The sequence below is a fragment of the Setaria italica genome, chromosome II (assembly GCF_000263155.2).
Source record: "Setaria italica strain Yugu1 chromosome II, Setaria_italica_v2.0, whole genome shotgun sequence".
NCBI classification, from domain to species: Eukaryota; Viridiplantae; Streptophyta; class Magnoliopsida; order Poales; family Poaceae; genus Setaria; species Setaria italica.
In genome coordinates this window covers 1,054,839-1,125,545 of record NC_028451.1, presented here as the reverse complement: position 1 = coordinate 1,125,545, position 70,707 = coordinate 1,054,839, and the positions used below count along the sequence as shown (strand labels likewise).

The 70,707-nt window shown below is 45.6% G+C and overlaps 7 protein-coding genes, 1 non-coding gene and 3 pseudogenes across 8 annotated transcripts; 6 read left to right on the top strand and 5 right to left on the bottom strand.

Moving 5' to 3' along the window:
• Positions 1-6,841: 6,841 nt before the first annotated feature.
• Positions 6,842-8,579, top strand: LOC101759011 (annotated as a pseudogene).
• A 4,845-nt stretch (positions 8,580-13,424) lies between these two features.
• LOC101758602 lies at positions 13,425-16,203 on the top strand. Its single transcript, XM_004958828.3, has one exon. The coding sequence runs from the start codon at positions 14,369-14,371 to the stop codon at positions 15,866-15,868; it is 1,500 nt and encodes a 499-aa protein (XP_004958885.3). The 5' UTR covers positions 13,425-14,368; the 3' UTR covers positions 15,869-16,203.
• Positions 16,204-19,721: 3,518 nt separating this feature from the next.
• On the top strand, positions 19,722-21,329 carry LOC105913875. The gene is given in 3 exon segments (XM_012843947.2): positions 19,722-19,958; positions 19,960-20,842; positions 20,845-21,329. Coding segments are annotated over 3 exon segments (1,479 nt in total). The 5' UTR covers positions 19,722-19,727; the 3' UTR covers positions 21,210-21,329.
• Positions 21,330-27,670: 6,341 nt separating this feature from the next.
• Positions 27,671-30,865, top strand: LOC101758197 (wall-associated receptor kinase 5). Its single transcript, XM_022824641.1, has 4 exons — positions 27,671-28,153; positions 28,282-28,785; positions 28,882-29,040; positions 29,127-30,865. Exons 1-4 carry the CDS (start codon positions 27,874-27,876, stop codon positions 30,341-30,343), a joined length of 2,160 nt encoding a protein of 719 aa, XP_022680376.1. The 5' UTR covers positions 27,671-27,873; the 3' UTR covers positions 30,344-30,865.
• Positions 30,866-33,065: 2,200 nt separating this feature from the next.
• On the bottom strand, positions 33,066-39,692 carry LOC101757784 (putative F-box/FBD/LRR-repeat protein At4g00315). The gene is made up of 3 exons (XM_012843517.1): positions 39,162-39,692; positions 38,556-38,690; positions 33,066-33,368 (listed from the first exon to the last, which is right to left on the bottom strand). The coding sequence occupies exons 1-3, from the start codon at positions 39,690-39,692 to the stop codon at positions 33,066-33,068; spliced, it is 969 nt and encodes a 322-aa protein (XP_012698971.1).
• A 4,896-nt stretch (positions 39,693-44,588) lies between these two features.
• On the bottom strand, positions 44,589-46,074 carry LOC101757383 (annotated as a pseudogene).
• LOC101756982 lies at positions 46,073-47,270 on the top strand. The gene is made up of 2 exons (XM_004958825.1): positions 46,073-47,159; positions 47,251-47,270. The coding sequence occupies exons 1-2, from the start codon at positions 46,073-46,075 to the stop codon at positions 47,268-47,270; spliced, it is 1,107 nt and encodes a 368-aa protein (XP_004958882.1).
• A 2,595-nt stretch (positions 47,271-49,865) lies between these two features.
• TRNAD-GUC lies at positions 49,866-49,937 on the top strand. The gene has a single exon. It is a non-coding gene; the product is annotated as a tRNA-Asp (tRNA).
• Positions 49,938-56,904: 6,967 nt separating this feature from the next.
• LOC101756566 lies at positions 56,905-58,194 on the bottom strand. The gene has a single exon (XM_004958824.1). It carries the CDS (start codon positions 58,192-58,194, stop codon positions 56,905-56,907), a length of 1,290 nt encoding a protein of 429 aa, XP_004958881.1.
• A 4,064-nt stretch (positions 58,195-62,258) lies between these two features.
• Positions 62,259-63,392, bottom strand: LOC101756160. Its single transcript, XM_004958823.1, has one exon. It carries the CDS (start codon positions 63,390-63,392, stop codon positions 62,259-62,261), a length of 1,134 nt encoding a protein of 377 aa, XP_004958880.1.
• A 1,436-nt stretch (positions 63,393-64,828) lies between these two features.
• On the bottom strand, positions 64,829-65,267 carry LOC101758434 (annotated as a pseudogene).
• Positions 65,268-70,707: the final 5,440 nt, after the last annotated feature.

Below are 70,707 nucleotides of genomic sequence, written 5' to 3'. Positions count from 1 at the left end.
ATTTTGAAGAAAAAAGGGACGGATAAGATAGCTTAAATCTGCCTTCAACAGTAAATCGTTGCTCTGCCAAGCTCAACCTAACAAGGATTAATACCTTTCCTACATATATGCATACTCCCTCTACTTTTTGGCTAGACGTTTTATGTTTATTATCACAAGTAAAGCTTCTTTAATTTTGATAAATTTATAGAAAAATATACTAAAAATTCTAAAATATATAACATCAAATTAGTTTAATTTAAATCCATCATAGATATATATTGATGGTATATTTATTTCTTATTATGGATGTTAATACATTTTTCTATAAGCTATATCAAAGATTAAGCGATTTCACTTATGACAAACTAAAATGCCTTAAATTTTAGAATGGATATACGCATATGTATTATTTAGCCACCTTAAGAAGGTTTTGGAAGTCCAATGTTTTTTAGGGCAGGTGAATAGCAACTCTAGAATTAATTACCATAACATTTTTTTGCGAGAAAAATTACCGTAGCATCTATAAGGACGTAGCTGTTGTAAAAATGATGCGAACACAGGTAGGTATATAAAGTGGAGGTGTGCAGACAATTGAAAGATGCAGTGCAGTCGCTAGCTACTTGCGTCAATTCTCTCGCAAGCTGATGCTCACTGTCACTGGATAACCTTTCTTGTTTTTTTATAAGACACTGGATAACTTTTGTATATCACAAAAAAAGGGTCAAATGATGGTTCGACGATTGGGTAAGCAGGTTGAAAAGTCTCGGTTCAAGCTAGCGAAATAGACTTTGTGGTCCCTGAAGTTTAATTCGATTTGGTTCTCATAAAGTTAGATTTTTCCACCTAGTCCTTGAAAATTCTCTTGCAAGGTTTGAATCTCTCCAATATAGTCCATCCATGACATAGAGGCCCACATGTACAGGACATCTCAGCACCCAGCTGTCACAGTAATAACAATATGAAATATCCTTCTTGCCCCATGTGAAACCTAAAGGCAAAAATGCCCTACGCACCTTCTTACTCCTTATTCCTCTAGAACAAAAGGAAAACAATATTTGATGGATTCCAATCGTATAAGAAAATTTAGTATTTGATGGATTCTAATTCTATAAGAAAATTTCCTGTTTTTCTTTGGAACAAAGGATTGCACCCTATGAAGGAGTCTTATGGGATGCATGGATCTATAGGAATTTTGGAGGAAAACTAATGTGAGGTTGTTTTCCAATTTGTTAGCCCATTAACACAATTTGTTGATCCTTTTGGATAGCTAGAAACAAATGTTTAGTGATGGAAAATTGAGTAGCCAATTAATTTTATTTCCCAAAATTTTGTATTATCCTACAACTTTGGGGAAAGTCTTTTTTCTTTTTTACGTGAGGATTTTCTTCACCATTTCTGTGTGCGAAGAGGAGTTCGAGACATGCATGCAAGAGAAGACAAAGTTGATGACATCACTCATACAAGTCATAGCTCATAAACTAAGCATCCAAATTGGATTTCGATTACACCACTATATTTCTTATAACAAGATCTTCAAAACAAGACCCCACTTAATATTTTGATAATATTTTTTTAAAATATTTTTAAATATGAATTATTTACTTGTGAGCACTGCGCACAAATTCTTGAATATCACGAACAAATGAATATTTTCTGAGAATAAAATATTAAACCTGACGAACAAAAAATAGCATAATACGAAAAAAAGACTCAGCATCACAAAAATTTGATTGTGTAGGAAAAAATAAAAACTGAACATCGCAACCAAATAAATCAAATAAACCTACAACGTCAAACAACTTAGTCTACATGATCCAACAAATAATTTAGCATCACAATCAAATCGATCCGAAAAAGCAGGAACCACATGTAAACTAGTTGTTATTACAAACTAATAATTTATTTTATATAAAAGAATAAATAATTAACATCTCAAACAAATATTATAACATTATTTTTACTGTCGAATAATTTATTTTATAAAGAAAACAAAATATTCTAACTGTCGAACAATTTAGTATATAAATTGAACAAATGTTATAACATTACGAACAAATAAATCTATAAATGTGAAAAAAATATATACACATGTGAATAGATAATTTTATATAGAGAACCAATATGTACATTATAAATAAATTTTATGGGACAGAGGGAATATATCTAACATAACTTGTATGAGAACTCATAGAACTAATTTGATACAAAATAACTACCTAAACACAAGTAAGAAAAACAAAATGGAAAGGAAAAAATCACATTGACATGAGATGCGAGAAAGTATAGACAAAAGAAGAAAAACTAGGAAGGAAATGAATAGGAGTTATGTGCTTCTTATGGGAAAAGAATAAAAGGAACTTCCTATTTTTCTTTGGAACAAAGGATTGCACCCTATGAAGGAGTCTTATGGGATGCATGCATCTATAGGAATTTTGGAGGAAAACTAATGTGAGGTTGTTTTCCTTTCTGGTTAGCTATTAACAGATTTTTTTGATCCCTTTTTGATGGCTAGAAACAAATATTTATTGATGGAAAATTGAATAGCCAATTAATTTTATTTCCCAAAATTTTGTATTATCCTGCAACTTTGGGAAAAGCCTTTTTCCTTTTTTATGTGAGGACTTTCTTTGCCGTCTTTCTCACCCTCTCGATAAAAAAGGATAAGTGCCACAGGGTGTGTCTATGTGTCACAAGAGGCGACAAAATCCTCCAATGTCACCTTCTATATTTATCACCGAATATCATAAGGAACAATAAGGTCCAGCTTTATCATGAAAATCGTGTGTGCGAAGAGGAATAAAGAAACAACTGTTCCATACATGCATGCAAGAGAAGACAAAGTTGATGACAAAAAAGTCATAGCTCATAAACCGAGCATCCAAATTGGATTTCGATGGCACCACTGTATTTCTTATGACAAAATCTTAAAAACAAGACCCCACTTGACTATGTTTTGATAATATTTTTTTTGAAAATATTTTTTAAATAAGAATTATTTAGTTGTGAGTAATGCAAACAAATTCTTGAATACCACGAACAAATCAACCTTTTTGAGAACAAAATATTAAACATGATGAGCAAAAAATAGCATAATGTGAACAAAAAGACGCAGCATCACAAACATTTGATTGTACAAGAAAAAACATAAAAACTGAACATCATGAACAAATAAATCGAATAAATCCACAACGTCGAACAACTTAGTCTAAATGATCCAACAAATAATTTAGCATCACAATCAAATCAATCTAAAAAAGCAGGAACCACATGTAAACTAGTTATTATTACAAACTAATAATTTATTTTATATAAAATAATAAATAATTAACATCCCAAAAAAATATTATAACATCATTTTTACTGTCAAATAATTTATTTTATAAAGTGAACAAAATATCATGACTGTTGAACAATTTAGTATATAAATCAAAGAAATATAATAACATCATGAACAAATAAATCTGTAAATGTGAACAAAATATATACACACACGTGAATAGATAATTTTATATAGAGAATAAATATCTAAAACAATTTGTATGAGAACTCACAAAACTAATTTGATACAAAATAACTACCTAAACACAAGGAAACAGAAAGCGCAAAATCACATTGACATAAGAAGGGAAAAGGTAAACATGAAAGAAGAAAAAACATGGAAGGAAATGAATAGAATGAAAAAAGAAGAAGAAAAAAGAAACGGAACACGATAAGGCAAAGTGTTGGAATTAAATAAAGGAACAAATGGAAAGAAAAAATAAATGGATAAACACAAGGAAGAAAGAAAATAATAGAAAAAACAGCCTTCAATAAAAAGGAAAGAAATAAGAGAAGGAGAAAATAGAGAGGGACGCGTTGGGCTTTGACATGCTTGCATGCACAACCACACAACAAAATCAGTAGCAATCGTATGCATCAAAAGAAGAGGAAGAAGAGATAAAAAAGTCCATGCAACAACCACTCTGACATCGAATGATTCACTTCTGTCTAGATGCGTGCATGGTCGTAGGCTCCTGCTGCACTGAAAAGATTATTGGGCTACGTAGTTTACCCAACAGCCCACGTACACGTTCTTTCATGCGATAGATGAAGAAATCATCGCATACGCGATGTATACTAGTACCGCACGCTAGCAAAGAGAAAATAAAACGCCTGTCGGAGAGGGAAGGCCCAAAGAAAAGGCTAGGTCTAACATTGAACGTGTATAGGCCCAAGGCCCATTTCACGTGTTGCAGGTTAGCAGCCGGTCATGTTCTTCTGCCTCAGCTCACTTGCCTACCTGGTGCCCACTGCTCAGGATTGGCAGCCATTGGAGGCGGTGAGTTGTAGAGGAGTAGAGCCTGAGCGGAGAAATTGGTGAGGTGGGGCTTTGCTCTTACCGCCCGAAGGGAAGAACGCGGCGGCGGTGGTGGGAGCAAAAGCTGGGACTGAGCTGGGGCGTACGGTGCAAAATTTGCATAGGAAACTCCACTACGCGCGCCTTCCAGATTTCCACCTCAAGGTATTTATTCATAGACTAAATCCCTAGACTCCACTACGCGCGCAATCATCTCTGATAATCTCGTATTTGGTTTGGCCCTTGTCCATAATGAAAATGTGCAATCAAATCCCCATCAACAAATGCACCTAATGACGTAACAAATTGATGATGATGGAATTCATGTATGCCGTATTCCTGTGGGGCATCTGAGGCAGCAATGGAGAAAAGCCGGTGATACCACTGACTTTAGATGTTGCTAGGTTTATCACGTGCGAACAACTTGCCTTGTGTATGAGTTCTGAATTATGAGGAAGAAAAGACTGTTGAGTTGCCATGTCTTGGTTCAACATCATGTGGGCTATGGCTTCATGGCTTGAGCACAATACTGAAGAAGTAATCCCTGACATTGTTACTTGTGCCTGAATGCTATATTATCAAAAGAAAATTATTTTATCAAAAATTATCATAAGAAGTAAGAGTACAAATTTCTCTCCAGGCTCACTTTGTTGGCGCATTGCAGTTGTTATGTTTGGTTCTTCTCCACCTGAAAGCTTTACTTTCTTTTTCCTGGGTAGTTGGATGGATAGGTCAGGGAAACCATGGAAACAACTTTTATCTGCAACTAGTTGCTGGTTGCTAAGGAAGGCACGCAAGTCAGGTTGTTATTATAACTAGGATCATGCCCGTGCATTGCTACGGGCAATAAAATATTTATATTGCAATATACGAAGCATTCAACAAGATGATAATAATAATATGAAAATAAGCCCAAATAATTCTGTTATTCCTCTCGCTACTAAATCTGGACAACATCATTCATGTGAAATCAAAAGTATTCAATTGATTAACGGGAAGCAAAGCTACAAGCATTCCTTACCTACAAGAACAATTTGCCCCATGTCAAGAAAGATTAGATGAAGAGGTCTGGTTATAACAGAATATATCAGTCTATTGACAAATTACAATATTCTAGGAATAGAGACACCAAATATTAAAATACTGCAGACAAGTGACTAATCAAGTTCCATCAAAACGGTGCACCCCTAGAAGCCCTACAAAGGGGTCGGCTGTTGACAAATCATGTGCTTGTGCTTCATCCACACGGGCAATCAGCCCAGATCGTGCCCGTGTGTTGCAACGGGCAAAAGAAAAATCCACCTAATTCAAATAGGTCGATATACTAATTAAGTATTTGTTTCAAAGCTTTTACCTGAATTACTAAAGGATCTTATTATTGGTTCCACACACAATTCAAATATAACGATGCACTTATTTTTGATTTTCGATATATAGATAGCATAGCATAAGACGCTACTGTCCTACGCATTAGGTTCGTCTTCATGGTTATTGTATATATGTGCTACGAGAGATGATTTTTTTACAGCAATAACATGAGCATGAAAACAACTTTCACAGTGAATTTTTAATATACGCTCTCTTTGATTGCCCATTCCAAGCATCCTCATACGAAAGTTTAGACTCCATGATCTGAAAAACTAATCGTTACACTAATCCTTCTCTATATAGAAATGAAGGGTATCTGCAATGAACTATGATGTAGAAAGTGGACTTATCGAGAGCAGAGAGTTAAACTATGATGCCAAAGAAGGACCAGTGCTTTTTGAAATAACCACACCGACGCGGAGGGTTGCACTCAACGCAAACATATATCCTTGAATTGTTAGCACTGAATTCACATAAAAAGACATCGTAAGCTTAAGATATCTTGACATAAAATTAGCACCGAATCTCTATTAAGCATTTCAGCATTTCAGCTTAATAGAGCAGTACTATGGTTGGTTTTACATGCATCAGATAATTTGGCACAATATAGAGATTAGCACTGAATCTCTATTAACCAGTTCAGTTTAACAAAGCAGTATGGTTGGCTTTACATCCCTGTGCCGTGGCCTTGAAACTGACCACCATTTTTTTCTTTGACCATGCTTCACTCACATATAGTCGTATTAGAAGACTAAAAGAAACATTGGCTTATATGGTCTGCTTCTAACCTGAAATTCATGGTGTACATGATTGTTATCTGGTAAAATGGCAAAACCAATGCTTCAGTCAACACAATTTTTCTAATGCTTTACTAGTCTTCTTTGTGCATCATCGACTTTGTACCACTTTAACTGGTACGAGACTTGACACTTGTTTCTATCTCAGTGCCCCTTAGGAAAGCTGGAAGAAAAAATGGAGCTGGGAAAAAACGCATTCAGTGCTTGTCAATCAGGAAGAATACAGTCAACACATGTGCATGGACTATTGAACTGGACTGACCTGCATGACTTGAACTAGTAACCACTCTGACCTATAATATATACATAACCAGTAGGGGGTAACACCTCCTGTTCCATAAAAAAGAAACCACTCTAGAGTTTTTCTTGATACATCTCTACCATTTCATCCCACTCGAGAGAGAGAATGGAGAGTTTTATTTCTGCAATCCTTGGTGAGCTGACCACTAGATCCATAAATTTCTTCATTAGCAAACTCTCCAAGCCGACAACACTTGACGTGGAGGATCGCCTCCGCAGGGTCCTGCTTCGGGCACAAGTCATCATCGACGAGGCAAAGGGGCGGCACATCACAAACCAAGCTATGCTCCTCCAGCTGGTCATGCTGAGAGACGCCGTGCACTGGAGCCATTATGTGCTCGACACCTTCAGATGCCAACTTCACCAAGACGAGGAGGGCGCCAATAATCAGGGTGTGAGTCGCTCTTCATCTTTGTCCAAAGTAAATTCTGCAATGCGTCTCTACAGTAGAGGTGCTAAGACTTTGAAAGATCTGCAAGGGGCACTTGACAATTTGAGCTCCATGATCCTTGATGTAAATGAGCTCGTACTGTTCTTGACGAACTACCCTTGCCTGTACCGCCAGCCTTACAGCATGCATCTCCAGCTGGCCAACTGTATGTTTGGCCGCCAGTTGGAAGCACAGCTAGCTAGTCATCAACTTCCTGTTGCACGTACAGCCTCATGGCGCTGATGAAGAATTGGAGGTTCTGCCAATTGTTGGACCAAGCTATGTTGGGAAGAGCACCCTTGTCGCTCATGTTTGCAAGGATGAAAGAGTACGTGCACGTTTCTCAGAAATCTTGTTCTTCCACATCCAGACTTTCACAGATGATGAGCTAGCTACTTTTAGATATGAATGTGAACTAAAACATCAAAATCGTGTGTCTGAATCGAACTTGGAGGCAAGATTGCTTGTTGTTATTGAGCTAATTGGGGATCTTATTAATGAAGAGGCATGGGGTAGGTTGTATTCTGCCTCTAAAAGGTATGCGCCAAGAGGTAGTAAAATCATAGTTACAAGCCGGTTTGACAGTATTGTAAAGTTTGGAACAACACGAGCTTTGACTCTAAAGTTTCTCCCCCATGAGGCATACTGGTATTTCTTCAAGACGCTTACATTCGGAAGTATGGATCCTGAGATGCACCCAAGGCTCACGCACCTGGCCATGGAGATAGCCAAGATGCTGTACTGCTACTTCATAGGCGCAAACATAATGGCTAGTTTGCTGAGGGACAACTTTGACGTACAATTTTGGTGCAAGATTGTGGCCTTCTTGAGAGGCTTTTTCCATAAGCATGTCTCTAGATTTGGTGAGCATCCATTCGATCTTCTGAACCAAAACAGACCTGCGCATCTCAGAAGACTGGCTACGCCTTCTCAAGTTTTCGTTATTTATCATCAATATCAATGCTCTAGACAGGACAAGGTTCCAAAGATAAGATTCCAAGATGTGATGTATGGAACTTTTAAGACTAGTGGGAAATTTGAGTTCCTATCATGGAGGTCTTCGATACCGCCCTACCATAGCTTTGCTGGTACTTGTGAAATTCTGGAGCTAAAAGCTGGAGGAGCCAAGAGGAAGCGTTCTATGAAAGATGGAGACACACTTCGTTAATATTTCACTATCAAGCTTATGTATATGTTTGTTAGGGTATCACAGGTCACAACTTACAGCATAAAGTCATGATATGATGTGTTTAGTATAATAAACAGAATAATGTGCGACTTTGACTTGTATGACAGATAATGAATTCATTCTTATCAGTTTCACTCTAGATACTATGAATTTGTTGACTTTGGTAGCGTCCTTATGGGCAAAATTGAGATCATGAGAAGTTTTAGAATGAGTCTTGGATATACTGGTGAGCTCCAAGAGCTAAAAACTATAGCCGTCAATTCCAGAGAAAATGGAGTGACACTGTCAATTTTATCATAATCAGGGTTATGTTGGAGGGCATGCAATATTTTATAGGATGCCACAAGTTACAACAGAGTCAATGGTTGTGAGGCATGTATTTTCATGAGATTAACGAATTGCAGGATCAATTGCCTCTACTCCATGTAGCAGCCCCAGAATGTTTGTTGAGTTGAAGCTTGCATTTTTTTCGTTATGTTTTCAGTTTAACCATGCATATAATTTTGTCACCTGAACCTCATGTACGTTTGGTGTCTTCCACATCAGCTCCTCCCCACTAGCCTAGGGGTTTGGTTCTTTAGTCCAAACTAAAGTTCTACTAATTAGGAGTATTAAACATATATTAACCAATTGCACAGATGGAGGCTAATTCGCGAGACAAATCTATTAAACCTAATTAGTTCATGATTTGATAATGTGATGCTATAGTAAACATGTGTTAATTATGAATTAATTAGGTTTAATAGATTCGTCTTGCGAATTAGCCTCCATATATGTAATTAGTTTTATAATTAAATCATGTTTAGTCCTCCTAATTAGCTTCCGAAGATTTGATGTGATATGGATTAGACTTTAGCTCAACGATCCAAATGCAACAGTTTGATTCATCAAGTTTCTTTTTCTAGCTAGTTTCGTCTTCAGATTTCCGTGAAAAGCATATTGGAACCATACGGGCTTCCATTATCTGAAAGTGTAACAATTTTCTAGCTAGTTTTTGTCTTCCTCAGCGTACTCGGGTACCCGCTGCTCTGGATTGGAGGCAAGCATCCCGAGCTAACCTCCGACACCCTGCTCCGCCGCCGATCTCTCGCGCCGGGTCCGTAGGCTGCCGCGGCCCGGGAGGAGATGAAGACGAGCTCGACCAAGCGCGCGCGGCCAGCTCCGCTCGTGATCGCCCCGGAAGCACCGGCCGCGCCTTCCAGATTTCCACCTCGAGGTCCCTGGACTCCACTACGCACGCAATCATCTCTGATCATCTGGTATCTGGTTTCGCCCTTGGTCCGAGCTCCAATCCTTAGTTCTTTTTAGAGATAATAATAACGAATGCACTTCTGAAGCATAACTCTGTGCATTTGTTCAAATTTGCTCCATCCTTAGTTCTTTTTAGAGAGAGAAAGAATCTGTTGATGAGGCCATATAGGGAGGCACATCGCAAACCAAGCTATGCTCCTCCAGTTGGACATGGTGAGAGACGCCATGTACCGAGGAGGATATTACACACTCGACACCTTCACCTGCCAATCTCACAATGAGGAAAGGAAAGATAAGGTCCTGATGTTAAATTCTCTGAGATTTCTGTCTTTCTCCAGTAGAAACACACAGGTGCAGGCCACCACCCACCACCAGCGGCAGCGCCGAGTTTCTGGCGGACCGCGCGTGTTTCTGGGCGTCCAGCGCCAACCTCGCTGCACTTCGAGCGCTTGGGGGGCAGCAGAGGAGTGAAGAGATGGAGCGGATCGTGGGGTATGGATCTGCGCTTCCGGCGGGGACGGAAGGCGGCGGCCGGCGGCGTAAGCGCCGGAGGATGAGCCGACGAGGGGGAGAACAGGAGCCAGACAAGGGGCACTTCGCAAAATACCTATCCAAAACAGGGGGTTATTTGCATATATTCGGATCGCGGTTATTAATCGCGATCCAATCTATGGGGGCCTTGTGCAAATGTTACGGGCCGGCGACCCCTCTCCCGGCGAGGCCGCGCCGCCGCCGGCGAACCCTGTTGGCCCCGGTGCTAAGGATCCCGCTCCCGCCTCCGCCGAATTCACACGCCGCGCCTCTGCCTCACATGGGCCGCAGCGACCTCCGCCGTAGGATGCCGCTGTCCGGGAGGGAGCGGAAGACGAGCTCGCCCAAGTGCTCGCCGCCGGCTCCGGTGGCCGTCGCCCCGCAGGAACCAGCCGCGCAGTCCGCCTCCTAGGTATTCATCCATCCATAATCCGAAATCTAGTATTGACGCAACCATCTCTCATCTTCTCCTATCTGGTTTGCCCGTTGGTGTGAACGCCAGTCGCGTCTGAAGCGTGAGCTACTGAACTCTGCTTGTTGCAACTCATTCCATCTTCAGTTCAGTTCTTTTCATCCAATCTGATTTCGCCGTATGGTGCTTTGCTCTGATTTCAAGCAACTACATACTGCGCTATGCAGTGGTTTTCGTTGACAGCACCAGGATTCAGCACCTGCTGATTTTCCAAGTGTTCAATGCGCAACTTTATAGAAGTGACATGTGTTCAATCAATCATCAAAGGAGAATTCCGACAGAAAATTACTGGGAAACTTAAATCGAGAACTACGCGAGACACTCTGCTGACTGCTTGGGTTTGATGAGTGTCGGTGTTGCCTTTATTTTACTAGTGCTAGTGCAGGGAAGATCGAAGATGGTCGAGGTCATCTCTTGGAGGTACCCCGCCACCAGCATCTTCCCCGCGCGCGCCCGGAGCTGAGTGTTATATTCCAAAAAATTGTAATATGTGAATGTTTGAAAAATTCGAAAAATTTAAAATATTTTTGGTTGAATGTTGTGATAGTTTGAAGAGCTATAAATTTAAAATTTCGTTGATGGAGCCTTATGATCAATGTGTTGATCATACGAGGTACCGCTAGCCTCTGGGGGAGGTGGAGATGGCGACAAAGACGATGTTGGATCAATAACTGGTACATCATCTACCCGTTCATCGCCTTGAGTAGTGATGTCCATTCCTCCTCAGTGAGACCTTCTAGAACAAGTGATAGCATTGGCTGCTCGCCCTCATTGGTAGTTCCCTGCACATGTGACTGCGTTGGCTGCTCGTCCTCATTGATAGCTACCTGCACATGTGACTGCATCGGCTGCTCCGTGTCAAATTTTGACTATAGCATGGGTACATCTTGGCTTGACCGTGAGTTTTCTGGCGATGCATTATTCAGAACAATATCTCGACGATGCCACAGTATGTACTGGTTCATTGCATCACCGAGAATCTCAATCCCCTCATCAGTAGGGATGTCAAGCTCGCACGACTCATCCAACACAGTAACAACTTGCACCCAGGAGTATTCGGCAGGGGTTCCTTTGGGAACACATGAGCCGTTACTGCCATACCGGTTGCAACCTCTCGGAACTTATTTTGTTTCCTTCCATAAAGCATCACCAACTTGCATGGTGTATCCACTTGTATGTCGTTTATGGGATACCCCACATTTGCAATGGAGCCAACACTACTTGGAGCAATGTCGTTTACGGGATACCCCACATTTGCAATGGAGCCAGCACTACTTGGAGCAACGTATCCTGTGTTCGCAAGCTGCAGGATTGGTTTTGCCTGCCTGTCGTTGAGCATCGGATGATGTCGGGTTGGTTATCCCCTTGTACTTGCTAGCTGGCGAAGAATTCATTCAACTCCTGCTTGGCGATTTCTCTCATCTTCTTCTCAAGATCTTTCTTACAACGGTCCCGCTTCCTGTAGCTTACTTGGTCGTTCTAGAATGCTTTACCCTAGGGCAATGTTGATGACATCCCTCAAACACGCCCATACTGCTCCGCGGTTCCGATTGCGGCGGTTAGCTGATCTCTCTCCCTGTTCGACTTTAAAAGACTCTTCTTTTGCATCTCGGCAAGCTATTCCAACCTCTCGTCAAACTCAATTCTATATTACATTAAAATGACAAACATAGCATTTTAATGGTTATAATATGATCATAGGATTTTATTCACAAAAATAATTCATTTCTAGTTTTTTTTCTCTCTCTTCCCTCTCTCTCTTAGTTCTAGATCTAGATCTAGAGGACAAGCTAATGAAGCTAGAAATGATGGATCGAAGTTGAAAAAGAAGGTTGGAATAGCACAAACTTACCTTATATAGCCACCTCCTCTAAAGAAATCAAGATCAAAACCTTCCCCCTTAGATTTGGTGTTTTTGGAGCTTTTCCCGAGCTCCTCTCGGGCAAGCTCCAAATGGAAAGTTGCCTGGGAAAGAAGATGAACATGAGTATTTATGGCGAGATCTGTGCTAGCGGGCGACATAAGCTAACCGCCAGCACAGATCACCCTATTTGTGCTGGTGGTGGGCTTAGGTCAACCGTCAGCACAGTGGCCTCTGTGCTGGCAGGCGACGTAAGGGGCTTATGTTGCCTGACAGCATAGAGGTCACTGTGCTCCCCCGTTGGGTCAAGGAAGCTTTGTGCTGGCGGGTGCCAATCACGCCCGCCAGCACGTTAATTTGTCTGTGCCAGCATAAATCGTTTCTGGCGTAGTGGTACTACTTTCATGTCAAAATACTTGTCGCTCATTAGTTCATTTTTGAACGTCAAACATTTTGATAGGAAGGTAGTATTAGCAGAATAATGCATGACGCCAAGGCATAGAATTTTCATGAGACATAGTAAATTGCTTGCCATTGGTTTAATCTTACACCATTTAGCAGCCCTGAAATTGTGGACGTTGAGACTTGCATTTTTCCTTTATGTTTGCAATTAAGTAACTGCATATTTTTGTGGATGTAATTTCATTGATTTAGTCTATAGTCAGCAAGTCAGCAGGCCGGACTGCTGACTCACCGTGTCATGGCCGGCGTTAACTTTGACTCTTCTCTCGCGCCTCTCCTATCCTCTCGGAGTCTCGGCCAATGAAGTCGCCAACCGCCACGACAGACAGCACGAGAAAGCAAAAGGCATTTCTGGATCGAGGGCCCAAAGGAATTGCCGCGCCCAAAATTACACGCCCAAGGGCCCACAAGGCCCATTCCACTCGTTCCTCTCCCTCGCCTTCTCACTCACCTGCTCTGCATCGCTCGGGAGTCGCCGAGAGCTGAAGAGGAGATGGGATCACGAGAGCCTGAGCGACTGCCGCGGCCAAGCATGCCAGCGTTCGTCTCCACCAACTTCACTGGCCAAGCCGCTGCCTCCGGTCTCTTGCGCGGGCCACAGGCCACCTCGGCCGTAGCCTGCCGCGGTCCTGGCGGAGATAGAAGAGGACAGTAGAGGGCGAGCTCGGCCAAGCACGGAGGTATCTGCCTGTATCATTAACTTTAGTGCGCACGCAATCATCGCTGGTTATCCGGTACCTGCTTTGGCCCTTGGTCCTCACCTCCCATCTGATGATCTAAAGTTCTGAAGCACAACTCATTCAGCTTTTGTTGGAATTTACTCCATCTTCAGTTCTTTCCAGCCCATCTAATGTCACCGACTTGACATGTGGCAATTGGAAAGAATTCGGTAGTGGATTCCAGATGCTCTAAGTGTGCTGGGGACTGCCTGAAATTTGGTTCTGAATATGTATACTTCTGTTTCTTTGTTTTTCACGAAAATGGATATATAGTGTACTCCCACAAAGAATTCGGTAGTGCAAAGCCTTCATCTTTCTTTCTGATGGTGCTCGGTCTTCATTTTTTTCTTTGACTAAGCTTCACAGTTCATGCACATAGACATAGTTCAGCATTAGAAGGCCACAAAGACTTTTCTGATGATATGGTCCAACCTCTCACAGTCTACACGGCTGTTGCCTGGTAAAAGCCACTACAGTTTCAAATGCTGTATGTATCACAAGCTTTCAGATTTGCATGGACTATTGACCTGCATGACTTGAACTAGTAACCACTCTACCTGTAATATATATATAAGCAGTAGGGGGTAACACCTCCTGTTCCATAAAAAAGAAACCACTCTAGAGTTTTTCTTGATACATCTCAACCATTTCATCCCACTCTAGAGAGAGAATGGAGAGCTTAATTTCTGCAATCTTTGGTGAGCTGACCACTAGATCCATAAATTTCTTCATTAGCAAACTCTCCAAGCCGACAACACTAGACGTGGAGGATCGCCTCCGCAGGGTCCTGCTTCGGGCACAAGTCATCATTGACGAGGCAAAGGGGCGGCACATCACAAACCAAGCTATGCTCCTCCAGCTGGTCATGCTGGGAGACGCCGTGCACTGGAGCCATTATGTGCTCGACACCTTCAGATGCCAACTTCACCAAGAGGAGGACGCCAATAATCAGGGTGTGAGTCGCTCTTCATCTTTGTCCAAAGTAAATTCTGCAATGCGCATGCGTCTCTACAGTAGAGGTGCTAAGACTTTCAAAGATCTGCAAGGGGCACTTGACAATTTGAGCTCCATGATCCTTGAAGTAAATGAGCTCGTACTGTTCTTGTCAAGCTATCCTCGCATGTACCGCCCACCTTACAGCATGCATCTCCAGCTGGCCAACTGTATGTTTGGCCTCCAGTTGGAAGCACAGCTAGTCATCAACTTCCTGTTGCACGTACAGCCTCATGGCTCTGATGAAGAATTGGAGGTTCTGCCAATTGTTGGACCAGGCTATGTTGGGAAGAGCACCCTTGTCGCTCATGTTTGCAAGGATGAAAGAGTACGTGCACGTTTCTCAGAAATCTTGTTCTTCCACATCCAGACTTTCACAGATGATGAGCTAGCTACTTTTAGAGATGAATGTGAACTAAAACATCAAAATCGTGTGTCTGAATCGAACTTGGAGGCAAGATTGCTTGTTGTTATTGAGCTAATTGGGGATCTTATTAATGAAGAGGCATGGGGTAGGTTGTATTCTGCCTCTAAAAGGTATGCGCCAAGAGGTAGTAAAATCATAGTTACAAGCCGGTTTGACAGTATTGTAAAGTTTGGAACAACACGAGCTTTGACTCTAAAGTTTCTCCCCCATGAGGCATACTGGTATTTCTTCAAGACGCTTACATTCGGAAGCATGGATCCTGAGATGCACCCAAGGCTCACGCACCTGGCCATGGAGATAGCTAAGACGACACTGGGACGACTGGCCCACCTTCTTAGCGCAAACATTATTGCTCATTTGCTAAAGGATAACTTTGACGTCAAATTTTGGTCTGAGTTGCTTGCCTTCTTGAGACGGTATTCTCAGAAGCTTGTCTCCCAATTTGGTGGGCATCCATTTGCTAGTTCAAACCAAAACAGACCTGTACCATTTGGGAGAATGTCTACGCCATCTGAAGATATTGTGCTTTATCATCGGTGTCAACACCCTTCAGAAGAGGAGATTCCAAAGATAAAATTCCAAGATGTACTATGTGGGAGCGTGATGCCTCGTGGGAAATTTGATGTCCTAGCATGGAGGTCTAGGATACCTCCTTACTATAGCTATGTCCATACTTGTGAGATTGAAGGGCAAAAAACTAGAGCTGTGAAGAGGAAGCGTTCTATGAAAAATGGAGTAACGAATTGTTAGTTTCTTGACTGTTAGTCTCATGCAGAAAAGATACCTGAATGTGTTTCTTAGGGTGTCACAAATCCTGGGAGATTGGCTACGCCTTCTGAAGATTCCGTGCTTTATCATCAGGGTCAAACGCTTTTCAGATGAGGAGGTTCATATTTCAGAATATAAGATTCAAAGATGTAATAACTATAGTACTACCTAGCCATCAAAGTGCTTTAGTATTATATTTTTACGAGATCTAATGAATCTCTTGTCGTTACCTTTCCTCCATTTTGCAGCCCCAGAATGTGGGTGTTGAGGCTGGCATTTTTTCTTTATGTTATCGATTCAGTATGGTGCTTTGCTCTGATTTCAAGCATCTACATACTGTACCTATGCAGTGGTTTTCGTTGACAGCACCAGGATTCAGCACCTGCTGATTTTCCAAGTGTTCAATGCGCAACTTTATAGAAGTGACATGTGTTCATTCAATCATAAACGGAGAATTCCGACAGAAAATTACTGGGAAACTTAAATCAACAACTACACGAGACACTCTGCTGACTGCTTGGGTTTGATGAGTGTCGGTGTTGCCTTTGTTTTAGTAGTGCTAGTGCAGGGAAGATCCAAGACGGTCGAGAGGTCATCTCTTGGAGGTACTCTGCCACCAGCATCTTCCCCGCGTGCGCCCGGAGGCTGAGTGTAATATTCCCAAAAATTGTAATCTGTGAATGTTTGAAAAATTCGAAAAATTTAAAATCTTTTTGGTTGAATGTTGTGATAGTTTGAAGAGCTATAAATTTAAAATTCTATTGATGGAGCCTTATGATCATATGTGCTGACCATACGAGGTACCGCTAGCCTCTAGAGAGGTGGAGATGGTGGCGAAGGCGATGTTGGATTAATAATTGGTACATCATCTACCCATTCATCGCCTTGGAGTAGTGATGTCCTTTCCTCCTTAGTAAGACCTTCTAGAACAGGTGATAGGATTGGTTGCTCGCTCTTATTGGTAGCTCCCTGCACATGTGACTGTGTCAGCTGCTTGCCCTCATTAGTAGCTACCTGCACATGTAACTGTGTCGGCTGCTCCATGTCAACATTTGACTGTAGCATGGGTACATCTTGGCTCGGCCATGAGGTTTTTGGCGATGCATTATTCAGAATGATATCTTGGCGATGCCACAATATGTACTGGTTCATTACATCACCGAGAATCTCAATCTCCTCATCAGTACGGATGTCAAGCTCAGACGACTCATCCAACATAGTAACAACTTGCACCCAGGAGTATTCTGGTAGGGGTTCTTTTAGGAACACATGAGCTGTTACTGCCATGCTGGTTGCGACCTCTCGAAACTTATTTTGTTTCCTTCCATAAGGTATCACCAACCTGCATGGTGTATCCACTTGTATGTCGTCTACGGGATACCTCACGTTTGCAATGGAGCCAGCACTACTCGAAGCAACGTATCTTGTGTTGGCAAGCTGCAGGGTTGGTTTTGCCTATCGTTGAGCATCGGATGCTATCGGGTTGGTTATCCCTTGTACTTGCCGGCTGGCGAAGAACTCAATCAGTTCCTGCTTGGCGATTTCTCTCATCTTCTCCTCAAGATCTTTCTTATAACGGTCCCACTTCCTGTAGCTTGCTTGATCATTTTGGAATGCTATACCTCAGGGCAATGTTGATGACATCCCTCGAACACGCCTAGAGTGTTCCGCGGTTCCAATTGCGGCGGTTAGCTGATCTATCTCCCTGTTCGACTTGAAAAGATCCTTCTTTTGCATCTCGGCGAGCTGTTCCAACCTCTCGTCAAACTCAATTCTATATTACACTAAAATAACAAACATAGCATTGTAATGGTTATAATATGACCATACAATTTTATTCACAAAAATAATCCATTTCTAGTTTATTTTCTCTCTTCCCTTCTCTCTCTCCTAGTTCTAGATCTAGATCAAGATGACAAGCTAATGAAGCTAGAAATGATGGATAGAAGTTGAAAAAGAAGGTTGGAATGGCACAAACTCACCTTATATAGCCACCTCCTCCAAAGAAATCAAGAGCAGAACCTTCCCCCTTAGATTTGGTGTTTTTGGAGCTTTTCCCGAGCTCCTCTCGAGCAAACTCCAAATGGAAGGTTGCCTGGGGAAGAAGATGAACATGAGTATTTATGGCAAGCTCTGTGCTAGCGGGCGATATAAGCAAACCGCAGCATAGATCACCCCATCTGTGCTAGCGGGTGCTCCCCCACCGGGCTAAGGAAGTTTTGTGCTGGTGGGTGCCAATCACGTCCGCCAGCACATAGCCCTCGTTTGGTTCTTTAGGAGCTCCTAAAATTCCTATCGCATCGAATGTTTATATACTAATTAGGAGTATTAAACATAGATTAATTACAAAATCAATTGCACATATGGAGGCTAATTTGCGAGACGAATCTATTAAGCTTAATTAGTCCATGATTTGACAATGTGGTGTTACAGTAAACATGTGCTAATGATGGAATAATTAGACTTAATAGATTCGTCTCGGGAATTAGCCTCCATCTGTTTAATTAGTTTTAATTAGTCCTCCTAATTAGCCTTCGAATATTCGATGTGACATGAATTTTAGTCCGGATTAAAGATCCAAACACCTCCCCAGTATAAATTGCTTGCCATTGGTTTAATCTAACACCATTTAGCACCCTTGGAATTGTGGACGTTGAGACTTGCATTTTTCCTTTATGTTTGCAAGTAACTGCATATTTTTGTGGATGTAATTTCATTGATTTAGTCTATAGTCAGCAGGTCAGCAGGCCGGACTGCTGGCTCACCGTGTCATGTCCGGCGTTGACTTTGACTTTATCTCGGCCAATGAAGTCGCCAACCGCCACGACAGACAGCACTGAGAAAGCAAAAGGCATTTCTGGATCGAGGGCCCAAAGGAATTTCCGGCCCAAAATTACACGTCCAAGGGCCCACAAGGCCCATTCCACTCGTTCCTCTCCCTCGCCTCCTCACCCACCTGCTCTGCTTCGCTCGGGAGTCGGGACTGCGCAGCGGCGCGATTGGAGGCGGAGTCGCCGAGAGCTGCAGAGGAGATAGGATCACGAGAGCCTGAGCGACCGCCGCGGCCAAGCATGCCAGCGTTCTTCTCCACCAACTTCACTGGCCAAGCCGCTGCCTCCGGTCTCTTGCGCGGGCCACAGGCCACCTCGGCCGTATAGCCTGCCGCGGTCCTGGCGGAGATAGAAGAGGACAGTGGAGGGCGAGCTCGGCCAAGCACGGAGGTATCTGCCTGTATCATTAACTTTAGTGCGCACGCAATCATCGCTGGTTATCCGGTACCTGCTTTGGCCCTTGGTCCTCACCTCCCATCTGATGATCTAAAGTTCTGAAGCACAACTCATTCAGCTTTTGTTGGAATTTACTCCATCTTCAGTTCTTTCCAGCCCATCTAATGCCACCGACTTGACATGTGGCAATTGGAAAGAATTCGGCAGTGGATTCCAGATGCTGTAAGTGTGCTGGGGACTGCCTGAAATTTGGTTCTGAAAAAATGGATATATATTGTGCTTCCACAAAGAATTCGGTACTGCAAAGCCTTCATCTTTCTTTCTGATAGTGCTCGGTCTTCATTTTTTCTTTGACTAAGATTCACACAGTTCATGCACATAGACATAGTTCAGCATTAGAAGGCTACAAAGACTTTTCTGATGATCTGGTCCAACCTCTCACAGTCTACACGGCTGTGGCCTGGTAAAAGCCACCACAGTTTCAAATGCTATATTTATCACAAGCTTTCAGATTTGCATCGTGGACTAGCATATCATGCATAGCTTCTGTTCATCAGTTCATGGCCTCCACCTGCTGGCTGCTGCGTTATCTTCCTGACGGAGAGAATCCCTAAATGGAGATGTTCCTTTCTGCAGTCCTGGGTGAACTGTCCACTAGATCCATAAATTTCTTCATCAGCAAAATCTCCAAGACGACACCACTTGACATGGAGGATCACCTCAGCAGGGTCCTTGTCAGGGCACAGATCATCATCGACGAGGCCATGGGGGGGCACATCTCCAACCAAGCTATGGTCCAGCATCTGCACATGATGAGAGATGCCATGCATCGAGGCTATTATATGCATGCTCGACACCTTTAGGTGCCAATATCACGAGGAGGACACCAAAGGTCATGTCATTATTAACTCTTCAGCTCTGTCTAGACTAAGTTCTCTGAAAAGCTTATGTTTCTACAACAGAGACACACCTATTTCGAAACAACTGCAAGAGGGGATTGACGAATTGACCTCCATGATCCTTGATGCGAAAGAGTTGGTTGTGTTCTTGACGAGCTACCCTCACCTGTACCGCCAGCCTTACTGCATGCATCTCGTCCTAGGCAACTGCCTGTTTGGCCGCCAGATGGAATCTGAAATTGTCATCAACTTCCTGTTGCAAACACAACCTTATGGTGCTGAAGAACTGGAGGTCCTACCAATTTTCGGGCCAATCTTTGTCGGCAAGAGCACCCTTGTTGCTCATGCTTGCAAGGATGAAAGAGTCCGTGATCATTTCTCAGAAATCTTGTTCTTTCAAAACTACGGTTTTACAGATGATGAGCTAGCTACTCTCAGAGACGGATGTGCAAGAATACATCTAAATCATGTGTCGATTTCGAACAAAGATAGGAGATTGCTGGTTGTTATCGAGTTAGTTGGGGATCTCAATGAAGATGAATGGAACAGGTTGTATTTTGCTTCTAAAAGGTTTGTCCCATGCGGTGGTAAAATCATAGTTACAAGCCGCTCTGAGAAGATTAAAAAGTTTGGAACAACACGGGCTGTAACTTTGAAGTATCTGCCCCGTGAGGCGTACTGGTATTTCTTCAAGACACTTGCGTTTGGAAGCATGGATCCCAAGGTACAACCAAGGCTCACACACCTGACCATGGAGATAGCCAGTACATTGGACGGTTCCTTCATTGCCAGGAATTTCACTGCCCGTTTGTTGAGGGACAACTTTGACATCCTATTTGGTCCAAGGTTTTGACCTTCTTGAGAGGGTCTTTGCAGAAGCCTATCTCTAGATTTGGTGAGCGTCCAATTGATCTTCTGAAGCAAAACAGACCTGCGAATCTTGGAAGAATGGCTACACCATCTGAAGTTTTTGTTCTTTCTAATCAATATGGCTCTGCACAAGACAAGGTTCCAAAGGTAAGACTCCAAGATGTGATGTATGGAACTTTTAAGACCAGTGGGAAATTTGAGCTCCTATCATGGAGGTCTTCGATACCTCCCTACTTTAGCTATGTTGGTACTTGTGAGATTCTAGAGCTAAAAGCTGCAGGAGTCAAGAGGAAGCGTTCTATGAAAGATGGGGGCAAGCTTATGTAGCAGGATAGCTGAATATGTTTGTTAGGGTATTCCAAGTCACAACTTATAGCTAGCGTAGAGTCATGATATGTTGTGTTCAGTATAAACAGAATAATGTGTGACTTTGAGGCTAGACTTATATGGCAGGTAATGAAGTGTTTCTTATTGGTTTCACTCCAGATACTATGAATTCGTTGACTTTGATTTGCAGACTTGCCTTTTCTTTTAGTTTTAATTCAGCCCTACAAAATTCTGAACCAAAAGAGATCTGCATGTCTGCACATCTTGGGAGAGTAGCTACACCTTCTGAAGATTTGGTTAGCATCCTTTCGATCTTTTGAACCAAACAAGATATGCACATCTTGGGAGAGTGGCTGGCTACACCTTCTGAAGTTTTGATGGTTTATCGCCGGTATCAGCTTTCTTTAGAAGAGAAGGTTGCAGATCTTGGTGGAGCAGTCACGGAGAGGCGAGGCAGGGCGGGGTCGCGCCCAGTGCGGTAGGCGCCCCAGCGAGCGCGAACCACGGTTCCGGAAACAACCACTAAAAAAAGAATAGCCAAGCGCGGTGGCTTGCGTCCCATTTCCTGACAGGGCGGCCGCTCTCTCGTCTTCCTCCTCGCTCGTCGGCCACAGCTCGCACTCCGAACTCCGGCGACCGGCTCGGCTCCGCTGCCTCACCCGTGGGCCATGGCTTATTCGCTGCTCCGGAGGAGATTCGATCGTGCGCCCCCGCCCCCGGTCCTTCTTCTTTGGCTCAGCGAAGAGGAGGGGAAAGCTGGATGCTGGGGGTTCCGTGCTTCCCGGACGGGATGACCGTCCGCAGCGGTGGCGGCGGCGGCTAGCGGCGACAGGGTCAGAGGATTACTCGCCGGTTGTGGGCGAGCGAGAGGGAAAGGCAGTCAGGGTGCAGTTTGCTCCACCTCTAATTTCTTTTATCCCATTTGATCTCGTCGAATACACTGATGATTGCTTGAATTTTTCTTTTCAATTTACTGAAGGAGCATCTGTTGCTCCGGATGGAACATCCGCTGCAAACTGAGAATAGACATATCTGCGCTAGGGTACATGGGAATTTAGGGACATTAGATTGGAGGCCAAAGATTGGGAATATCTGAATTGCAGGAGTAGCAGTTAGCTTACTTGTTTGCTGTCAGGTACGGAGCCCTGAACAAATGGCATCTGCTTGACTTCAGTTGCCCTCTGCTTTGCCAGGGGATGTGGAACCTCAAACACATTCAGAGATTCAAACAGGTAACACAACCTCCTATTTTTCCCATACTTAGAGATGTCTCCTTCGTCAGGCAGAGATATCAGTTACCCTGTTCTTGTGCTGTGTTTAGGAGGTCCTGTGCTTCTTCCACTAGAGAAGTGAGAGACCTTGCTGGCTTGATCACCTCACGATCATTCCCAGCAAAGAGCATGCTTTCATCTACCTCTGACATGGATTTCAATGTGTCGGACACTGCTTCCTTCAAATTACGTTCCTTGAAATGTTGGATGCATCTGGGTTTGACTTGAATCATAGATTCATAGCTATAACCATCTGGCAGGGTAAGCTTCACTATTTTCAAAGGAAGATGCCTTTTGTTCTGTACATAAATTATTGAAAGGAGTTAATGAATTACTTGAACAAATTACAGTGGCCCCTTATAATTATGTATGTATATCTAATATTGGATGCAAATTTCATTTAGTAGCTACGATGGATATTGCTGACAACATTGCCTAGAAAAAAATGGCATCACAGTTACAAATTATCTTTCTCGAACAAACAGTTACAAATTATCTTGCTAGAATGATATATAATTTGGATCATAAATAATGCTGATGTTGAACTGGATCCACTGTATGTGTGTGAACTGCCGAGCACGGAGAAAATATTTCTACACTACATTAGTAAGAGAACTTAACTGACATCTTAGAAACTGGAAATAAGACCAAATAAAAAAAACAATGCAGCTTCCTCTGCTTTTCCCCTCAGTCTGGTCTCTGGTGGCGTTTTCCCTGTCTGCTTGTTCAACTTGAACTAAAGTATTGTTGCCTTTTCCACTGTATTATTGGTGGCATGTGTAGCAGTCCTTGAAAATAAGCTTGAAAGAATCATTAAAGGCTAACTACATCAGTCTCCAGGGCTTGTTGATGCAATTGTTGGGCACCTTCGCTGTCATTCTCCAAAATACTTATCAGATTGCTGACAGCTTCCGTGTTACTTGCAAGCTCCAGGCACAGCCTTGTGTCCCCATCTCCAGGATTGGTAAGTAGCCTGCTCACCACTGTGAGTGACTTGCTTAGCATTTCAACAACCATTGTGTCCTCCGGCACATTGCTGAGGAAGTCAGGGCTGCTCAGTGGTGATGTGATCTTAGAGAGCATTTCAACCTTTGATTAAACTGTATTTGGAATGGAAATCGATATGTTCATCACTTCTGCATTGGTATACACAGTCTTACATGGTGATACATATCATGCATGCATGTCATGAGTTAGTTTTTTGGTATATTAGAAAAAAGGTAAAATGGATAATTAGATGTGCATCCCACTAACATCTTAGCTAGACAAGTGATGGTATTTCCCAGTTCCCACCATACTTCAGATCCGATCTAAGTGTTGGTCATGCACAAACATACCCATCCTACTGACCAGGTTATTACAGTAGTAGCTACAGGATCCATGCTGCTTTGCTCTTTGGCGATCCCAGGTGAGAGAGATGAGGAATTTAGAATGATGGATAGATATTGTTCCGAAAGCAGTGTGTACTTGTGTATATAATGTTACTTTATTTAGGTTAATTTAACAATCACTAGTAGACTTTCCATCCAGCTTTTTTAGTCCCGGTCGTTTTTGGGCCCAGGACTAATGGAGCTTTAGTCCCGGATCTAAATTTTGTTTTGTGTCGGAGCCCTTTTAATCCTGGTTGGTGGTTCCAACCGGGACAAAAGTGGAGCTTTTAATCCTGGTTGGAGCCACCAGCCGGGATAAAATGAATTAATCCTGGTTGGTGGCTCCAATCGGGGCTAAAAGGACCCTTTTTAGTCACGATACGAGCCACCAGCCGGGACTAATTCATGACCCTAGCTTTATCTCTCCGACTCCTCTCGCTCTCCCTTATCTGCTCCCTCTCCCTCAACTCGCTCCACCCTTTGCTCCCTCTCCCTTCCCGTCCTCCTAGCGCTCCTCCTTCTCTGCTCTATCCCTTCCTCCCTGCCTCCTCCTCTCCCTCGGCTCCCTCCCTCCCTCCCCGCCTCCCTAGCCTCCTCCTCCTAGCTCCCTCCCTGCGAGATGGCCCGACGCGCGCGGAGCTGCCCGATGCGGCGCTGGCGGGCGACGACCCAGTGCGGGCGGATCTGCGCTGCCACGGCGCCGGTAGGTGAGGGCCCGGCACGGCGCAGACGGGCCTGGTGCAGGCGCAGGCAGGAGCAGGCATGATGGTGGGTGTGGCCCATTTTTTTTATTTTTTGAACCTTTTTGTTCCGGTTGGTCTACCAGGTGAAATACCCGGGATTAAAGAGGAAGGCCTTTACTCTCGAAAAATTAGTCCTGGTTGGATTTTCGAGACCTATGCGTCTCTCCAACCAGGATTAATGCTCACTTTTCCACCAACAAATGACAGAGACTGAAATGGTCAATTGGATGCGCATATTATTTGATTTCCTGAGAGAAAGTTGTAGTGGTGGTTGTTGGATCCCATGCTTGACCACTTTACTCCTAGCTAGTAGAACTTGCCTTGTGAGAGAGATGCTCAACCTTTATTAAGGGGTGTTTGATAGCAGGTGCTAAACTTTAGCACGTGTCACATTGGATGTTCGGATACTAATTAGGAGGACTAAACATGAGCTAAATATAAAACTAATTGCAGAACCTCTAGGCTAATTCGCGAATCTATTAAGGCTAATTAATCCATCAGTAACAAATGGTTACTGTAGCACCACATTGTCAAATCATGGACTAATTAGGCTTAATAGATTCGTCTCGCGAATTAGACTCCACCTGTGCAATTAGTTTTGTAATTAGCATATGTTTAATACTCCTAATTAATATCCAAACATTCGATGTGATAGGTGCTAAACTTTAGCATGTGGGAGCCAACCACCCCCTAAATGTGCAACAATATGACGGAGTAGATCGTGCAATCTGCCTGATTGGATTCCTAAAAGTTGAAGTGTGCAATATATATGGGAGGGACACAGGGATCCAATCGGGCCTTATAACAAGCCCCGAATTAAACTAGATCGACAAAGTATAATTAGATCAAAAGCATGCGCCGAAAGCGAGGCGCAAACCTTTGAACTTTTTTACAAAAATATAAAAAAGCATGTGCACCTTTGCTCCTCCATCGCATGATAGTGAACTGTGGATGTGCTTTTAATTACTTTCCCATAATTTAACGTACATGCCCAGCTAGCCAAATCAAAGTGTCATATTGTTGAATGTCTTAAATTCGTGTGTAAAACAGCCATCTCCAGTAGGCAGTATAGCGCATATATTGGTGTGTGCTCTCTGCTTCTGCAGGACGGAGCTTAAGTGCCGCTGAGCTCAAGCTGCCCCTAGGATTACTTTGCGATGGTTAGTTTACCTCCTCAATTCCCTTGCTACTTTGCTGATGCTCTACTCTCTGTATATCAGTGCACTTCTGCTTAATTAGACCACTATACCCTAGTTTATTTTTGAAACAGTAGTAATCTAAGTACCTGAATACCAATCTCACTTGTATTTTAATTATCAGGCTAAAACCTGTGTAAGTCTGTTAGGGTTCTATATACATCCTTTCTTCTTCTTAATATATTATACCCAATTCTCCTGCATGTTCTTTTTATTTTTAATTGTATTTTAATTAGGATTAGTACTTAGCACAAATACGATTTCACTTGTCCATGTGTATAGCCATGATCCCTCTTATATTTCAGATCCCACACACTAGAACAACCCACCTTCCTTTCACCCTAATCCTAATTATGCCCGTACCCATCCCCAACACCACGATGCAAGCCATAGCGGTCCGGAGGCGACTTCCATGACCACACACCTATGCTGAGGGAGCATGAGGTTGGGCAATGTTGCATGCACTATTGCAGGAATCCTTGTCGGTGCCGGTGCTTAACCCTCATATCTCATTACCAGTCTTGAACATATTACGAATTCTTAAATTATAATCGCAAAATCTAAAAACTAGAACATGAGAGCTACACATAGTAATCTGAGGTTCTTGTCCAACTTAGATGTAGCATTGATCAAATGATATACATGCATGATTAAAGGAATGCAATTCTATATTTTGTCTTATAAGTCAGACAATTTTAGGTTTGACCAAGTTTATAGAGAAGAGTATGAACATTTGTGATACCAAATAAGTAGCATTAGATTCATATATTCTCATATTATGCATATTGTGTTTATAAATTTAGTCAAGTCTAAGATAGTTTGACTTAAGATAAAACTAGAATTCTATTTTTCTTGGGTTGGATGGAGTGAGTAAGATTTGGATACAATGGGTGTTGTGCTTGGCCTGGGGAGACCCTCTCGTGTAAATAGGGGGAAAATGAATAAGTGGCAGAAAGACACCCGCCAATGAGTCTAAAGCTTTTTACAAATTTAAAAGGCAGATTTATAGTTTGACTTAAGACACGTCCTTTTATATCCTAGCTGCACTACCTTCAAATATATAAACCTCCCCGACTGGTTACAAGTTCCTCCTGCAGGTTAGAGGTAGCAACAAGTGCTTCACTTTGGCGAGGATGGGTGTCCTTGACGCGCTGCTGGCTGGTCTATTATTTCATGCTGCCTGCGTCGGAGCTCCGACAGTCAATGGCACCGTCCTTGCCAACCACGATAACAGCAATAGCAGCACTACTATTGTGCCCTCTGCTGCCTCTATGGCTAGCTGTCCGAAGAGCTGTGGCGGAAAAACCTTTGACTACCCATTCGGCATTGGTGTTGGCTGCTTCAGGAGCCCTGAGTTCGAGCTCATCTGCAACACAGGAGGACTCTACCTCAGCGACAATGACACGGAAGTTCTCTTAGACATCAATGTCTCTCCTCAACAAGGTAACTGTACATCAGATATTTCTTCGAGGTACTCAAAGAATTTATCACATAAATAGTCAATTCGTTCGAACTTGCTTGGTAGTGAATTGGAAACCAAAAGAAAAGGGTGCTTGTGTTTCTCTTGTTGAGGTCTAATTCACGATTTCCTAAGAATTGAGTTAGTCAAGTCTACTACTTCGTATACATGAAGAAGGGTATATGATAGGACAAGTACTGATTTCTTTTACTCCAAGGTGAAGATTCAATCACTTAGCCAACACCAAAAGCTATCGGCACCTTGTTGGATCAAAGTATAGAATATCCATCTTTGATGATATCTTCTGAACAAGTCGATCCAATTTATTACTTCTGTAATAACTTTGTTAATTTTGCCAGCAGATATCTCTACTTTCTTCAGGCGTTATTTCCATGTTATATCTGGTGTGGATGTGTATAACGTGTCATGGAAAGCACCAAGCATAATTAGATCATTCAGCTTAGAAGTAGTAATCCAGGGCTGCGGCTTTGATGTATACCTCGGCGATGATTCAGCGTATTCATGTACACTTACATGCCCTGGCGAAACGTTCCCCGACGTTACCTCGGTGGTATGTAATGGTATCAGAGGATGCTGCGTTAAACATCTTTACGGCACTAACACCATGCAGCTTCAGTTTGTCCGGCATACTAACGGAAGCTTCCCCAAGTACAGAGAAATCAGCGTAATTTCTAGATCCATGTTCCTTGGCTGGTCTGTTCATGCTGACCATCCACCGTGCAGCGATGAATTGCGTAACGATAACAATTATGCATGTGTTAGTAACAATAGCAGCTGCGACGCCGAACCAATTGATGAGAACATTTACTGGTACAGGTGCCGGTGTGAGTCAGAATATGCTGGCAACCCATACATACTGGATGGCTGCTCCCATGTCGATTCAGGTAATTTCACATGTCTTCCTCCGGTATCTATCTATCTATCTATATAAATAATGATTGGTGCAGTAAAATTTGACGCCATATTTCTTTGTTTGTTGACGATGATTCTGTTAATTTGGGACTAACAACAGCGTACTACTACAATCCTGTTCCACGGAAGGTGAATTGTAGTCGATCATGTGGAGACATCAACGTCCCCTTTCCATTCGGCCTAGAAGAAAGTTGTTCAGCAAGGACCCAGTTTCGTCTCAACTGCACAGACATAGCAACCTCTACACTTCAGCTTGATAGGAATTATCAAGTGTCACACATCGATATTGAAAGAGGGATCATTGACATTAAATTGCTAGTTTTTTATGACATCCCAATCTTTGAACTGGACCATCGTGTCTACAGTAGCTTTATGACTTCCGAATCTATGCACTGGACCATCGACAATCTTAGCTGCCTGCAGGCGCAGAAGAATGTGTCTGCATATGGATGTGTTAGCGTCAACAGTATGTGCTTGGATTTCAACGACTCAACCTATAAGGTATATGATGTACAAGAACAATGGAAATACAAGAACAATGGTTATCGGTGCCAGTGCATGCATGGCTTTCATGGAAATCCCTATGTCCCAAACGGTTGCCAAGGTTCTCTTAAGCCACATTAAGATACATACGTATACATAGCACAACATTATGTTTTTGTGTGTAATTCTCATCACGCTCTATATAATGTTGTTGCAGATATTGACGAGTGCAAAACTACACCTGGAATCTGCAAAGAGCTATTATGCAATAACACTGTGGGAAGCTACCATTGCACCGAGTGCCCCGACAAAACAAAGTATGATACCGCAACAATGCAGTGCATTAAGGTCAAAAGACAGAGAGGTCTCCTGCTCGGTACGTGAGTTTCTAACCCTGTTAAATGTTGCAATGAATATGGCAAAAAGAAGAAAAATGCTGAGGAGAATAATTGTCTGCTACAGGCATTGTCATGGGCCTTAGTGCTGGCATAGCAATTCTACTACTTACCTTGAGTGCAATATTTCTTGTCCGTAAATGGAGAAGAGACGTCCAAAAGCGACTGCGCAAGAAGCATTTCCAAGACAACCAAGGCCTTCTACTAGAACAATTGATATCATCGGAGGAAAATGCTAAGGACATGACAAAGATCTTCTCATTGGAAGAGCTAGAGAAAAGCACAAACAATTTTGACCACACACGTATCCTGGGTCGTGGTGGCCACGGTATGGTGTACAAAGGAATCTTATCTGATCAACGTGTGGTGGCCATAAAAAAATCAGTAATCATCCAACAAAGTGAGATCAAGCAATTCATCAATGAGGTTGCCATTCTTTCACAGATAAACCATCGAAATATCGTAAAACTTTTTGGATGCTGCCTTGAAACAGAGGTACCTTTACTGGTATATGACTTTATTCCAAATGGTTCATTATTTCAAGCTCTTCATTCTGCTTCAGACAGCAATTTCACATTGTCTTGGGATGACTGCATGAGAATTGCATGCGAAGCTGCAGGTGCACTTTGCTATCTTCACTCTGCGGCTGCAGTATCAGTCTTTCATCGTGATGTCAAGTCATCTAATATACTACTTGATGCAAATTACACTGCAAAAGTTTCAGACTTTGGAGCTTCAAGGTTGGTTCCTATTGATCAAACTCACATTGATACAAAGGTACAAGGTACATTTGGTTATATAGATCCTGAATACTACCAAACTACACAGCTAAATGAAAAGAGTGACGTGTATAGCTTTGGTATGGTGCTTCTTGAACTGCTCCTAAGAAAGGAGCCCATTTTTACGGATGAGTTTGGGTCAAAGCAGAACTTGTTCAATTACTTTCTGTCAGAATTGAAGTCAAGGCCAATCACAGAAATAGTAGATGCTCATATCCGCGAAGAAGCAACTGAACAAGAGATTAAAAGTGTTGCATCCCTCGCTGAGATGTGCTTGAAACTTCGAGGGGAAGAGAGACCGACCATGAAGCAAGTGGAGATAACATTGCACAACTTGCGAATGGAAAGGTTGAATTCATTATGCCAAGTTGCTCGAGGAAACAATCAAGAGATACAGCCGTTCATATATTCAAGAGCTAATGGTGGTGGTACTCCTTCGGTCCATAGCCGAACATGCTACAGTTTGGAGCAAGAGTTCATAGCATCTGCTGAGATTCCCAGATAAATTTGCCTTTTGATCCATCTACTTGCAGATTATTGTTGTTATCCATGTACTCATGTACACGTCTAGAGCTGTGAAGAGGAAGTGTTCTATGAAACATATATAAAGTCGGTTTCTTCAGGATCACGCTTATGCAGAACCAGAAGGATATCTGAACGTTTATTCTTGATAGGGTGTCACGATCACAAGATAAACCTGGTGTAACTATAGTCGTGCACTACTACCTAGTCAGTCATGTGCAAAGTGTTTTAGTATTAACAGATCGAATAATGCACGCTGCTGAGGCATTGATTTTCATGAGATCTAATGAATTGTGTGGCATTGCCTTTCCTCCATCCTGCAGCCCCAGAATGTGGGTGTTGAAGCTGGCATTTTTCCTTTATGATGTCGATTCAATATGATGCTTTGCTCTGATTTCAAGCATCTACATAATACTGTACTGTGCAGTGCAATTGGTTGACAGCACTAGGATTCAGCACCTGCTGACTTTCCAAGTGTTCGTTGCCCAACATTGTAGAATCTGAAATGTGTTCAATCAATCATAAAAGGAGAATGCTGACAGAAAGTAATTGGGAAACTTAACAACTACGCACGACTCCTGACGGCTCCATGGTTTGCCTCACTCTGATTGGGTTTGATGAGTGTAGGTGTTGTATTTGTTTGACTAGTGCTAGTGCAGGTAATAAAGAATTGAAGATGGTCGAGGTCACCTCTTGGATCGATACTCTCTTCGTTCCAAATTGTAGGTTATTTTGACTTTTCTAGGTTTATAGATATTATTTTGCATCTAGACATATACTCTATCCAGATGCATAATAATATCTATGCGCGTGCTGCCGCGGCGTTGCCGGTGTGCCGCGAATGTGGCCGCGGCCAGCTGAGATGGCGACTGCTGCTGCAGGCTGCTGCGCTCAGGAAGGAGACGGATACGCACGGTCCAGCCACCATGGCCATCTTGTCGATTCCTCCCTGCTGGCTGCCAGGATACATGGGAAATTGGAGACTGTAGATTGGAAATATCTGTATGCTACTTGTTTGCTGTAAGCTGAACAAATGGCTCTGCTTGACTTCAGTCAGTCCTGGTTCAGAGGTCCCATATTCCCATGCTAAAAAACCTTTTAAAACGATTCTCTTCAGTCTTCATACAAGCACAGCAAAACTGATTATGATATATTAAAGCAAGCTATTTCATTATCTGAGCAAAGAGCACAGTAAATAAAGTAGAAATAAAATGCAGATACAATGTATATTCAGTAGTCTGTACAATAACAAACTGAAGCAGTACCTTCCTTTTAGAGAGGTGTCATAAATCACAACATGGTTGACTCACTTGTACACAGCAGTTTAGATGTAGCTAAAGTAACTTAAAGTTCTGACCCTGCTTATTCCTGTCAACCTTGCACTCAATCTCAAGAACCTGTCAGGTCTCGCCTATATAATATGTAATTGTGCCAAACACTTGGCATCTTAAATTATGACCATTATGACTGGTACAGCTTAAATTAGTGACTCAGGGCCTGTTTGGAATGCTGGATAGACACACAAGTAGGAGGAACAAACAAGTTACGAGTACATATGTTGATCATAAAAGGGTATATGTTCATAGTGGTTATTTCTTCTGAAGCTGGTGAGTGATGACAGTGGCAACACTAACATTTGCAAGAAGGTACTGCCGTGGGGGAGGGAGGTGCAGAGTGTGCTTTTTGTTATGTTGAAAACTGAACTAGTGCTCTATCAGGTCCCTACTTAATTTGATCAATTGCCAGCTGGTACTTCCATTTATCGATCACGAGGGAGAACAATGAGGCAGAGGTGAAATGAATCCCAAATGCCAAACATCGCGGGAGTTGGACTGACCTTTCACATGACTTGAACAAGTCATATGTACAGTTGTTAACATACATATATTCTTGAATCTTGCAGCTCTTCCTTGAGTCTTCACTTAGAGACATATAATGCCATAACACAGACCACTGTTCATTCTTTCCAGTATCTTCTTGAGGAGACTGTCTCCATATGGATATTCTTCTTTGTGCAGTCCTTGGTGAGCTAACCTCAAGAAGTTAATAACCACATCCAAACAAGGTTCCATATGAGATAAAGCTAGAACCCTCACGCTTGGGACCACCGTCATCAAGCTAGCTAGCAACAGTCGATCCCTGAGTGAAATTAAGCATATAGAATTTACACACATCTTGATCAGGCGAGTTATAGGACATGAATCCATCACGAATGAAGGTGAGAATAATGATGCCCCAATACCTGAAGAGCCCTGGCGCCAAATTGAAGCATTTGGCCTTTGCCCTGCAGTTCCCCCAGAATATGCAACCTCGGCGCAGATATTACCGAGATGTCCATCTCCCTGCATTTGAAAATTAATAATCTTTCCAGAGATGGAGCATCCTCGATGATGAGCTGCCTCAACCTGTCGTCACCCCAACGAGACCACACACCGATGCTTCTGAGGCTAGTGGACATGATCTGGACTCGAGGGAAGCCATTGGTGTCTTGTAGCAGCAAGCTATCAAGGACAGAGCAGCCCGCGAGCAAGGCATGAAGAGAGGTCTCTGAGATTCTGACATCCACAAGGCTCAGCTGGTTGAGAAGTGGCAAGTGAAGCGGCCTGGCGCCGTTTCCTTCCGGGAAAGCGCAGCCGCCGAAGCTGGCGGCCCGAAGGGTGGACGAGAAGCGGTGTGCTGATGCCGGCAGCAGCGGCGGACTCTCCTTATGCAAAGCCAATGCAAAGCCGAGGTGGAACTTGAGCTCCTGGAGGTTGCTGAGGGCGGGGGTCCAGGGTCGCGGAGTGGTCGTCGACGTCGAGGTAGAGGAAATCAAGGTGGAGGCAGAAGCGGCGGCCGGGGCCCTGATGCGCGGAGAGGATGCGCGAGACGTAGGCGGTGCTGATGTCGAGGTTGAGGGGAGCGAAGCGCCAGATGGGGCGCCAGCGGGAGGAGAGTACCTGCGTGCGGGCGCCGTCCTTGGTGGGGAGGAAGGAGACACTACGGGAGACAGAACTTTTGCCGAGTGCCTGGGGCACTCGGCAAAGGCTTTGCCGAGTGTAACACTCGGCAAAGGGCACACGGCAAATATTGTGTCGGCAAAGCCTAGTTTGCCGAGTGTCAAAACTCGGACACTCGGCAAACATGTTGCCGACGGCCGAAAAACACTCGGCGAACAGATGGACTCGGCGAACCGCGGACTGACGGCGTCGGGTAACGGCGAGTTTGCCGAGTGCCACGCGCCTGGCACTCAGCAAACACGGTCCCTTTGCCGAGTGCCGGCTCCCGGACACTCGGCAAAGCCGGCTATGTTTGCCGAGTGCCGGCTCCCGGGCACTCGGCAAAGCCGCCCCCTTTGCCGAGTGCCTTGACCATAGCACTCGGCAAAGGACCTTTCCTACACCTGGGAAATCCGAGTGCCTTGACCATAGCACTCGGCAAAGGACCTTTCCTACACCTGGGAAATGCCCCTTTGCCGAGTGCTATGGTCACGACACTCGGCAAAGGCCCCTCTTTGCCGAGTGTAACACTCGGCAAAGTGACCAGAACCACCCCATTTTCGATATTTTGCCACGTATAACGGACCCCTCTCAATTCACAATACACATATCACAGGCATTTGTAATAAACAACCACATGAATAATTCACAACCACAGGCATAATTCATAAACACCACAGGCATAGTTCAACATAAGCACGAAATAATCCATAAATCCAAGTTCTTCTCACAATTTAGTTTCCACATTGTTCACAATCAAGTCTACTTCCGTGGAGGCCAAGGAGACCACTGCGACAAATCTTGATCTTCATTATTCGAAGCCTTTCTTCGCTTGTGGCTTCTGTACGAGTCGCTGTCGTCTTTGAAATCGTACTTCCACAGAATGATCCTGAACCCTCGAACACGTCTTGGGTGCTCAGGATTCCCGAGGGCCAATGTAAGCTCATCAATTTCTCGGTCCACCTTCAACCTCCCAGCCTTAGCATCTTCAATGTTCTTGACGAGCTGTTCGCCGTCCAGACGTATTTCCTCAGTCAAGATCAACGTCCCATCCTCTTGGCTCAGTTTGCCTCCATGAGCGAAAAACCAATTTTTAGCTCGTTGGCTCCACTCATGAGTTGCTGGTACGATACCCCGATCGATCAGGTCTTGTTCCATCTTGCGAAATTTGGACACTGCTATTTTGTAACCACCTTGCCCTAGATGATGGTGCTCCTTCTTCTGACTAGCATTTGTAATGTTGGTGTCAACTTTTTGCATATCGAAGTTGCTCCTCTTGTAGTCGATAAATGCATCCCAGTGGCCCCTCAACTTTGGATATTTGTTGAAATCCAGAGTTTTGTCCTCCTTAATGTACATGGCAACTAGCATCTTCTTGAAAGTTTGAAATTGTGTGGCCATCTTCTTCAGCGTCCACGCTTTCACATCCTTTTCAATATATCCATCGGGAAATATGAAATGTTGCTTGACCTGTTCCCACAACATATCCTTTTCTATTTGCAGGAGCACGTCCGGATCATTTCTTTTGCCTCTCCAATTTTTGAAGTTGATGGGCATGTTGTCCCTTACAATTGCCCCAATCTAAGGCACGTACTTGTTTGCCACATCGTCAGGAGCAACCAGCCTGCCGTCTTTTGACACTTCTGTGATCTGTAGCTTCCGCATTCCATCCATCACCATGGTTCGACCTCGAGTCTTCTTAGGGTTCATCGATCCAGAAGGCTAACAGTTCAAGATTTGTTAATTAGTACATAGTAATAATGAAGAAGACCTTGTGGATGGGAAAACGTTATAAATGATATATACCTTTATAACATATACCTCGACGGTATCTTCCACCGCGGCAAGGTTTTGCTCGGGCTCTTCATCACCATCGGTGGACATGTTGAGGTACGTGTCCGCCTGGTTACCCTCTTCTTCGGTGTACGTTATGTTATCTCAACCAGCAATAATGTCCTCCAGCATAAACCTTGCATTCTCGTCGTCTGCCATCTCAAGTTCTCAACTACTCCAAAAACACATGATATCATAATTACATGTACGTTAAGGTATATAAATGAAATCATAGAAATCATAATTAAGTGTTTATTAATTTCTATGAATTTGTACCAAATTTATTCCATTTTCCAAACATTATGTTTATACCAAATTTCTAGTAATTTCCAATGTAAAAAACATAATTTCATAAGGACCAACAAAATTTAGCGATTATGCAAAAATAAAAAAGTCACAAATTTCAGCTCATATTTCATAAGTACATGCCCAGGCATAAGTGCAAACATAAAAAAAATCAGAACTCATAAGATAAATCATAAGTCATCACTCACAGTTCATAAATCAAAAGTATATAAGTTCGTAACTCAGTCAGCACAAGGGAATTGCCCCGGTTTTGCACTTTGACTGTGCTGCAGAAACAAACTTCCCTGTCTCCCTCCCTCTGACTTGCAAATGATATAATCCCAAGTGAGCTGCACTGGTTTATCTATGCATGAGGAAAGAAAAATATAACCAATGCAACTAACCCAACAATTGAAAATTCAAAAACGCCCCAGAAACCCCCAACTAAGACTAACCCTGCAGCATCGCTCAAGTGTTGTCCAAAAAGAAGTAATCTTTTCTAGACACACGGGTCATCCTCGATGATGAATTGGCATATCTTGATGCCTCCACAAGAATGGCGCAGCCCGATACTTCTAATGGTACTGGTGGACACGATTCTGATGCAAGAGCAGCCGATGCTCTCAGTTAGCATCAAGCTCTGCTGGACATGACAGCCGGCAAGCAAGCCTCAGGGTGATGCCGACATCCGTCGTTTTTTTAGTGGGGGCTCGACAGGCATTTTTTATTTTCCAGTTGGAATGGTCCAATACAGTGGTAAATTTAATGGACTTACAAGCTACCCAAACAACCTTTTTAGTTTCAAATGTAAAATTTTTTGGATCTAGAATTTACACTGGTTTTGGTCATACAACCAGGCTTCTCCAAACAGGGCCTTATGAAATAGCATACACCAACATGGGCTATCATATCATTGCAAGGTTTCAGTACGTGCATTGGCACACAGTCACAGCATACCGCACCAAGCTCAGAGGGGCTTTAGATCACAAGGTACTAGTAGCGGTTACTTCCTTGACAATGCTAACCGTCAACTTTTGCAGCAGTCCCAACCGATTGAAAAGTCAAATTACAACAGAAACATCAATGTTCAGATCCCTCTGAACTCGTGGATTTCTCTTCAACGAGGAGATGAGTTCCATGGTTTTCACGACTCGCCACAAATACGAAAGCTGGTGAGAATGCAGTTCGTGCCTGAAACGAGGACCAAATCTTAATAAAATTAACAAATAAAACATCATTAACTGAAACGAGGACCAAATCTTAGTAAAATTAACAAATAAAACATCATTGTCAGAACCTCTGAACTCATGAATTTCTAGTTTTCAGATATGTTAGCAAAAGCTAAGAGAAATTCCAGCAAGGGTCCTACTCAATCCCCTACTCAAAAAGTATGACCAAGGGTGAAAAAACCTACTCCAGCGGGTCCCTACTTGGGTCCTTGCTCTAGGGAGGATCCTACTTTTCCCCCTCTCCTCCTCCCACGGGTGGCTAGAAAGGTCCCTACTTTTCTGTTGCAGTTGTTTTCCTCCCGCTTGCCTTGCCTTCGCTCATACGGCCGGAGCACCGCCGCCGCCCGAGAGCTCCGCCGCTTCCCAAATCGCAACAGGCAGTCATCTCCTTCTCCTCCTCCTCGGGATCTACCTTCCCAAGAACGCCACCATCACGTGCACCTCTTCCTTGACATATCTTGGCCTATGTGGTCGCCGACATAGCCTAGCCGAATCCGGTCAAGATGCCCATGCCGCTCTCCCTCAAGCTCGCAATGGAGCTCCTCCTGGGCCGTCCTTGGGTGTGTGTGCCCCAGATCTCGCAGGGACGAGGTGGTGGGAGAACTCGAGCTTCGAGCAGCGGTAGGAGAGCTCAAGGCTGGAGCGATGGAGGGAGAGCTCTTGGCGGCGGCGGAGCTCATGCTCCTATCGCGGCCGGGCAGACCGCGCCGGCTCCAAGCACACCTGCTCCCACCACCAGCCAAGCTCGCCCATGGCCCGGCCGAGCTCGCCGTTTAAGGCACGCGGTGGTGGAGGTTCAGGCGACCCATTTTGGTCGGCGGAGAGGCAAGAAACACCCTGAGCTCATCAATCGAGCAGAGAGGAAGAGTGCCGGACAGAGAGATAAAGAGCAGAGGAAGAAGACAGATGAAAGGACACTGACAGATGGACCATACCTGTAAGACCAATAGTAGGGGCTGTTGGTGGAGTTTATGGTGAAAATCACAGCCCCAGAAAATTGTAAGAGCCTTTTCTGTAAGAGCCCCTACTCAGAAAAGTAGGGACCTCAAGTACGGACTATTTCTAGAGTTGCTCTAATGGATTGGAGAAGTATGACTTTTATTGCTAAAATGACTCTTGTTTTACTATTTAGTTTACCGCAAAGAATGGTGACTAAAATTACTACTGAATCTTCAGGTATGGTTCTATCAATAGCTCATATACAGAAGCCATAAACTTCAGGTCGGTATGAATAAAACCATTAAAAATGCATAGGGCAACTAGCAGACCAGGAGTTGGTGTGCCAAGAAATGCAGATGTAGATTGCATTCCATCACTTCCATGTTGACTCAAGTCTTAGAAAAGAAAAGGATAGCATTACCTCCAAGTCAGGAGAAGAGGGTTTTTATGGTCGTCGTCGTCCGATCACGAAGCTTTACAAAGGGGTCAGCTATTGACAAATCATGTACTTGCTTCGCAAACAGAAAGGAAAGCATTAAAGAGAAGCTGTTTTTAGCCACAAAATCAAACTGTATGACCCTTGAAGCATTTTTTATTTGGAGCAGTGCATTCTGTCTCTCAATCCATGTGCTGCTAGGATTTTGATGAAATAACTCAAGCCTCATTGACTGTAGCATTCTCGCATTCAAAACAAAGAACTTGGCAAAGTTAAAATGTGATGTGTTGCCCCGATAGTTTGTCAACACAATTTTCTTCAGACGAATTTCAAGGGTACCAATAAGATTCTTGTATTTATGACACCAAGTATTTTTCTTCCCTCCATTCTGTGTCTGAAAAGGCAAAATGAACATGACAATAGTAACGACCTAGCATTAGAATGGAGGAAAAGGAATGCAGATGACACCCTATTATGGAGGAAAAGTTTAATCACCTCGATGTACAGCTTCTCTAAGCAGGGGAAGCATTTCAACAAGTTAATAACCATATCCAAACAAAGATCCGGCTGGATTAAAGCTAAGACCTTCATGCTGTGAACCACCGTCGTCGAGCTAGGAATGCATGATCTCTGAGTAAAGCACATAATACAAATAAGTTTAACATCATGATCAGACAAGGGGACTTTGATCCGTTTGTTCGAAAAAAGGGTCCTGGATCCGTGACGAATATTAACTTGAGAAGGGAAGTGATACCTGAAAAACTGTTCTACCAAACTGAAAAGTTGTGCTGCCAACGTCGTGTGTGAGGTTGTAAACACTCTGTAGTGCCAAAACATGCAGTTTTGGTGCCGAGACAACGGTGACTTGCGCAGAACCATTTTCAATACAAAGTAACCTTTCTAGATATGGGGCATCCTTGATGATGAGTTGTTGCAAATTGGTGTGCCCATCACGATAATAAGTATGACGAAAACCAATGCTTCTAAGGTTCTGGGACACAATTTGGACGCGAGAGCAGCCCAAGATGTTATTAGCAGCAAGCTTTGAAGGGTAGGGCAGGCCGCGAGCAAGGCATTGAAAGAAGTTTCCGAGATTCTGACATCCCCAAGGCTTAGCTGCTTGAGAAGTGGCAAGTGAAGCGGGCTGGCGCGGTTTCCTTCCGGGAAAGCGCAGCCGCCGAAGCTGGCGGCGCGAAGGGTGGACGAGAAGCGGTGTACTGATGCCGGCAGCGCGTGACTCTCCATGGTAATGCCGAGGTGGAACTTGATCTCCTGGAGGTTGTTGAGGGCGGGGGACCGGAGCCACCGGTCCAGGGTCGCGGAGGGGTCGCCGGGGTCGTCGTTGAAGTAGCGGAACTCAGTGCAGAAGCGGCGGCCGGGGCCCTGATGCGCGGAGAGGATGCGCGAGACGTCGTCGGTGCGGATGTCGAGGTTGAGAGGAGCCGAGCGCCAGATGGGGCGCCAGCGGGAGGAGAGTACCTGCGTGCGGGCGCCGTCCTTGGTGGGAAGGAAGGAGACGATGTCGCCGAGGACGCCGTCCGGGAGGCGGCTGATGCGGTCGACGAGCTCTTCCTCTCCATCCTCGTCAAGCCTTCCCCTCTTCTCCCTCTTGGCTCCGGCGGCCATCGCCATGGCGTCGCAGCGGCGGGTGTCGGGGCTCTTGTCAACGCGATACTGGTGGATACCGTGTTTTAGATCTAGGTTCTGTTTTAAAACATAATGTCAGGGAGTCCGGAAACTTACAAGCTTCCCATGGTTGTTACGACTATGTGACTAGTCAACTTAGGACTACTTCTCTTACACAAAATCCGCCATGCATTGCGACCATAAATAAAATTGCATGATAGTTCTCTACCAACAATAACAAAGCCTGGCTAATTCTGTACTAAAAAAATGAAACTTATTCCCAGGGATATTCTCAAATACCACTATCATCTAGATAAAAATGTATATCCTCCCCACAATTAATCTGTTGCGATAAACAGACAACCAGCCATCCCTTACTTGATAACTAAGCACCAGTTTGTTTCAATGTTCTATAACTAAGTAATAATGGTACAATTAAGTACTATCATGGAAGATACTTAATTTTATCTGCCCTTTCAATACACTGTGCAAACGTCTACTGTATGGCCTTTATTAAGACATTCCTGTTCACATTATTGCACAAATGCGTGGACCTTGGTGTCCAGTTTTCAAAACAGTTCCCAGGCAAGGAAAACATGAAAAAAATTGCAAGAAAGGAAGTGAACTCACCCACATATAGGCCCAATACGAGAGAAAGACTATTGTGTCTCGAGCTATCTTGCCCATATACAAGAAAGAGGAAAGGCCTCAGCAATTGGAGATGTTCCATCTCGTCAAGATGGACGGAGCTCGGGTCATGCGGATCCATCCACGTGAGGTTCACAAGCTAAGGTGCTAGGATATGCTGCCAACAGGTTGATTCTGATCGTAATAGAAGCAGTGCATAACTGTCAAGTCCTTGAGAGCTCGTGCCACAATGATGAGCTGCCACAAGCCGCGGAGTTCATCAAGCTCCACGTACTTGCTGGAGAGAATCGGAGTGGACGGCGAGATTGCCCAGCCCCCAGGCGCCACGGACGGTGAGCTTCTGCAGGCACGGACACCACGGCAAGGACACAGCGTCGCTAAGCTCACATGGGCTGTGGACCCGCACGCGATCCAGGCATAGCTCGGTGAGCCGAGCGGAGACGCCGGCGGGCGGCACGGTGAGGCCAAGAAACCCTAGGTGAAGCGAGACCGTGGTGGCGCTCTCCAGGTAGGGGAGCTCAAAGGCGCCCCTTTGCGCCGTCTCCTCTCCTCGTCGTCTTCCTGGCCTCCACTCTGCCGCTCGAGATTGTGGAAGATGTTGGGAATAAACCCAGTGGCGTGAGTGCGTCGTGTGGCGATCCAAGTTGTGGTGCGTGCGCAGGCCCGGCCCTGAGGGGGGTCGAGCTATGCGGCCACCCTGGGCCACCAAAACAAAGTGGCCCCCTCCTAGGTACAGTAGGCTGTGTGTAGGCCCAAAGGATGAGCATTGCTGAGCAGCGTAGGCCAGAAGCCACGCAAGTCCCTTGCTGAACCAACAACACGATTCGCTGGCCCTCTGCCCGAGCTAGCTATGCAGCATGTGCGACTCCTCTTCTCGTGACGTGATGCTCTAATCTGATCTCACCCGCAGCATGCCGAAACGGCGGCAACTCCGTTTTCTCTAACGCTGAAGAACTTGCCGAGTCGCCTATTGTGCGCTCTATGCCTTAATGCTAGTGTCGGTTATCTATTGGTGTTTGGTGGTTAATACTTGGAGCCTTTGATTAATAGTGATCAAAGTTGCCCATCCTCTGCTGCATGGTAGAAAATTGATAGACTGAACATTGGTTAGGGTGAATATTATTTGGATTTGTGAGTTCCATTTGGTAATCCATAATATTCCTTCGAGTTCATTAGCTACTTATTTTTAGCTTTGCCCTAGTTTTCAATTACCGATGTATTAAAAAAATTGCAGAAGTAAACTTTAAGGTACTATAAAATGTATATGATTTTGTGGTGCTATTTTTGGATGCACTTAAAGAGTTTATAAGTACATTTCATTTATATACTGTTGCTCATGCTGCAATCATACTAAGGGTCCCAATTTTTACTCTCGATCAGGGCCACCAAAACCTCAGGACCGGGCCTGTGCGTGAGTTTGAGTCAGTCTGCAGCTTGCCGCGTATGTAGCGTGGAGGAGATGCATGCAGTAGGGGCTGTTGCGATCTGTTGGAGGCAGCCGCGTCGAGCGCGTTGGTACGCGCCGTGCGCGCGGCCGGAGCATGCGGATCGAGCGGCAGAGTAGGGGCAGTGTGGAGTTCGTGCTACCGGCGTCAGCCTAGCTATAAAACCTCCTGCACTGCTCGTTTGTAAACACAGCAAGAAAAACTCCAGCGTGTGTGCGCTGCAGGGCGTTCGTCACCATCAAGTGAGTTCGTGCTACTGTTCATCTTCTTCCTCCCGCCGCTGCTTCTGTTCTTGAGCGTTTGGGTGCATGTGTGCACCTCAGAGATCCTAGGAGGTCCAACAAGTGGTATTCAGAGCAAAGGTGATCGAAGATGTCGTCCCTTGGGCTGAAGACGCCGTGCGTCGACCTTGGTGATAACAACGGCTCTAGCAGCTCACCACGTCCGGTCACGGTGGCGAGTGCCGCCACTGTCGAGTTGCCGCTATTGACCAAGACCAATTATCATGAGTGGTCCTTGGTTATGCAGGTATCCCTGGAGGCAATGGAGCTCTAGGATGCCGTGGAGGCAGTATGCAAGGAGCGTGCCAAGGATCACGGGTTGGCCGTCATCTTGCACGCAATGCCATCGGAGATGAAGGGCGGGCTCACCGTGAAGAAGTCGGTGAAAGAAGATTCCTCAATTATGAGTGCCTCTGTGCCATAACTTAGGAGGTATCCCTGTCGGTGAAAGAAGATGTTCGAAAGAAAATGGTCGTGAAAAACTAAAATGTCTTAAGTTATGTAATGGAGCGAGTAACAATTATGAGTGCCTCTGTGCCATAGCTAAGGAATGGTTCAAGTTTAAGAGATAGCTGCTTGCCAAGATAAGAAGAGGGAAGAGGCTGCAGAGGGGAAGTAGATATCCGCTTGATGGGGGTAGGTCTAGAGTAGAGGAGCACTTTGAAACTGTTGGCTCAATAGGTGGCGGTCATGGTGATGCATGGCATACTTCTGGCAAGTTTCGCAGGGCTCCTCAAACGGCTCCGGCACTAGTTTCTGCAGGAGCCCTACTAAACAGCATAACAAGAAATAGCTCCACATGCAAAGCACCCACGAAGCGGCTCCTCGGGCTCCTTCCTGTCCTCGCGCTGATGCTTATCGAAATGCCCCACACAACGGCAGCATCGAGTGTATTGGGATGGTGGAAGAGTAGCAGCGGCTAGAAAGGATAGCGGTGGAAGCGGCACAGCGTCGGCGGTAAGGCGCGTCAAAGCTGGAGCTCCGTTGCTGCGTTGGGGCCTGTTGATAGCTGTTAGTACGCCAACTTGTGAACCGCAAGCGTACGGATAAGGTGTACCTCTTCCGTCAGAGTATTCCCCTTAAGGTTTATCAATCCGTGGAACTTATAGTACAAGATTTATTTCAACTACCATTGCTAGTATTAACTTGGTATTTATGAGAGATTCAGATCCAGTCTACTAAGCATGTACAAACAGATAACAAATAGAGCAAAGGTAACCAATCTAGAGCAACCTAGATTATACGTATGTTTTAATTCTGAGCATGGATAGTAAAGCAACATAGATATGATCTTAGTAAAAAGCATCTTTAAATCTACACCTCCGATCTGGATCCCGAAACCTCCACCTTACACAAGAAAGATCCTATTACGATCACCTTTATCAGCGCAAGCAGGTTAAGGGCACGATCACGAGAACGTGTCATACTCATTGGTAGATCAGGCATGCAAATCTGGTCAACACGATGATAAGAATACCCTAAGCAATCTATCATCGATTCATAGATTGAAAAACAAGCAAACCTGATAAAGTATAAAACCAACAAAGAAGATATCTAGATTGCTAAGAACATGAATATAGCAATTACTTCACCATGAATGATTGTACATCACGAGATCACCACTGGGATCCTACCTTGATCTTGATGACTTCAAGCTCCAGAACTACAGCGTGATCTTCCTCGCAGGGTGATCACACCGGCAGAGGTTCGCCTACGCTAGCCTCCGACAACTGCACGGCTGTTGGCTCTCTGGAGAGGTGTTCCTCAAGCTCCTTCTGCTTCTCTACTGCTTCACGTCGAGTACGTCATCTTGAATATGGGGCTTGGTGGAATTTTTTGAGGTATTTAAGTATAGAGAGCGCGTGGCAAAAATCTGGGTAGGGCCAGAGTACCACCAAAGGTGTTGTGTGGCCGGAGAGCAGAGGAGCTAGATGAGGCGGTGTGGTGGTTGCGGGCGGAGAAGGAGGCCGCAGAGCACACCATGGCGGCGCTGCGAGTGGAGCTGGACGCGGAGCAAGGCGTCGTAGAGACCGCAGCCAGGAGACGATGCTGATGATCGCGCAGCTGCAACGGAAGAAGGCCGTGGCCATGATTGAGGCGCACGAGCGCCAAGGCCTTGCCAAGGGCCGTGCCGAGCGGGACCGCGAGCTGCACCCGGCGGCCACCTACGGCCCCGACGCCTCCTGCCCTATTGACTCCCACGGCCCTAGCGCCCCTTGCGCCTACAGCCCCAAAGCCCTCCTCGTCACCACCTCCTGCTTCTTCGTGCCCTGTCACACGCTCTATGGCTGGGGCCATCCAGCGAGTACACTATCAGGGGTTGACGGCCTCACCTTCTTCTTCGCCCTCTCCGATTCCGATGAACTACCACAGTGCTCTGGCTGACGCCAACTGGCATGCTGCCATGGTCGATGAGTTCCAGGCCCTCATCGACAATGACACCTGGCGCCTCGTCTCGCGGCGGCTCGATGCCAATGTTGTGTCGGACAAGTGGATCTTCCAGCATAAGTTCCATGCCAATGGGTTCCTCACCTGGCGGCTCGACAGGTAGTGCATGAACACCAGCACCCCAGCATTGCCGACCATGCGATGAAGTAGCCCGAGAAAAGGAAGAAGGAGCCCATGACGCCCTGGATCGCCACGTTCCCCACCACGAAGTTCGGCGCCGCCACCGTGAAGCACACCACCACCGAGTTGGCCGTGTACAGGATGAGCTACACCACCAGCAGGAAGTAGCCGAACGCTGCCGTCATGCGGCGGAGCCCCGTGAGCTAGTACACCGGCGCTGCGAACACGACGGCGAGCGCTAGCTAGAAGGGCAGGAACACGACGGCGTTGGCGAGCACGTAGGAGGACACGCGGTAGGCCCCCGACCACGTCTCCTTGGCGAGGATGTCGCGCTCCTGCAGGAAGATGGGCAGCGCCTCCGTGGTGGAGGAGAGGAGGAAGGTGAGCAGGAAGGCGAAGAGGCCGACGCGCTCTGCCACCTTGTCCTCGCCGAGGTCGTAGAAGATGGAGCCCAGCGCCAGCCCCGCCACCAGCATGCACACCATGGGGCACGCGAAGAGCTGCCGCATCCGCGCCACGTTCTTGAAGAAGCGCTGCGACAGCACCGCCACCTCGCGCGCCCGGGAGGACGGAGCCAGCGCGCGGCGAGGAGGAGGACGGAGTAGTCGAACATCTTGACGTTGCGCGCGCCCGGCTGGTGGATTCTGAGCAGCACGGTCCGGCCGCGTGTCTCGGCCATGGCGCGGAGCACGCCCACGATCTAGAGCGTGGAGGCGCTGTCGAGGCCGGAGGTGGGCTCGTCCAGGATGAGCACCGCGGGGTCGTGGACGGCCTCCACGCCGATGGAGACGCGCCTGCGCTTCCCGCCGGAGAGGTCCTTGATCCTGGTGGCGGCAGCGCGGCGCAGGGTCAGGTCGTCCAGGAGTGCGTCCACGCGGGCGTCCATATCCTTGCCGGGCACCGTCGCGCCCAGGCGAAGCCATGCGCTGAAGAGCAGCGTCTCGCGCACCGTCAGCAGCGGGAATTGCACGTCCCGTTGGGTGACGTAGCCGGAGACGCGGCGGATCGGTCGGCGCTGGTGGCGGCGGTGCCGTCGAGGAGGAGCAGCTCGGGCGCCGGGGAAGGGGAGAGGCGGCCGGTGAGGATATCGAGCAGGGTCGACGTGCAGTGCCGGCGCCGCTGGTCCTGACGATGGCGAGCAGCTCCCCGGGGCGCGCGCGGCAGGTGACGTTGCGGAGCACCTTGCGGACGGGCGCATTTTTTGTTGATCATCAAGCCAAGGGTAAAGGGTTCTTTCATGTTCACGTTATGCGCTGAAAAGTGGCAAAAATAAATTTTCGGTGAAAAAATGTGATGGCATTTTTCAGTGGTATTTTACGGGTCGAGGGGTTGAGGTCTTTCGGTTGTATTTTACGGAAGCCGCATCTATTTTCCCTTCCCCGTTCCCCGATCCCCCGACCGAACCCTAGCGCCGCCGCCGCCCGGCGTCGGGCGGGGTTCGGCCATGGATCCGCCGCCGCTGGGGCCGCCTCTGATGGAGGAACTCGTCGAGGAGGTGCTCCTCCGCGTCCCGCCGGACGACCCCGCGACCCTCGTCCGCGCCGCGGTCGGCTGCAAGCGCTGGTGCCGCCTCATCTCCGGTGCCACCTTCCGCCGCAGGTTCCGCGAGCTCCACCCCGCGGCCCCCATGCTCGGCTTCCTCTACGCGCGCAGGTCCGGCACCGACTTCGTGCCGGCCTCCTCCTTCCGCCCGCCCCACGCCTTCCGGGAGGACTGGAACGCGATCGACGCCCGCCACGGCCGCGTGCTGGCGACCGCTTTGGAGTCGTTCTCGCCCACGGGGACGAGGTTCATCGTGTGGGACCCCGTCACCGACGGCGCGCAGAGCCTGCCTATTCTGGAATTCCGGCCCTATTCATGGGGTGCCGCGGTTCTCTGCGCAACGGCAGGCTGCGACCATCTCGACTGCCGCGGGGGCCCCTTCCTCGTCGTCGTCGTTGTCACAGATGTGTCACAGATGCGCACGTCCGCCTATGAATACTCATCCGACCTAGGTACATGGAGCGAACCGATCACAGTGCAGCACCCCAACGACTGGATCATGATTAGACTGCACGCCCATGTGGGGAATGCTCTGTACTTCAACTACGGGCTGATGATCCTCAAGTATGAATTGGGAAAGCGAGAACTGGCGTTCATCGATCTACCATCAGAATTCCATGCACGGCACATTGTCCTCATGCAAGCGGAGGATGGTGGGCTGGGATTCGCCACCATACAGGAGTCCAAGCTGTCTCTGTGGTCGAGGGATCAGGCTGGTGCGGACGGATATGCTGGATGGGCACAACAGAGAGTCATCGACCTTGATAAGCTGCTACCAGTTTCGGATTGTAACATCTCAGTCTCACCTTATGTGTATGCTGCACGCCCACCTTACGTGGTTGCCGTCGCGGACAGTGTCGGTGTCATTTTCATAGGGAAGGATGATGGGCTATTCACTGTTCATCTAAACTCCGGCCGGGCCGAGAGGATAGTAGTAGAGTCCAATTCCAACTTCAAGGTTGTTCCCTACGTGAGCTCTTGCACTCCAGGTACTACTAGCATTGCAGCCTTGTCTATCCTTTAACACGTACAACTTTACTTAGCTATGATTGCCAATTTTTTGATTTATTACTATTTCAGTTACTAATATGGAAATATAACCGATGTTTATGCGCAATGTGCTATCGACCTATGTCACAAATGGCTTCTTTTATTTGTTATGGACCATTCCTAGAATTGGGTAGACATACTTTGGGAAATTTATTCATGTCTAACTCATGTTTTGGATTGGGAATGGGATCTTGAGTCCTGAAAGGTCCCCAGCATACACGGGTTTCTGGTTTTCTACAGTTATGCTCTAAATACAAGCATCGCACATATCTTTAACCACGTACATTCCTTAGTTAAGATCTGTTGGTGTCACTTAACAACAAAGGAATTTGGATGGTTATCTGTGTTAAAGAAAGGTAGGTGTTTTTCTTCAGCTACGAGTCCTCTTATCTTGTTGATCAAGTGTGGCTGTTAACTAGTGGGTATGTGGATAATAAGTTAGTGTTTTTACTTGTTTTCCTGTTTGTTTAGCCTTTCAGAAACTTACTAGTGGATAGGTGTTTTTCCTGTTTTCAATAAGCTGATGATATTTCCTAAATTTGTCAATTTCTGTAGCACTGGATATGGCCTCTACAGGTGATGAGGGACCAAAAGTGGATGATTCAAGCGCCTCACAAACTTAAGGTGCTCATGTGAAAGCTTCTTTGTCAAGGGGAAAATTTGGTATTAGTAGTAGTGGTTATATATGATCTTAAGGGTGGTAATTTTTTTTTATTCTGCTGTCGAGCTCTATTTCATCATGACTCGCTGATATTCAGGATTAGTGCTATTTCTGTTAGTAGCATGAAACTATATCAGATGTATATGTGTTGAAGAACAATGCGTTTATTAATGCAGACTACAACACCATGATTTAAACCTATGTCACAAATACAATTGCGATGGACCATTCTTAGAATTGGGACTTTGGGAGGCATACTTGGGAATTTATTCATTAATTGCACCTATTATGGACAGAGGATGGGGTCTTGACAACTGACCTAAAATTTAGGATGTGTTGCTGGGCCAGGAAGGTCTCCAGAATAATCCTTTTAATATGAAAAAGTTATTTCTCTAGCCGGAGAGAAACCAAGAATGTGATTACCTACATGGGTTTCTAGTTTCTGCATTGTTGGTACAAGCATAGTGCCTATCTTTAGCAATCAGCATTGTAAATTCATTAGGATATGAATGGTAATCTCATCTATAAAGATTTTGTGGGTTCCCTTTTTCAAGGGAATATAGAAAATTCAAATTACAAAAAAACAATAGTTAGATCCATAGAACATATATGCTATGAATAGACCAAAAATTGCTAAACTTACAGAAGAAATTGCGACTAAGTTAGGTGTTTTTTTTCCTGCAGTCAGGGGTTAATCAAACGAGTCTGTTAATTGGTGGAGCTGGCGATAGTAAATTAGCTATATTTGCCTGTTTTGTTTTCCCTTAGCAGCAACGTGCAGGTCCTTGTGTTTGTTAAGAATAAATGCCCAATGCGGGTAATCCTATTCCTCAATCAGCTGATGCCATTTCTTTAAATCTATTAATTTCTGCAGCACTGGGGCGCCTCTACAGGTGAGAGACCAATAACGGATTCTTTTTTGAGTGCTTGACAAACATCGGTACTCGGGTGAAGGCTTCTTGGTCAAGTTGGAAAAAGTGTAGTAGTGGTGGTGGTGGTGATAGTGGTAGTGGTAATGGAAGATTGTATCAGTTTAATGGTGAGACAACTCTTTAGCTTCGGTGAGGTTGATCCGATCCGGATCTCATGTGAGGGCCTTAAGAGGTTTGCCTTTGTTTAGGATGGTTTTAAATTCTTAATATTTCTGCTTGATCGTTGGTGTCAATTTCTGTCATGCGTTTTGCCTTATCAGTAAACCTGCACTGCATTTATCGTAGTCTATGTACCCCCAGTACTTTGGCTAGAATGAATATGTTTCATTTGATCTCAAAACATTTTTACAGTCAAGAAAATTATCATATAACAATGAAAAACCACAACTTTATATGCAACATGCAACTTTATATGAAAATTAGTTGGATACGTACTCAGAAAGTTGTTAGTTTGTTACTTGTGACTAATCTGGTAAAAGCATTCAGGATCAGACTCGTTATATCTTTTCGAATCTTGAATCTGCAACACACATGTGAAAGAAAAGAAAAAAAATCAATGGTCGCCCTAGTCTGGAGTTGAAAACATGCCTGAATCTGGCGTGTGTGGGTTTGTTGTTGCATATGAGAAACCAGAGTTGCTGTATGTTTTGTTTGCAGAGCTCGATCTAGCAAACGGAAAAGACCGAAACGTTTGGATTGGTTTCAGATAAGTCTTAAACAAATACGTACTTGTGTCTTTGGTTTTCAGACGTTTTCTGAAACAAATACGAGTACTATTTCACCATCCCCTGATGTTGCCCATGTGATTAACTATGAGATGCCTAATTCAATCGAGGCATGCATACACACATCGCATTGGGAGAGCAGGGCGTGCAGGGAAGAAGGGTGTGTGGCAACTTCATTTTTAACTCTGCAAAATACTGATATTTTCTTTGATCTGAAACAGATGCTTATACAGGGCAACAGTCCTGTGCCACCTGAACTGTCGAACTGGAATCTTTTCCTTTCATTATATACTATTACAAGGGTCTAATCGAGAAGCAAGCGTCAAAGTCGTTGTAGTATAGTGGTGAGTATTCCCGCCTGTCACGCGGGTGACCCGGGTTCGATCCCCGGCAACGGCGTATTTTTTTTTTTTTTTTGTTTCTCTAACTTGTACGTGTTTAATTTCTGCTTATAGCCCGTTCTTCACTCTAGCGGTCCCTTTTTTGTATGAGGTGACCTTATTTTCTTTCTTTTTTTTTGCTTCTGTAAGTTGTGCGCGTTTAATTTTTGTGTATAGCCTCTCGCAATTTTTTTTCTAGCCCATACCTTCACGCAGCATTGGCAGGAATTCTCGGAGTGGAAGGAAATTAAATGTGGTACCTCCTTAAACACCATGCTTCGATTAGTGGCCAGCACAAAGGTGCGTTCTTGTCAAATGGAACCTGGTGACTGGGTACGTGAGTGAACACACCAAGTGTGAAGGCATGATGTATGCATCATCACAAGGCTTGAGAACAGCAAACAAGCTGGAATAAAATCTTACCTGCTAGCTGTATCACCTTAGCTGTCACAATCGTCCACTGTTAGTTTGCCATCCCAGTTGTACTGCGGCCTGACCTTGTCGGTCACCAGCTAGCGGCTTAGCTTCATTGCCATGGATATTGACCTCAAACTCACCCACCCAGACGACCCTGCACACCACTGCCGGCGACCACACCCCGTCACAGTACGCCTCCACTGCAGCAAACGCACCATGGCCGGCCTAATGAATTTGCAGTGCGGGTACTCCGTGCATGGCGGCCTTCCTTGCGCCACAGCCGTCCACCTCCTCCTCCTCCTCCTGCAGATCTAGGTCGTCGTCGTACTCCACCACGTAGCTGAGGTCGTCGACCACCCTCGCCATCGTAGCGGAGACCCCCACATTATCCCGCTCCTCACCACCTCGACCTTGTCCCCAACCTCGTAGACCCTGGCGGGCTAGAGATAGGCCTGAGCCTGATCCATCATCGCGGCCCGTGACGGGGGACCCACCCACCCAATCACCGTCGACATAGACTCGGCGGGGGCGGACGAGGCCGGGCGCGAACTCGATGGCCTTGCGGGTGACGGGGAACGCCACGGTGACGGCGGAGGGGGAGGCGGACACGACGAGGACAGTGCGCCAAGCATCCCTGCGGAACGCCTCGACCGCGTTGTGGAGGAGGAAGCGCCGCGAGGATGCCAAAAGAGGTGGGGGCCGCGGGTGGACACGGCTGCAAGCATGACGCTGCCGGCCGTGGCCTTCCTCCAGGTGGGCGTAGGCCGCCACCTCGTACCGGTCTGGCACGCTGTGGGAGTCGCGGCGGCGGGCGGGCACAAACCTGACGACGGTGGCCCCGCGCCAGTGGCCGTAGAAGTCGCCGTCGACGAGGACCTCAACCTCTGCGCTGGTGCTGAATGGGGCCCTCATAGGGCCTAGCGGCAGAGGTGTGTGGCCAGCGGCAGCAGCGGGTGGGGATTCGGGAGCGCGAGTGTGCGACTGGGAGGAAGTGGAGTGGAGTGTGTTTAAACGTAGACAAAATTTCCTATATGATTTTGGGAAAATGACCCGTTCCTTTTTGGCTCTGAAATTTTCTGCCTTTCTTATTTGACACTCACTTCAACTTTCATCCCTAATATGATACCGCAGTCCATTCCGTTAGCTAACGGCATCAAAGTGCCTGTTGAAAAGATCCTTTTGCCCCTCCTCGTAAGCAAGACGTGCGCATGCAGAATGGCCGCTGGCTGGGCGCATGCAAACTGGCTGGGCGCTCCTGGTGGGCGCATGCACACCGGCTGCCTGGCTGCCGTTTTTATTTTTTTCATCATTTCTGTACAGCATTTTCTCAGATGATGCAGCAAGTCTTTCCTCGTGTTGAGGTAGTCGGAACACAAATTCGTCGAGCACTGTGCGTTTTCTTAATCCTCTCACCACAATCCTATTGCTTAAGAGTATGTGCCCAAGTCACCTGCAAGATGCTTAGCACAAAATCCTAACAAATGCATGCAGTTGTGTTTTGCATAGATGGATGATTTGACCAATTCCTTGTAAACTCAAATGACATTTTAAACAGGCACCGGAGATAAATATTTGTTCACTTCTCTTCCATATTAGCAAAATCAATTTTAAGTACTGCAACTGTTAAAGAACAATGGTTAATAAGGAGAGTATGCAAACGAAAATGAACAGACCAAACATTCATTTAAATTAACGATGATATTCTACAGATTTAAAAGAACACACACTATAATTCCCAGATGTTCACTTTAATGCCAGTGGGAATTAGCGTATCAAAATTATCAATTCACAAAATCTGCATATGAGGGCACATAAACTAGGAATCTAGGCCTTGTTTCTGGTTCCAACTTGCATATCTCCTTTACTTCGGTGTTGATCAAATTATAGGAGAGCATCTTGTATCCTTCAACAGGGAGGAACACCAGATCCCTTTCAGGATGAAACACAACTACGTAGAAAATTTCTGAGCACAAGGCATTACCAGCATAATCAAACAGTATCTTTGATCTCAAATCGGTGCTTCAGTATCCACTCTCCCTTCTCGAAATCCTTCAGAGTCCAAATCTGCATCATGGTGCAGGTGCAGTCTTCTTGTACAGCATAGGCACCCAACCAACCCAAACAAGCTGGATACAGGCAAGGAAATTAGACGGCATGCCCAGCCTTCTGGATCGACAGCAAGAACCTTCCTCTCATGAGTGAGCAAATTAACAAAGCCACTGATGAACACACTGCCCATTCCTTCCACCAGCCTGACACGGGACTCACGGCAAACGTGGCTCTGCACGTACTTGCCGGTCTCTGACGAGAATACCTCAAGGCCTTTAACACAAAACTTGCAGCTCTCCTCACACAAATCACACAATTCACCGCCTCCATAGGCATCACCATCGGTGTCCGAGAGAGTATCATCTTCAGATTCTTCGAAATCGGCATCAAAGAAGACCTTTTGCACAGGCTCGGCTCTTGCAAAGTTGAGCACATGGAATCGAGGCGACGCGCCGTGGGGCTCGAAGGCAGCCAGGGCAAGCGCCTGGAATCCAGACGCCGGCCTTCGCGCCCCGCCCGACGAGGCTCGCGCCCGCCGCATTCGCGGCCGCCCGTCGGAGACAAAGGCACGGGTGAGGAGCGGCTCCTGTCCAGAACAAGTGACGGAGGGGATGAATCCAAACACGAGGGCAATTTTGACCGGTATCGAAATATCTGACAGGGTGTCCCGAAGCATCTAATGGCAGCAGCTAACGGAATGGACGGCGGTGTCATGTTAGGGATGAAAGTTGAAGTGAGTGTTAAATAAAGAATGAAGAAAATTTCAGGATCAAGAAAGGAACGAGTTATTTTCCCGGTGTTAAATAAGGAATTTTCTGTTATACATACCCTTTCGGGAGTGGAGCGGGGATTCGGGAGTGGAGTGGAGTGTAAGGCTTGCGGAGCAGTGTACACTCTTGACAGTCGTTCCTCCTCCAAGCTGCTGCTCGGTGGTGCTGGACACTGTAGGCAACCAGGACCGCAGCTGTTCCTGCAGCGTCGGCGAGTACGGTGCCTTCGCTGAAGCCAACCTCGGCATTGACTCAGTGTGGATGCTTTAAGGCACGTGCGGAGGCCGCAAGTAGGCAGTTCCAACCGCCAGCTACTGCCCCTCCTCCCCCTCCACCGCCATCATCCCCAGCTCCTCCGCCCCACCAGCCGCTGCTGTATAGCCCTCCACCGCTCGAGACGCAGCGGCCTGCTGGGCCGTCTGGTGGGGTGTTGGCTGGGATTGTGGTGGGGAGCATCGTTGGGGGCACCCTTACGATTGGTGACGTGATATGGTTAGTGCACAAGTGGCAGGTAGCAGGTGAGTAGTCAATTTTGTTATGCATGCTCTACTCTATTCGCTTGCATTGCTTTACTTTACTTTGTGGTGCGGGCGGAGGAGGTGATGCCCACTGTCAGGGGCGAAGCTAGAGCACGGACGACTTGAGTGCACACCAATCTGTATATGTATAAAAATCTATGTCTAACCTATACGATAACAAAATGGTAACGGTAAAAATACTTACTAAAATGATGTAGGTGACCAAATATTGTAGGAAAAAGTGTTAGGATGAGCATGATTAGTGCATCGATATAATAAATTAAAGGATCGATTTGCACCAATTAAAATATGAGGGACACTTCCAAAATAATTAAGAGATGAAAAATACATATTATTACACCAATTTCCCGATTACTTGATTTTGTTTATTACTGCAATACCTCAAGTCTCAAATATTGATGGATCCTTTCTTAGTTTCCTATTTGTTGCAATTTGCAAAAGCAAAACCTCTAAATGCAGACCCTAACATTGCAATTTAAATGAATGAATCAGAATTGGTGACCAAAGAAATTGAAACACTACCTTATTACTTCAAACAAATTGATTTGCGCCCAAAATATTCATGAGGAAATTAGTTGCGTACCATTGAAATTTGGAGCAAAACAAGATTTCGGAAGGATGCTCTAGCGGAGAGAAATAGAAAAGGAAGCTTACGAGTAGCTTGAGGCCGTGGGCACCGATCTGGCAAGGAGGCGTGCTACAGCGACCGGCGATGAGCGAATGATGTCTCCTCATCTTTTGCGACTTGCAATTTGGAACCTGGAAAATGAAGTTTTTGCATTTTGAGCAACCACAATTTTGCAGGTGTCATTTTCCCAACCAGGACTAATTAATCAGGACTAAAGGTCTCCATCTTTAGTCCCGCGTCTTTCATCCGGGACTAAAAACCTCCTTTAGTCGCGGTTGGTAACACCAACCGGGACTGGAGTGTCTCCACGAACTAGAAAATTTAGACTCAGGACTATCTTTAGTCCCGATTCCAAAAACAGCTGAGATTTTTGTTGAGGATGGAAGGTTGTTTTTCTACTAGTGCAACTCTTGCTCGTCATGCGCGCGACACACTTGGCTAGCAGACGACCACTAGCCTATCCGTGTGATTTTTTTCTGATACAATACTTTGAACTGCCCCATTTGTTTATTGCGTTGTCCCACCTGCAAAGAAAGTATGCAAGCACAACAAGTGTGGGCTGCTAGGCTGGATGGTGGTGCACGCATCGGAGTTTAGGGAGTGCACAAGTGGTGGAAATTAAGTTCTAATCTTTCGAATTTTATTTTTTTCCTGGTGCCTATGCACTTGGCAAGCCTACCGTGGCCTCGCCCCTGAGAACTGTGCGAGTTTCTTTCAGGTCAGTGCGAAGTCCAGAGTCCAGGAAGCATCATCCAATAGGAGTGGTGGCCCTTCCGTTGAAATTGCTGTAAATCATACATTGTGTTGCAGTTCCTAGTATGCCTGCTTGGTTTTGACTGAAAGACTTGTTTTGTGGTCTAGTTATAGGCTTAACTGTCAGTTTCTTAGCCATATACATACTCATGAATGAGAATGATAGTTATAGTGGAGATGAAAAAAAGTTTCACACTGGATTTTGTATTACAATTGAGAATGCCTTTCCACTTGGAACATCAGTGCATTTGTTTGTCATTGGAAGACTGTGTAGATGAGTTCTGTAGCATCGATATATCATGAAGAAATTCATGAATCCACGAATGCTCAACAGCTTCTTGACTGTTCGTGAGTTTAAACGTTTAACTTTGATCAGGTTGAGTTCTTTTTCTGTTGCTAAAGTGCTGGATCTGCATGCAGCAAGTACATTTGGCTACCAGCACATTTTCTACTCCCCTGTGTAACTCAGTATAAATCATATGATGGTCACTATGCAAATCGGCTTTGCGTTAATATGCAGGATCCGATCTAGCAGTTTGAGAATACACGAATTGTATTTGTAGAAAAAAAAAGAATTGATGCATTCTGTTCTCTTTACCTGAGTGAGTGTACCAGTGCAACAGATGCTGACTAGCACAAACTTCTGGGGCCAACCTGAAAATTATTGGCAACGTTGGTCTTCGAAAAGTTGATGGTTTTAATGTGGCTGCCTGCACGTTTCCAGTTTCCTGCAACAATCCAGATCAACATGCCCAACACCATTAGAGGGTGTGTATTTTGTTTAAGGTGTTGTGTCTATAATTTGGGTCCTTTTCTGTTAATGATTTAGTGCAAGTGTGGTATTCACTGGTGGTACTGTGTATAATAAATTAGTTCTGTTTGGTTAACAAATTTATTAGTGGGATCTTTTTAGTCATTTGGTTAGCTACAACACACGAGTCCATCGATAAATTCCTTCCATGCCACTAAAAAGTTGGCATTTCCTCGATATCTAAATAATATAGGTCATTGTGACATTAATGGCATATAAACTTATAAAGGAACTGTCTTAGTGGCGTATTCATTCATCAAAGATATCAAGAGAGAAAACAGGCTAACTGGCTTCGAGCACGATTACAACAGATCTCACAGCAACACTATGAACTATGATATTGATTTCAGCTCTAGTCTATTTATTCCAGTAGGCATATGCCAAAAGACGGCAAAACCAGATGTGGATGCTGAGTAATCTTCTCTTTCAGTGTGTAAACTCTGATGACTCTTCCAGAGAAGCATTCCATATTCCTTGGCGATGCTCTGGTCCTTGGTCGTCCAGGCCCTGAGGAACAGCTGCTGGCCATGGTATACCTGAAGAAACAATTGCCAGCGTTCAGTTGAGCTCATAATTCAGAGCTGGGTTTCCGTGGACTGTCTATGAGGTCGAAGATGCCATTTCCGCAGCCTGACCCTGTAAATCGGACCAAGAAAAAGGTAAACAAACAATGAGCACTTCAGTCTTCCTCGTCCATGGACACTGCTGCAGACAAGTTCAGGCCCCCAGTTTCCTTAGCAAAAAATTATGCAGCTTGGTCTCTGATGCTCAGGACTACAATGATCCAATCAAGTGCTGCCGACCCGTTTTCTTAGAAAAACAGAGACCATGAGTAACACCTTCATGATGTTTCCAAATGAAAATATACTCATGAATGGTTCTAACAGGAGCAGACAGCAGCCAGAACTCCTATCTTTCATTTTTTTTTCTGATGCCTGACTTACAACCCTTTCTTTCTAGAAAAAAATACAAAAGATAGCAAAAGAAATTCAATGTCTGAAACAAATCACAAAGTTGATCTATTTGCTGAATGCCAGATTCAGCTTCATAAGACTGGGTGTTATCCATGTGGGACAAGGCCAGCTGGACCAAATCCGAGACACAATTACCTTCTTTCTTCTATTTTTAAAGTCCCAAACTCCTATATCACGAGTATAATTGTTTACTGGCGTAGTAACTTGATCCAGATCATCAGTGAAGTAGGCATGATTTGACTTCAATTTTGGGTATCCATCAGCACTAAGACAAAGCGAATTGTTGCGCCCAAGAAACAACACATGATTTGGCAAGCTGTTTATTTCCACTAGCCCTTTTGCTTCCACGTCCACTTTATATACTTTTACTCTCAAGGTGCGTACGCCCCATTTCTCAGTGTCATCTTCATCTTCATACTCCTCTATAACATCATCATCCTCATCCTCCCCCTCTGGATCATCATCATGCCAAGTAAACATGTACGGTTTACCAACAGTCCTCCAAACTTGCAGCAGATCGCCCCATGGAGCCTGAATAATGTACATAATATCACAAATACCCAACCTCGTACTGCCAATAACTACTCTCATTGTGACAGTGGAGCTAGTGAGATCAAAGGCATGAATTTCTCCAGATGATTTTAATGCATACAATAGACCATCCATATATACGCAATCACAGTAGCCTGCGCCGTGTGGCAACCAAGTCCACTTGTCATCTCCTGCTCTTATGAACGAAAGCTGAAAATTTGGCCGGTGAATGAGAACCACAATGTAGCTTCCTGTGGATGGATCAGGAAACACAAACGCTTTATTGAAGTTGACATACTTGCGCAGAATATTGGGAGCAGTATGATGTGACAACTCATATTTGTCGATAGTGCCCGAGCCATCATCAAAGATGGGCTTCACATGCTCAATGGTGATCACCGAGGGCAGAGCAATCTGTTCACCAGTGATGGGATTGACAAGGTGCACGTCGGACCTCTCATCTGCAGTAATCAACCAGCCATTGGAGGAACCCATTAGCAACCTACTACGGATGGGTGGTTCGGGCAGAGTTATCTTGTAGGTCCTATTTTCCGCAAGGCTGAATAAACAAGCAACATTTTCACCAGCAGATTGAGAAGTATAGAGCAGGCACGGCGTCTGGGACTGTTTGTACTTCCCCAGGTTGCGCAGGCATGTGTAGGCTGAACGCCACGACGAGCAAACAGAACCTGCTCTTAAAAGGTCAGGGATCTCCAACGTGGCAAAGATGCTCATCAACACATCCTCCGGCAGCTCTGGCAATGTGCCGACGGCAGTCTCGAATTCCTCATCATCCAACTGCATCGTCGCCATTGGAAGAGATCGATCAACCGAATCCGTCCTGGAAGGTGAATTGCTTCTGCAGGAACACTTGCAAATAAGCTTCAAATCTTGGATGGAGCAGTACGCAGATCCTGGTTGATTGCACTTATATAGATGGCTAAACAAGGCTACGCTCCTGAATTCCCGATCCGAGTAGGTGACACTGACCAGAAACCAGAATCCAAGACCGATACCTACCGCTACGCCGTGCGGGAAAAAAATCGGACTTCATATAAAATTGATGGTGCTCAATCGTCCTCCGATTCTTAATCGGATTCCATCCCGGATTTACTTCCTCAGATTTCAGTCAGTCGAATTCCGACTCCAATTCAGGCACAAACCAAATAGGATACTAACCGGCCAGAGGCAGTCCAGTGAGCCGAGGGAGGGGATGTCCTCCACGCCGGCGGTTGAATCGGTGGTGAGCTGAGGGCGTCAGCGACGTTCTGCGGCGGCGGCGGCGGGGCAACCGCGCTACGACGGCGCGAGCGTGCGACGGCGGCGAGGGGCCCTCGGCACGCTCCGCAACCACGCGAACGAGGCACGCCCGTCCGATGCTTGAGATGGGACGCAGCGAGCAGTGTGTGGCGGGAGTGCCGGCGGCGGACGGATTTGGGGGGCGCGACTCGAGCTCGAGCGTGACGAACGGCAGCGGAAACTGATAAATGGCGTTTCTCGATGTTTTTCGAAAGAAAATGTAATTTTACTTTTTTTTAATATTCTACTCCGAAAAATTGACCTTCTCCAAACAACGTTTTGGACCCTTAGGTTTGAGGCTGAATGTATGTACTGGTTTGAAAGCAATAATTTGCAAAAATCTAAGCTGCAAACATCACATCATTTATATGAGATATGCTCCAATAATGTATCACCATATCATATCTATAGATTATTTGTTCAAACACATTGTAGTTTGAGAGAAAATGAATTGAATTTGATTCAACTTCTTCCTCGCGTTACCTTCCCATAAGGTGACACAAGGGGCAATGAACTCGCCGCCAAGCGGCGGCTTCCAGCAGCGTGAGCATCTGGTCATCGTGGACCCCTTTCCCCTACTTGTCCTTTTCCCTTTGCCCCTCTCTCTTGGCGGTCTAGATCTAGATTCCGAGTTGGACGGTGGCGGCGATAGGTTGGTGGCCATGTGGAGGCGTCGTGCGATCCTCCATAGGTGTAGAGTGCGGGGCTATTGTGGTGGCGTGCTGGGTGTTAGCGACGCTGTCCTTGCCTGAGGTGGCGGTGGAGCAATTGTAGTGTGACGGCGGCAATGAGGCCTTCTCCAGCGAGGCCTCGGGAACATACACCTCCACGACACTGAGCCATAGCATGAGCTCCTTGGTCTTCACGCCAGTGATCTTCCTAAGCTTACCTTCTCAGCAAACACCATCACTTCAGCAGCATAGAGACGGTTTGGTTGATCTTCTTGAAGGTGTGCTCCACCTTCTTCCCCCGCAGCAGCCACATGAACCGTAGGTCTTGTGACGTTATGGTGGTACCAAAACGGTTAGCTACCACACCACTGGCTGAGTCAACAATCTATAACTGGGCAGCCAGAGATGATTGACTCATGCCTTGGGTCCTCTGAAAAGTAGAAAATTTCAGACTTCTCCATGTTGCATCATATAGAGCTGTAACTAGTAAATTTCAGTTCCCATGCTATGAGGCAGCCAATTCATAATGATTTAGCATTACAAAAATTATCTTAGATCAGTCCCAACCCAAGACACCACCGCGTAGTTTCTATGCTTGCCATGTCATATAGATGCTAGATATAAAACTATGTTAGCAATAAATGATTTCTTCAAAATGAAGTATCAACCAATCTCCTCTCTTCTCTCTCCTTTCCTCTCCGATCCCCCTTCCCTATTTCTTGATTTGTGTGTAGACATGGTTTCTTGCATGAGAAACCATTTCCTTCTCTCCCTTCATTAACTCGCATGCCACATCACTCTTTTGCTTACATGGCATGCTATTTAGACCCTGTTTGGTTCCTTTAGGGACTAAACTAAACTTTAGTCCTCCTTATTCACTGGACTAAAGTTTAGTCCCTCTGTTTAGTTCTAGTGACTAAAGGTTATTAAAGCTATTGAACAAAGAACCTTTTACCCTGCTACCCATCGCCTAGTACCATGTTCCTCCCAACGCACGCGCCAACACCTGGACCACCGCCTCCCTACCAGTCCCCGCCGAAGCCCTACCCTTCCGCGCTGGCACTCATGCCCAGGATCCTTCGCCACCCCCACCGCGAGCATGCTCCCCCGCCGCCACTCCCACCTCACCAAGTCGCGGCTCCGCGAGCTCCACGCTGCGGCGCTCGAGCTCGGAGCTCCGCTGCCTCCTGGATCCCCACCCCCTCCTGAACCTCCGTCGGCGCCGCTCAGTCTCCACCGCCCACACTCGGACCTCCACCGTCACCTGGACCTCCGCCTAGAGCTTGGGCTCCCCAACATCGCCTAGATCTCGCGCTCCTCTACCTGCCGCCGCCGATCCCAGCGATGAATCGAGGCTGCCTGCATCAAATCAGAGGGAGGCCAGCGGCGGAGGGATGCTGGCAGCGATAGGCGGGGGCCGAGCGGCGACGGAGGGCGGCAGGGGTGACGGCGGGGGCCAGGCGGCATTAATGAGGGGCATACCTTATCTAAGGTCTCCTTAAGTCCCTTTTAACAACCTCTTGGGGACTAAAGGGCTAAAGTTTAGGGACTAAAGTTTAGTCCCTTTCAGTTACCATGTTTAGCAGTTAAAGTTTAGTAGCCCCAAACCAAACAGGCCATTAATGCTATAGAAACTATTTTAGTCATTGGGTTGGAACTGCCCTCGGAGCTGTAAGTTTCTAGGCTGTTGGGTGAGGCTTGGTGCCTTGGTTACCGTTCAAGCGATTTCATTTTAATTTCATATACTCATATTCTTGACAACGATGTTTTTTTTCCAAAATCAGAGAATAAGTAATATTGGACCTAAAGGAATCGTACTGGTTTCAGGATACTGAAAGCGAAAGTACTACTGCAGTACGCTTAGACAAGCAGGCTTGGCAGAATCTGATGCCAACCATAAATCTAACAAATTTAAGAGAAACAATCTGCTTCAACCAAATGTTAAAACCTTAAAGGCAAACAGAAGGTGACCATCCCCAATTCACTGATTATATGAGTACCATCCGCTTCTCATGCATTAGAAGCACCCGCACTTGTCCACTCATCGATGGAGGAGGCTGGAAGCTGCTCTCAGTGCTGCAGAACACACAGAAATTATGTAACTGATAAGCCAAATCAAACTACAGGGACCAACAAACTACTGATAATGGCCAACAAAGCAGGCAAACAACACGAACTAATTATAAGCAACTCCAGCATTAACAAACAGGCAACCACACTTAATTACTCAAAAGAACACAGCAGACTCATAACTCATAAAAGCACTCCCTTTATTTAACGCAGATCGATCATAGCTTACCAGTGCACTTCCTCCGTTCTTAAGTACATGACGCCGTTGACTTTTTACTTCAACTTTGACTACCAATATCCGAGTTAGTTAACTAAAGTAAAATGTATATCATTACATCAATTGTCAAATGTACTTTAGATTTAACTTGTAGGTTTATCTATTTGCAAAAATATTTGTAGAAAAGACAAATAGTCAAACAAATGAAAAAAATCAACGGCGTCATATATTTAAGAACGGAGGGAGTACATGGGTAAAGATAGGCAAAGGTCCGATGTATATCGGGAATCTATGAGATCACGTAGATAATGGAACTTTTGGTTTCCCAACAGTTGGATTGTATATGTTCCTGACCAAGCCCAAATTTGGATCTGTTGTTTGTAATAAAGGACCCATCATAACAGATGTAATAGATAAATGAGTTCTTGGAATGTCTACCTAATTTTACAAATGATCCATAACATAAAAAAAAGGTAACACGGCTTTGTATGATATTGCAATATTCTGCATTCATAAACCCACTGTTGTTCAGCAAATATACTATCATCCATACCTCCATGCTACTAAGTACAATACTAGCAAATCACAACTAAGTAAAAAACTGTTGTGAATTAAAGATGGATGAGACACATGAGGCAACTACCTGGAGTGCAGAAGCTCACGTAGGGAAAAACATCGATGATTCTGTCGCCATCATCAGAAACCTTCCTCACCTGGCCAGACTCGAGGCCAACAGCAAAGACCCCAAGATCACGAGCCAATATGAAAACAACACCGACCCCATCCGCCAGAGCGATCATCATGTAACGTGAGAATGAGAGTGCAGGAGCATTGAGCAAGCTCCTGAGCTTAATGACTCTTTGTTGCGTCCATCCACTCGGAACAGACTCATCCCTCGACCACATGTAGAGATCGAAATCCTCCAGTGTGGCGAATCCCAACCCAACACCACCCTTCGCTGCCATGAGCACAATCATGCTCGGCCTCCTGCAGTACTTCGGCGGTAGCTTGATGAAAGACAATTTTTTCTTGCCCAAATCGTACTCCAGGATCCCCCTGATCTGCTCCTGGTAGTAGAGCGCATTGCCGACAAGGGTACTGCCCCCATGGATCATATCGTAGCTGGTTCCCTCAATAAGTGCGGTCAGGCGCCACTTAGCAGCCTCGGATGAATAGACCAAAACGGAAGTGAACCCCGTGGCCGCGTCTGTGCCCACAAAGATCACGATGAAGGGGCCTCCGGGGGCGCAGTCGAGGTGGTCGCAGCCCGCGGCGGCGCAGAGCAACGCCGCGTTCCAGGAGCGGTAAGAGCGCGTGAACCACGGCAAGGGCAGCCTGCGCACCTCGCCGGCGATGGGATCCAAGACGATGAGCCCTATGTCTTTGCCGGCCTGGATCAGGACAGCGTCGCGGAAGAGGATGCGGCCGTGGCGGGCGTCGAGCGGCCACCAGTCGCGGCAGACGGCGGCGCCGGGCGGGCGGAAGGAGGAGGTGGGCGTGAAGCCGGTGGTGCACGTGCCGCGGTAGACGAACCCGAGCATGGGGCCCGCGCGGTGGAACAGGCGGAATCGGCGGCGGAAGCCGGGGTCCGAGACGAGGCGGCACCAGCGCTTGCAGGTGAGGGCGGCGTGGACGAGGCGCGCGGGGTCGTCCGGCGGTACGCGGAGGAGGATCTCCTCCACGAGCTCGTCCATCAGCGCCGGCGGCGAACGTGGTAGCGGCGCCGCCATGCTGCTGCTGGCCATGGATCTGGACGCGGGGAGCAATGGGAAACCATCGGCTCTCCACCTGGTTCTGCCTCTGCCAGGCGGGTTCAGAGCAACTTCAAGAGTTTCCGGAAAAGTTTTTTTCCTAAAAACATATCACACATCGCTAATATCTAGCCCCCAATATTTCAAAACAAACCACATTATCGTAATTGGACCCAGCCCAGTACCTCCCTGCTCTCTCCCCATCTCATTCTTTCTTCTTCTTCCCCACGCCCACGGCGGCCACCAGCTCGTCGAACAATCATCGTCGGGAATGCTCCAACTCCAAGAAAGAAACCCCACCTCCCGCCGCCGCCATGGATGGCGTCGCCGTCTCCATCCGATTCCACCACTCCACGCCCTCCCATGACTCCTGCATCCTCCACGTCTACGACCGCACCCTCGCCACCGTACACCCCGCCAACGCGTGCCGCTGGGTCACCACCACGCGCTGGCTCCACTGGTCCCTCCACCACCGGGGCAGCCTCGTCGTCGGCCTCGGCGTTCGATGAACCCTGACCCGCCTCCCTCTCCACGGCGTGCCCTCTGTCCCTGCCATGCTCCAACTCTGCGTCCGCCACCACTACCTCCTCTTCCACCTCGCCCACGCTGACGTCGTCCCGGAGATGCTGCGCTGCTTCCTCGTCGACCCTAGGGTCACCTTTGTCGGCTTCAACTCTGACAACGACCACCGCATGCTCTGGGCGCACTACGGCCTCCACCTCGTGCGCGGGTGCGAGGTGCGCGCCGTCACGGGTATGGGATGCCTCCCTCGAGGACATGGCCCAGGGATGTTGCCATGAGCACTTGGCACACGCCGCACCTCTCGTCAGACTAGGTCCAGTACGCCTGCATCGACGCCCACCTCACCTTCCACCTCAGCCTTGTCCTCTACCCTACCGCCGCTGAACCGCCTCGCCGGCCCGTCCTCTCCCGCGTGCCACCTCCCGCCTACCAGCGTCCTTCAGCCCTCGTCCGCCTTCACAATCGTCGCCGGGAATGCTCTGCACACTAGATTGGGGAAGGACTGGTCCCCAGCATATATGCGGAGTGACAGAGTTGTTTTTAGCGTCCACGCATTTTTACGGAAGGATGGGGGAGCTGTTGGAGGTAAGTTTCGTTTTGTTTTCCCTAAATAAAGTTTTGGGACAATTTTAAGGGAGCTTTTGGAGTTGTTCCCACGGGAGCAGCAAGAAGACTTTCTTTTTTGAACGACTTGGAAAAACGTTTGCAGTTGCCATGAATGGGAATATGAGCTTGCCAGTTTACTGAAGTTTGTATCAAAAATCAAATTCCAAAATATTCCAACGTACAAATCAAACTCACACCATACATCGTATATATACAAAATTAAACATAAATACGTGGGAATTAGCAACTTGCACAAAATTAAACATATTTTAGGCAAGGTATTCAATTTGGTGATTTCTCAATTACTCCCCAAGCGCAAAGGCTGTAACATCGAAGCTATCAGAGAGGCCAGTGCCGGTCTTGAAGGTGACCTTCTCCGGCGAGGCCTCAGGAACATACACCTCCACGACGTTGAGCCACAGCATAAGCTCCTTGGTCTTCACACCGGTGATCTTCCTCAGCTTACCTTTCTCGGCGAATGCTGTCACTTCACCGGCGTAGGACACGGTCTGCTTGATCTTCTTGAAAGTGTGCTCCACCTTCTTCTTCCCCTGAACCAGCCACATGAACCCTGTGGCGCGGTTGTACCCGAACTCCTGGATGTCCTCCATAGGCAACAGGCCCTTGGTCTTGGGGAGACCAAGCTCTTCCAGCAGGTCGACGGACTTTTTCCTGCTGATGGCGTCTCTGGTGACGACGTGTACGTGCACCGGCGCGGTGACTCTCGATTTGGGACGCCATTGGGCTTTGATATCAAGTGGTTCGTTCTAACCTGGGAATGTGTTGTATGCAGATGACTTTTGAGTTTTGTTGTGATGAAACATGAGGCAGTGGAGGCAAAGCTTATATAGACTTCTCAAGGCTTGTTCCAGTGTTAATTCTGAAACTGGCTGGTCACTAGCTAGAGGCAAAGGAAATTGACCCCTGACCCTCGTAGGCAATTTCTGACTTGTGGCCAGCAAGCATACTCTGACTAGAGATGCACAACACCATCTTTAGAGTATGACCCAATGCAAGTCTTAGCACCACCTTGACCGAGTCAAGAATATAATCTAAAATTGGGCAGCCAGGCATGACTGACGATGCCTTGAGTCCTCTGAATCTGAAACCGAGTAAACTAAGACAAGCAGCAACCTCACTGAGACTAAAAGAGTTGATTATTCCACACTCCAAAATCCAAAGACATCTTTTGTTTGGTTGTTAAGTCCTCAGATGAGCACCCTTGCCAACACTACTACTGACAAATCTCACCTTAACTGAGAAGTCCATAGGTGAGCACGCTTAGTTTATCGAGCACCTGCTCTTTGTCCCGGCGGGAGGAGTGCCGATTGCGGTCTCGGCCTCTGTCCCGGCCCTGATCGGGAGAGTCCCGAGGAGAGAGGTCGAAGCTGGACGCCGCGGCGGCGAAGAAGCAGGCATGTTTTCAACTCCAGACTAGGGCGACCATTGTTCCAGATTCAAGATTCGAAAAGATATAATGAGTCTGATCCTGAATGCTTTTACAGGTTAGCCACAAGTAACAAACTAACAACTTTCTGAGCATCCAACTAATTTCAAGCCACAAGTCCTTCAACAAAATTGAAATTTGGTAGGAGTAACATGTTGCCTATGAAGTTATGATTTTTCATTGTTACATGATAATTTTCTTGACAGTAAAAATATTTCGAGATCAAATGAAACATATTCATTCTAGCCTTTCATTGCAAGCCAAAGTACTGGGGGTACATAGACTATGATAAATATAGGGGTTGCAGGCTTACTGATAAGGCAAAAAGCCTGATAGAAATTGGCACCAGAAAAATTAAGAATTTAAGACCATCCTAAACAAAGTCAAACCTCTTAAGGCCCTCACATGAGACCTGGATCGGATCAACCACACTGAAGCTAAAGAGTTGTCTCACCATTAAACTAATACAATCTTCCATTACCACTACCACCACCACCACCACTACTACATTTTTTCCAACTTGACCTAGAAGCCCTCACCCGAGTACCTCAGTTTGTCAAGCACTCAAAAAGCATCCGTTCTTGGTCTCTCACCTGTAGAGGCGCCCCAGTGCTGCAGAAATTAACAGATTTAAAGAAATGGCACCAGCTGATTGAGGAATAGGATTACCTGCATTGGGCATTTATTCTTAACAAACACAAGGACCTGCATGCTGCTGCTAAGGGAAAACAAAACAGGCAAACATAGCTAATTTACTATCGCCAGCTCCACCAATTAACAAACTCGTCTGATTAACCACTGACTGCTGAAAATAAACACCTAACTTAGTTGCGATTTCTTCTGTAAGTTTAGCAATTTTTGGTCTATTCATAGCATATATCTTCTATGGATCTAACTATTGTTTTTTTGTAATTTGAATTTTCTATATTCCCTTGAAAAAGACAATCCACAAAATCTTTATAGATGAGATTACCATTCATATCCTAATGAATTTACAATGCTGATTGCTAAAGATAGGTACTATGCTTGTATCAGCAATGCAGAAACTAGAAACCCATGTAGGTAATCACATTCTTGGTTTATTTCTCTCCGGCTAGAGAAATAATTTTTTCATATTAAAAGGATTCTGGAGACCTTCCTGCCCAGCAACACATCCTAAATTTTAGGCCAGTTGTCAAGACCCTGTCCTCTGTCCATAATAGGTGCAATTAATGAATAAACTCCCAATTCTAAGAATGGTCCATCGCAATTGTATTTGTGACATAGGTTTAAAACATGGTGTGGTAGTCTGCATTAATAAATGCATTGTTCTTCAACACATATACATCTGTTATAGTTTGTGCTACAAACAGAAATAGCACTAATCCTGAATATCAGCGAGTCACAACGAAATAGAGCTCTATTGCGGAATAAAAAAAACTACCACTATATATTAAGACAAGATATAACCGCCTGACAAAGAAGCTTTCACATGAGCACCTTAAGTTTGTGAAGCACTTGAAGCATCCACTTTTGGTCCCTCATCACCTGTAGAGGTCATTTCCAGTGCTACAGAAATTGACAAATTTAGGAAATAACATCAGCTTATTGAAAACAGGAAAAACACCTATCCACTAATCCACTAGTAAGTTTCTGAAAGGCTAACCAAACAGGAAAACAAGTAAACAGCACTAACTTATTATCCATATATCCACTAATTAACAGAACACTTGATCATTAAGATAAGAGGATTCAAAACTGAAGGAAAAAATACCTACCTTTCTTTAACACAGATAACCATCCATAATTCCTTTGTTGTTAAGTGACACTAATGGATTAGCTAAGGAATGCACGTGGCGAAAGATATGTGCGATGCTTGTATTTAGAGCATAAGCGTAGAAACTAGAAACTCGTGTAGGTGACGTTCTTTTCTTAAATGTATGCTGGAGACCTTTCTGGCCCAGCACCGCAGCAAAATCTAGACCATGTTAGGACTCAAGAGGAATACATTTGTGGATCAATGTCGTCACAATTACCATATCACAATAATATGAGAAGTTGGATAAAACTCAAATTCGTTCTTCTCTTAAATCTTTTTTCTTTTGAAAATCCTTTGCACCAGGTTTTCACATTTTTTGTAAAAAAAGGACATGTGTTGAATTATGTCGAATCGGATACACTGCCCAGCATATTTCATAAACATGTTGTTTGCAACTTGTGAGTTAGGTTCCGCAGATTTTTGCTTTCAAACAAGTACAAAAGCTTAAGCATTCAGCCTCGGTGCTATACCTAGTGGTGGTGGTCGTAAGGCAAATTCTAAAGAGGGCCAAATTAATCCTCTCAAGTAAGATGGTATCCAAATAATCCACTAAACTATTCTTTGGTTCAATTTATCCATAAAACTTATTTAATTGCTACAATTTACCCATTAATATGATTTATTTTTTCTCCATGCGTAAGTGGAGAGTTTAATTTGATTAACTTTTTTGGCAGGTGATACATGACAACATAATATGTGTTTAAAATTATATTATGAATTTTTCATTAATATTTGATGGGCAAGGACATGTATATTTGAAACAGCAGAGCTGTCGTCAATTGGAAACAATTCCTCCATCAGGAAATCATTTACCAAGCCCATCATCCATCATCTTTTCTTTTATTTAGAAAAGCTCTCCGTACCTACCAGCGTGGAGCTGTCCTGAAATCAGCAAAAATATATATAGTACATGGATATATATTTTTTAATAGGTGAATTGAATGCTTAATATTAGTTTATAATTTAAGTCCATTTGAATTAAAAAATAAATGAAAAGGGACTCCTCACTCCTTTTCTTTTTTTCCTTCACCGTTTCTTTTTCTTTATTTTCCTTCTCCTTTTCTTTTTTCTCCATGTTCTCCATCTGCCTTATCTCATTTTCCCATCACCTTCGGACTTCCGCTGCTCTTCTCCCGTCGCCGCCCAGCCCTCGGGTCCCTCGGCGCCGCTCCTCCACCATTGGCCGGCCGCCGCCGGTCCGGGAAGAGCCGCATCCGGCCTAGATGTGGCGCCTTCACCGCCCCCCATCCCCGGATCGAGGTCAGCCACGGTCGATCCACTCGTTTCCTCGCGCGGAGCTGGTTTATGGCGCTGTCGTTCCTGCTGCGAGGTGAGGCGACGCGAGGAGAGAGGGACGCGTGCGATAGAGGGAGGCGAGCGCATGTGACGGGCCGCACGCGCTTCTGATGGTGTGGTGGCAATTTTGCCGTAAAATTAGCCAACTTCGAGGGCAGTTTGGTAACAGTTGGACTGGGCGTCCGGGAAGGAGCCGACGGAGTCAAAAAAAAATCAGCTCCTCCTCACGCGTGTAAAAACGGCTCCGGCTCCGGCCGGCTCCTCCCTAGGAGCCCTTTCATTTTTCTCCCTTTGGCTCGGCTCCAAAAAAAAAGCCCTTAGTGTGCACATCGAGTTTCTTTCATGCCATGCCTTCACACAAAACCTCAAGAGAAAAAAAAATACAAAAAGAAAATCAGGTGTCGAGAGAGCAAAGAAGCACCGGTCATGAACTCATGATATAGCAGTTCCGTTTGTTTCTGGCGATCATGATATACGTGCACTCAAGTTTCTGCTCTCGATGCAGTGAAAAGTACGTGCTAGCTAGTGACTTCTCCATAGAACTGCTAGTTTATAGTGTTTACTGCATTTCAAACTGAACTTTTGCGATTGAATATAAATAACACCGTAAAATGGAAAAGCATATATAGAGTAATGGTAACAATTTATAATATCACACTGGTTTCAAAGTGGTCCTCATGAAACATGAAACTTTTATTTTATTTCAGTACGTTGTAGTGAAGAAGACTTCTTGTTTTTCTGGTGATCGTTTTCTAATGGGTAGTTTTTCTGGTGATCGTTTTCTAATGGGTATTCCCCAAGTCACGACAACTGCAATTGCAAACCCAACACCAAAATCCAAGTCCAACAAAGAGGAACAGCACAAAGTCCACATGTTTCTTCTTTGAATCAAAACTGTCACTGCATGCGGCATTGTTATACGTTGTTACACAATTTTGACAATGGAGGCCCACAACACAAGCCATCATTTCCAAGAAATGAACTATTGGTGAATGTCATGAAATCAGGTGATTCTGGTATGTTCCCTGCTGCCAGCTTGTTGTCAGACACGTTCAATGTTGTGAGGGAGTCCAGTGACGCAAGTGTATGTGGGATCTTCCCAGCGACCCAGCAGAAAGCTCATCGTAGGACAGGTCCAAAGCCTCCAACTGTGTCAAATGACCGAGCTGAGATGGGATCGGTCCTGTGAATTGAAAGAGTTGAGCTGACATGTTGTTAATATAGGAAGTGTGAACTCATCCAACATGGAAAAGAGTCACTAATCTCATTAATTATTTCCTATGCCAAGGACCTCGCAGATAGAGAGATCTCGGCAACTGTCCTTGTACTCTGTTGCTGCTTATGTCCAGCAGCACCTCAAGCGTGCAATTTTCATGGATATTTTGCGTCAGCTCTCCATTAAGCTGATTTGATTTTCTTTCAAGTAGAACATATATTGTCAACGCATTGGCATCCTCCATTAGGCAGGAAGGGATTGAACCATGCACTAAGGATATTGTAAGAGAGATGAAGATATTCAATACTGTTAGTACAAAAGGATATGATGTTGGGATGCTCCCTGAAATACTGTTTCTAGAGGCCTTGAAAAAGTTAGTTAATGCTAGTTGACTGGAACTATGAAAAAAGGAAGGAATGTGTCG

Excerpts from the sequence above, each read along its gene's own strand:
- LOC101758602 (XM_004958828.3), top strand. The coding sequence starts at position 14,369 with ATGGAGAGCTTAATTTCTGCAATCTTTGGTGAGCTGACCACTAGATCC.
- LOC101758197 (XM_022824641.1), top strand. The coding sequence starts at position 27,874 with ATGCAGCTTCAGTTTGTCCGGCATACTAACGGAAGCTTCCCCAAGTAC. Across the intron at positions 28,786-28,881 it reads TGTCCCAAACGGTTGCCAAG|ATATTGACGAGTGCAAAACT; the intron begins GTTCTCTTAAGC and ends ATGTTGTTGCAG. Across the intron at positions 29,041-29,126 it reads ACAGAGAGGTCTCCTGCTCG|GCATTGTCATGGGCCTTAGT; the intron begins GTACGTGAGTTT and ends TGTCTGCTACAG.
- LOC101757784 (XM_012843517.1), bottom strand. The coding sequence starts at position 39,692 with ATGGCGATGGCCGCCGGAGCCAAGAGGGAGAAGAGGGGAAGGCTTGAC. Across the intron at positions 38,691-39,161 it reads AGCAGCTAAGCCTTGGGGAT|AGATCATGCATTCCTAGCTC; the intron begins GTCAGAATCTCG and ends TGCTTTACTCAG. Across the intron at positions 33,369-38,555 it reads TAGAGAAGCTGTACATCGAG|GCACTCGGCAAAAGTTCTGT; the intron begins GTGATTAAACTT and ends CGAGTGCCCCAG.
- LOC101756982 (XM_004958825.1), top strand. The coding sequence starts at position 46,073 with ATGGATCCGCCGCCGCTGGGGCCGCCTCTGATGGAGGAACTCGTCGAG. Across the intron at positions 47,160-47,250 it reads CGTGAGCTCTTGCACTCCAG|TTACTAATATGGAAATATAA; the intron begins GTACTACTAGCA and ends TTACTATTTCAG.
- LOC101756566 (XM_004958824.1), bottom strand. The coding sequence starts at position 58,194 with ATGCAGTTGGATGATGAGGAATTCGAGACTGCCGTCGGCACATTGCCA.
- LOC101756160 (XM_004958823.1), bottom strand. The coding sequence starts at position 63,392 with ATGGCCAGCAGCAGCATGGCGGCGCCGCTACCACGTTCGCCGCCGGCG.